The following is a 72,089-nucleotide window of genomic DNA, read 5'->3' as shown; positions in this document are numbered from 1 at the left end:
GTGTTCCTCGTCGCAAGAGGATTAAGAGGTATGTAAAATTTTGTGAGAATTCACTACTTGAAATTCTCATGAATCTAGCAAATCTGAAATTTTGTTGATGCATGATAGTAATTAGTTAGATTAAAGATGATATAGTGTCTAGGATTAAAACCTAGACAACTATATGTGAAATCATGCCCTAATTCAGGAAAATTCCATGAATCCATAGATGTTAAGTTATGGGTTTTGTATGTTGATGATGAATATTAGGATTTTGAGTGTAATCCTAGTATAAATTTCATTATAAGAAGTAATTCCAGTGATATTGATACTAAATGTATGCAAAAATTTGCTACTATAGTGATATTTGATGTCAAATCATAAAGTCATGAACTTGGTAACGATTGTAGGAAAATCTGACCCGCTAGGTGTTTGTTGAAATGCCTAAGTGAGAACTTAAATGTTAAATTTGGATAAAAACGCAGATTTGATAATGGTCCATAATGATTTGATTATGGTCATGAAAAGAGTTCTAAACATGTTGTAAAAAAACTGAATTTTCTAGGCAAAGAGTCCGGTTCATCTAGCGGACAAGCCGAGGGGAATTCATGAGGAAAAGGCGCGCTTTAAAGGTATGAAATTTTATTGTTTCATCACATTATAATTATTATTAGCCTTATGCGTTGTTTGAAAGAAAGGAAAGCATGAGTACCAAGAATTTCCATTATATCATGAAATCGGCTATTGCCTTAAACAAGTTCTAAACATGAAAATTGAGCATCCGTAAGGTGTCTAATTTCAGCACCTAAACGGGTCAAACAAGTTCTGGAAATAAACACGAAGCATGACTTATTGTATTGTGTGAATACCATTTGAAGCGTAGGCCGTGTAGCGAGCACCATAGATAAACTCATAAACCTTGTCTTATTATAGATGTTACGATTTGGTTTGAATGCATGATCGTAGTATGAAAGATTAAATAGAAGTCTTGCAATTTAGAGTGAATGCTAACTCCCGTTACATGCCCAATTAAGTTATAATTGAGTAATGTGATGACCGAAATACAAACATGAAGAACTAGCCCAACCGTCTAATGTTTTATGTGAAAGTATGCTGTCTCGTATCATAAAGAACCAGCAAAATCCTGCATTTTTAACAAGGGAGTTATGTGCAGAGTCCACCGTAAATTACGGTGGTACCGTAATTTACGGTGACCTGCAACTCTGTTACGGTGGATACCTACTGTGTTACGGTAGAACCCCAAACGTTCAGAAGTCACCGTAATTTACGGTGATACCGTAAATTACGGTGGAGCCTTGAACAAGAAGATTTATTTCTTGTTTTGAATAAGTTTTCGAATCTAATCCAATTATGTGTTCTATCATAGTTAAAAATTCTAATGCTTGTTGAACACATTAGCTTTCAGGTACCCAAGTGAAGGATGAAGATCAAGCTTGTCAAGTCAATATTTTGACATTTAATGCAAGGTTTTATGTATATAAATCTGGTTTTATAAGCTGGGTCTTACAAGTTGGTAATCAGAGCTTAAGGTTGCCAATAAGTGTTCGGTTCAAGCTTGATCAACATCCGGTAAGAGTTATTGCTTAAGTAAAATTTAGAAGTATAGAAATAATTCACGAAAGAATATACATGGAAAAGAGTGTATAAACACACTCAAACACAAGAAAAGCATGAAACAAGAATAATAGAATCAAGAGTGTGTAAGCACACTCAAACACGAGAAAAGCATGAGACAAGAATGATTGAGTCAAGTTGCGAACTTGATCAAATCAAAACAAGTAAAACATGTATTACAAATGAAATGTTTAACAATATATGTAAACATTTCAGTATCAAAGATGACAAGCGGAGGTGACGGAGATGCGGTGCCAAGAGTCACCGAACAGATGAGAATAGTGATTGCCGAAGAAGTTGGAAAGGCGATCGAAAACAGCTTGTCAAACTTCATTGATAAAATCCAAAATACGGTTTTATCAATGGTAGAAGAAAGAATCAAGAAGCTAGAAGATAATTCAAATCTAGCAAAGGAAAAATCCGGGGAACAAAAACCTTGTTCATACAAGGAATTCATAGCTTGTAAACCGCCTATCTATAATGGGGAAGTTGATCCAATCGTATGTCAGCGATGGATAGGCGATATCGAGGGAGTGTTCGAGAGAACACATTGTGATGAAAATGACTACGTAGCTTATGGTACGGGTCAGTTAAGAGGTCAAGCGAAGGATTGGTGGGATAATAAGAAGAAAGAGATTGGAAACGAAGCGGCTAAGGCCATGACGTGGGAGGATTTTAAGACGCCGTTTCTTAAACACCATAGCCCCAAAGCGGTTATAAACAAGATCAAGGAAGAGTTCATGCAACTCAGACACAAGGGTGAATCCATAGACAAGATCACGGGGGTGTTTATGGACAAAATGAAGTTCTGTGACGATCTGATCACGAACGAAGAACAAAAAGTCTATTACTACCATAACATGCTGAGCGCTGAATATAGGGAGTTCATAACCCCTTCAAAGTATGAGACCCTTACCGAGATTGTCAATGCTGCTCGGGAAAGGGAGATTGAGTTGAAGAAGAGTATAGAGCGGGGGGTGAACGAAGGGCACAGGATATAAATCCAAGCCCTACCAAGAAAGCAAGAACGAGTGAAACGTCAAAGAAATCAGATGCAAAGGGCGGTACACCAAGTTGCAAAATCTGCGGCAAGAATCATAAGGGTGAATGTCGCTTCAAAGATAAGCCTTGTCCTATATGTCGAAAAACGGGACATATGGCTATATCATTCCCGGAAAAAGTGACCGTTTGTTACAACTGTTACCGAACGGGTCATAAAAGATGGAGTGCCCAGAATTGGCGGGAAAGAAAGAAGGGCAAGACTCAAAAGGTGAAGCCGCAAAAGCCAAAGCAAGATCCTTTCAATTGACCGCTGCTGAAGCAAAGGTCGAACCTGACGTGGTCTCAGGTATATTCACTATAAATTCAATTCCCGCACGTGTGTTATTTGATACCGGTGCGAATAAATCCTTTGTTTCATATGGGTTTATTCGACACCCCTCATTTGTTCTAACAAAATTACCTATGCCTTTAGAGGTAGAGATAGGTAATAATAAAAGCTTTATTGTCTGTGATGTATGTAAAAACTGCACGATGAATATTGATGACGAGGAATATGCAATAGACTTGATCCCGATGTCGATGGGAGAATTCCAAGTGGTAGTGGGAATGGATTGGCTATCCCGTTACCACGCAAAAGTGGTTTGTTTCCGAAAGGAAATAAAACTAACTTCTCCTAGCGGAAAGCAAGTTACAATATATGGAGAAAAGGGAGGTAACCCGGTGATATGCTCAATGCTAGAAGCTCGCAAACTCATGAAACATGGATGCAAGGCCTTTATGGTATATGCGAGCGAAACGGAAAAGGAACTCCTCAAAATTGGGGATGTACCAGTCGTGCGAGATTATGAAGACGTGTTTCCGGAAGAACTACCGGGGATACCGCCAGAACGGGAGGTAGAGTTCGGAATCGAGTTGATTCCGGGCGCGAAACCCGTGGCCAAGGCGCCATACCGACTTGCACCGTCGGAGTTACAAGAATTGATGTCTCAAATTCAGGAATTTCTTGACAAGGGATTTATCCGACCGAGTGTGTCTCCGTGGGGCGCACCAGTCTTATTCGTGAAAAAGAAAGATGGCAGTATGCGCATGTGTATCGATTACCGGGAGTTAAACAAACTCACGGTGAAGAATCGATACCCACTTCCAAGAATTGACGATTTATTCGACCAACTGCAAGGAGCAAGTTGGTTTTCCAAAATTGATCTCCGATCCGGTTATCACCAATTGAAAGTCAAGGAGGAGGACGTACCCAAAACGGCTTTCCGTACGAGGTACGGGCATTATGAATTCCTTGTAATGCCTTTCGGATTGACCAATGCGCCCGCGGCTTTCATGGACCTCATGAACCGGGTTTGCAAACCCATGCTAGATAAGTCGGTAATTGTATTTATCGACGACATCCTGGTATATTCAAAGAGTGAAGCTGAGCACGTGTGTCATTTGCGGGAAATATTAGACACACTTAGACGAGAGAAGCTATAGGCAAAATTCACGAAGTGTGCTTTCTGGTTACGGGAAGTACAGTTTCTTGGGCATCTTATTAGTGCTGATGGAGTACTAGTAGATCCGTCCAAGATAGAAGCTGTGACGAAATGGAACCCTCCAAGAAATCCCTCGGAAATCCGAAGCTTTTTAGGGCTTGCGGGATATTATCGGAGATTCATACAGGATTTCTCCAAAATTGCCTTACCCTTGACCAAATTAACTCGTAAGGAGGAAAAGTTCGTGTGGGGCATTAAGCAAGAGGAAGCTTTCCAAACGCTTAAGGAAAAGTTGACCCACGCTCCGGTACTGACCTTACCGGAAGGGACTGAAGACATGGTGGTTTACTCGGACGCTTCTCAATTGGGGCTCGGATGCGTGTTAATGCAACGAGGCAAGGTCATCGCCTACGCCTCGAGGCAATTGAAGATTCATGAAAATAAATATCCGGTTCACGACTTAGAATTGGCAGCGGTGGTGTTTGCCTTAAAGATATGGAGACATTACTTGTACGGAGTAAAGTTTACAATCTTTACCGACCATAAAAGCTTGAAATATTTCTTCGACCAGAAGGAATTAAACATGCGGCAAAGGCGGTGGTTAGAAACCGTCAAGGACTTTGATTGCGAAATACATTACCACCCCGGTAGGGCCAATGTAGTTGCCGATGCGCTGAGTCGCAAAACAGATTATGCCCCGATTCGGGTACGATCAATGCAACTGGTTGTGACTTCAAGTTTACTAGAACGAATTCGAGAAGCACAAGATGAAGCTGTAAAGGCGGAAAACTGGAAAAGGGAAAGAATTATTGGTCAAGTTAAAGACCTTGAAGTGGGCAGTCACGGCCTAAGAACTCGTTTTAATAGAATCTGGGTTCCTAACACATGTGGTGTTAAGAAGCTTCTACTTGATGAAGCTCATAAATCCCGTTATTCCATTCACCCGGGGGCGACCAAAATGTATCATGACTTGAAGCAAAACTATTGGTGGCCCGGAATGAAGCGAGACACTGTGAAGTACGTGGAAAAATGCTTGACATGCCTACAAGTCAAGACGGAACACCAAAAGCCGTACGGTAAACTCCAACCGTTAGAAATTCCGGTTTGGAAATGGGAACAAATCACGATGGACCTATTGACTAAACTACCTAAAACAAGTCATGGTTTTGATGCTATTTGGGTGGTCGTGGATAGATTAACTAAAAGCGCCCACTTTATTCCGATTCGTGAAACATATACATCTGAGAAAATGTCGGAGGTATACACCAATGAAATCATAGCAAGACATGGGGTACCGATATCCATTGTATCAGACAGAGATACTCGGTTTACCTCGAAATTCTGGCGTGAATTCCAAGAACAGATGGGAACTAAATTGTTCCTTAGCACTGCTTATCATCCACAAACGGATGGGCAGAGCGAAAGAACAATACAAACATTGGGTGATATGCTACGGGCTTGCATTATTGACTTTGGGGGTAGTTGGGATGTCCATTTACCCTTGGTCGAATTCGCATATAATAATAGCTATCACGCGAGCATTAAAATGGCCCCGTATGAGCTATTATATGGCAGAAAGTGTCGGACTCCGGTATGTTGGGGAGAGGTGGGCCCGCGAGGGCTAGCACCAACTGATGTAATCCGAGCTACAAATGCGAAAATTGACATAGTTCGGACACATTTGAAAGCGGCTCAAGACCGACAAAAGGCATACGCAGACAAAAGAAATAGGCCAATCGAGTTTCAGGTTGGCGATATGGTCATGCTAAAGGTTTCCCCATGGAAGGGTATTATCAAATTCAGAAAAAGGGGGAAGTTGAGCCCGAGATTCATTGGGCCATTTAGAATCATTGAACGAGTTGGTAAGGTAGCTTATCGACTTGCATTACCCGAAGAGTTGAGAGGGATTCATAACACATTTCACGTATCACATCTCCGGAAATGTTTGGCCGACGAGACCGCTCATGTCCACTACGATGACATCGAAGTGGATAACAGTCTCAACTATGCAGTAAAACCGATTGCGATTTTGGATCGTAAAGAGAAAAATTTGAGGAACAAAGTGATACATCAAGTCAAGGTCAAATGGGACCACAGAAAAGGGTCAGACACTACTTGGGAACCCGAAGAGGAGATGCGGCGTCTCTACCCTACATTATTTGGTACGTAATTCGGTTTCGGGGACGAAACCCCTTTTAAGGGGGGTGGAACTTGTAACACCCCAAAAACATAAACCCGTATATTATCAAGTTCAAAGAATAAATAAACAAGAGTTTACCAACTAGGAATTTAACCTAGTTAAATTCCAAGTCTTGAATTAATGCATGTTATGGTTAAAATAATTAAAACTAAAGAAAAATCATAGTAAAGGGGCTAGACTTGTCAAAAACCCAAAGAAATGTCACTAGTAGTAACAAAACTAAGCCAAACACACCAAAATGGTGGTCTGGTCGACAGAAGCAGAGAAAGGGGCGACCCCCATTGTTCCAAAACCCTAACATCACAACTTCTTGCAAATTGAAGGCTCAAATCCTAACCAAAACGAAATCCGAGCTTAGAATTGTGTTCCTCATCGCAAGAGGATTAAGAGGTATGTAAAATTTTGTGAGAATTCACTACTTGAAATTCTCATGAATCTAGCAAATCTGAAATTTTGTTGATGCATGATAGTAATTAGTTAGATTAAAGATGATATAGTGTCTAGGATTAAAACCTAGACAACTATATGTGAAATCATGCCCTAATTCAGGAAAATTCCATGAATCCATAGATGTTAAGTTATGGGTTTTGTATGTTGATGATGAATATTAGGATTTTGAGTGTAATCCTAGTAGAAATTTCATTATAAGAAGTAATTCCAGTGATATTGATACTAAATGTATGCAAAAATTTGCTACTATAGTGATATTTGATGTCAAATCATAAAGTCATGAACTTGGTAACGATTGTAGGAAAATCTGACCCGCTAGGTGTTTGTTGAAATGCCTAAGTGAGAACTTAAATGTTAAATTTGGATAAAAACGCAGATTTGATAATGGTCCATAATGATTTGATTATGGTCATGAAAAGAGTTCTAAACATGTTGTAAAAAAACTGAATTTTCTAGGCAAAGAGTCCGGTTCATCTAGCGGACAAGCCGAGGGGAATTCACGAGGAAAAGGCGCGCTTTAAAGGTATGAAATTTTATTGTTTCATCACATTATAATTATTATTAGCCTTATGCGTTGTTTGAAAGAAAGGAAAGCATGAGTACCAAGAATTTCCATTATATCATGAAATCGGCTATTGCCTTAAACAAGTTCTAAACATGAAAATTGAGCATCCGTAAGGTGTCTAATTTCAACACCTAAACGGGTCAAACAAGTTCTGGAAATAAACACGAAGCATGACTTATTGTATTGTGTGAATACCATTTGAAGCGTAGGCCGTGTAGCGAGCACCATAGATAAACTCATAAACCTTGTCTTATTATAGATGTTACGATTTGGTTTGAATGCATGATCGTAGTATGAAAGATTAAATAGAAGTCTTGCAATTTAGAGTGAATGCTAACTCCCGTTACATGCCCAATTAAGTTATAATTGAGTAATGTGATGACCGAAATACAAACATGAAGAACTAGCCCAACCGTCTAATGTTTTATGTGAAAGTATGTTGTCTCGTATCATAAAGAACCAGCAAAATCCTGCATTTTTAACAAGGGAGTTATGTGCAGAGTCCACCGTAAATTACGGTGGTACCGTAATTTACGGTGACCTGCAACTCTGTTACGGTGGATACCTACTGTGTTACGGTAGAACCCCAAACGTTCAGAAGTCACCGTAATTTACGGTGATACCGTAAATTACGGTGGAGCCTTGAACAAGAAGATTTATTTCTTGTTTTGAATAAGTTTTCGAATCTAATCCAATTATGTGTTCTATCATAGTTAAAAACTCTAATGCTTGTTGAACACATTAGCTTTCAGGTACCCAAGTGAAGGATGAAGATCAAGCTTGTCAACTCGAACCGAACACTCTAGCAAACGCTTCCGCATATAACTTTTTGTTTTAAAAACCATGTAAACAATTGTAGTTAATGTCTTGGTTATGATTTTGTAAAAATTGTACATGTTTGTGGTGCCTTGATGGATTAAATGATGAAAGTTTTTGTTAAGTCAATATTTTGACATTTAATGCAAGGTTTTATGTATATAAATCTGGTTTTATAAGCTGGGTCTTACAAATATGGAGTGGAGTTAGGGATAAAGCTGGTATGGGAATGATTCAGAATAAATGGGAGGATATCTTTGGTTATCTGGTGGGTATTGCGCAATCTAAGACGGCTAAGCATGTGATTGCTAAGCTTGTGGTAAATGCAACAGCTTACTTTGTTTGGGAAGAAAGAAATAGACGTCTCTTTACAAACAAAAGAAGTAGTAAGGACCAGCTGATTCAGGTTATCTTGGCGACTGTTCGAATGAAGTTAGCGACTATGAAGTTCAAGAGTACAATTCAGGTGGATCATGTTTTGCAAGATTGGAGTTTACCTCGTGGTCTCCTTGTAGCGGATGATGATAGCGGCTGATTGTTAGGACAATCTAGTCTTGTTTTGTCGCTTGTTGGCGAGTTGTTTTGTTTTAGTTAGCGTGTTGCTGGTTTTGTTTGTTTTACTCTTGTATGGCATGTCATACTTGAGAACTGGAGGATTTCCTGTCCTTTACTTGTGTTTTGTGTTTTTTTTGATGGTTGGTATAAAATTCACCGGGGTAACCCTTTACCCAAAAAAAAAGTGTTCTACTATTCTCAATAGCCATGAGGTGAGAGTTTGTTGGCTAGTCTCTAGTGATTATGTTTCTAGGTTTGATTCTTCGTGAGAAGATCCCCTGCTTTGTGTTTTTTTTTATGGTTGGTATAAAATTCACCGGGGTAACCCTTTACCCAAAAAAAAAGTGTTCTACTATTCTCAATAGCCATGAGGTGAGAGTTTGTTGGCTAGTCTCTAGTGATTATGTTTCTAGGTTTGATTCTTCGTGAGAAGATCCCCTAGTTCACCGTCTCTGTCTGCTAGCTGAGTTAGATCATAAACCTTAGTTTCCCTATACTTTCGTGCTATGAGGTAAAGTGTTTAAGGGTGCTTTATTACCACACTAGGATAGCCTGTGAGTGAGTCCTATAAACCGAGTTGAACAGCTTGTTAGGTTGCCATAGGTGTCTTCTCGAGAAGGGTGTCCTGTTCGGTTAATCTATAAGTTAAAATCTTAAGATCCCGATTTCCACATTAGTTCCAAAACGATAGAACATGTCTTGCAAGTGTAGGATTTAGACCTATGGAGTGTGTTTTCCATCATCTAATCACATTTCCCATTTAGTTCACGTGTCTAGTCAGTTCTAGTTAATTTAGTTAATTCTAGTAGTTTATTAGAAAATCCCCCAAACAACAAAACAAATTAGTCGAATCAGTTTAGTAATAGTAATCGAGTCTAGTAAACGTAATTAGTATAGTCTCGTGGGTTCGACACTCGGACTTACTTAAGCTTTACTACACCGATCGGTACACTTGCCGGTTGTGTGGTCTAGGTTTTAGCGAGTCTTAGTTTATAAATTTAAAACTTAGAGTGTTTGGTTTAGGGTTTAAATTAATTAATTTTAATTGACCACTTTGAGCACATCAGATACCGTCATTCGTTTTTGTGGTTTTCAATCGATATGAAACATGTGTCGATATGCTTTTGAGCATATCGCCACTTTATTTTTCTAGGTTTCCTCTTTGAATACGGTAACAAGCGAAAATGTTGTCGAGTGAATTCTCGCCAGTGCACTAGATTACCTAGAAAACACCTTTATTTTCCAAATCGAGTTAACTCTTGTATCAGTGTATGGATTTCAATAACTAAATAAATAAATAAATAAAGTTGTGTCATCGAAAAAAGGTAACACAACAACATGATTAACCTAACTGTACCAAAAGCATGACGATTAGTGCATGAAAGTAATACGTACATGGGTAGGTCGTAGGGCTACGGATCTCTACAGATAACCTACTTGAATTTTCATCTTCTATCTCTTGACAAATGGCTTCGGAGCAACAAGAAGATCTAAGGTCGAAGGAAGAAGTTAATGTTAAGGATTCGGAGTCACAAGAGCACCATGTTACCAAGGTGGCTACTGTTGCTACAGGGCCGTCTCCGAAAATCCTTAATAATTTTTGGGCCCCGTGCGATTAAAAAAAATGGGCCCCTGAATATAAACACATAATAATAATAATAATAATAATAATAATAATAATAATAATAATAATAATAATAATAATAATAATAATAATAATAATAATAATAAGCTAATGTAGCAAAATGATCTATGTTAATAGTTAAACGAATCCATTTGTATTCGACCAATGAATTAGTTGTCAGGAACCAACCACATTTTCTATATCTCAAATTCCATGATCAACAACCAAAATTTTAATATGCACATCACATGCCTTAATCAAAATATAGGTTTCGAGTATTATCCAAAAAATTGGTATGAAGTTAAGCACAATTAGTTTCAAAATTGTTAAGAAAACTTACAAGTTAAAACAATTATCCATGTTCAAAGAGTGAATACATAACTCAAATTAGCATGAATTAAAAAACAATAAATCCAAGTTTTTGTGTAACAATTTCAACACCCTCTACACAAACAAAAATAACTAATATTTAAATCCTTTTAGCAAAAATAACTTTAATGTGTAAACATATCCAAGTTAGTTTGACGACACAAATCTTTTCATATGCAAATAAAAAATAAAACTAGAAATTGATTCTAATACTTTAAACTATAAACGGTTATATGAGAAATAATAATTGAAAAAAAAAACACTTACAAATTTAAACAAGAAAATGTGTAAAGCATTTATGTGAATGGTTAAACGAAGAAAAAAAACCATATAGATTTGTAACGATCAAATTTAAATATGAAGAAATATTATATTCAAATACTAAAAAGATATAGCTTGCAAGAAACATATGGGGCCTTTCCACCTTTTCCATGCTAAATGAGTAAGCTGAACCAAGCCTTTAGGCCCAAACAATACATGAAGGAAGAAGAAAAAAAAAACAAATATCAAAGTCCAATTGAGAATCGAACAGGAGACCTCTAGTAACAAATACAAGCGGGGAATCCGGTGGGCCAAAGAGTTATTTTGTGTAACATTTTCTACCATAAATTTATATGTAAAATATAAACATATTTTTAAACAATTTTGGGCCCTCAATATTATTGGGCCCTGTGCGGTAGCACCTCCCGCACAGGCCCATGGCCGGCCCTGTGTTGCTACTGCAACTAGTACCGAAGGGCGAAGGGTGATACATTAATCATTTAACATCATATATTGTTAGGTGATAGCACTGCTACTGCAATTACTATCGGAGGGGCGTACATTAATCATTTAATATCATATATTATTACTTGTTTTTATTTAGTTTTTTTTTTTTTTCATTAAATAAAACCAAATAACACTATTTGATTTTAGGAGGTTGGCTTCTAGTCTTGCATAGCCATTGATCTTCGTTGATCTTCCAAGATCAATGGCTCAAAATAATCCAATGGTATTTTTGTAAATTTATATTCAAAGAATTAAAGAAACAAATAGAGAAAGGGTAATCTGGTTCTTTCCAACTTGAACTCCTTCTCCCCTTTATTTTCAAACAGTTATAACTTTTTCATACGTAAATATTTTTTTTAAATTACACTGTGTTAACGAGGATTTCAACCTCTTTAATTCAAGCAGTCTATTATTATAGTTTTTTTTTAATTACATGATTTTAAATACCCATTACGTGATTACGTGATTTTGAAAGCCCAGCATGACTACGTGATTTTGAATACCTATTACGTGATTATGTGATTTCATTATAGTATGTGAAACTCCACTAAGTTATTACGTAATTACGTAACAATAGTTGACTATGTATTATAACATGACTAGGTGATTTTGAATACCCATTTCGTGATTACGTAAAAACAAAAACATGTAATACATAATATTCCATATGGAATACCTAATATTTAAGGTCTAATCATTGAAGAAACACCAAACTAATCTTGGTGATTAGCTTGTGGTATGTGCGTTGACAAATAACGTTAATCTTCTTTGTCTTCTCCAAGCTGTGGTGATGATTATCCTGCAAAACATTAAACACCTCGTTAAGCTCGTTAAGAGGAGGGGAATAGGGGGGTTCTCCTCTTAACCACTCTCCGGCGTGAGAATAAGTATATGCTTTGAGTAACTAATTGTGTGATTAGTAGTAAGAGGGCAAGGAAAACGGATCCTTAAACCTGGAAAGGAAGGTTTCTATTTATAGCAGGAGTGGAGTGGAAGGAGATGGGCTGATGGGCCTTGGGCCTGGAGTCGACAACAAGGAATATCTGTCATGTCCCCTCTGCAACAACCATTCGTGCTTCTGGGTGATGATAGAGTTGGCGCACGTTGAATAGATCACATGTCCTGACCATTGTCCTTGTCTCTCTGTCATCAGCGGCTAAGTGGAGATTGTGGAGCAGATGTCGGCGCAAGCTAGTTGGTGCCACGTATGCGTCCTTGTGTACCTTCTTGTCTCCTGTACGATTGTTAATCCTAGAGCACGATCGGATACAGCCTGTTGGACGCCCATTGGTCCACTGCTCTGCCATTTGTACCTTTGTACTTATCCTAGGATGACCTGCGCTTCTGTCCTCCGCGCGACCACTTGGGACAACCCATTAGCCGGCGCAAGGTTCAGGAAGTGAGGGCTTTCATCCAAGTAGCTAAGTGTGAAATCTGGTTCTTGTATTTACCTAGACCTCGCGCGCGGCCTAGGTTGTACCTAATTGGTCGGCGCGAGGTTGGGAAAGTTGCCAGATTAATATAGCAGGAGTATGGTCCCTCGCGCGACCTGATTGGTCGGCGCATGTTTTTGGGAGCATACCCCTTCACCATGTATTAAAGATAAATTATATACAAAACATTAGCCAACTTTAATCACGTAATAAGCATAAACAATCAAGTTCTTATTATCGAATGTGTAATCACGTAATATCATAACTGTAATAACATCAGTTATAACAAATCATATTTAATGTGTAATCAAGTAATGGATTTATATTGAATGTGTAATCACGTAATGGTTTATGTTGAATGTGTAATCACGTAATGGGTATTCAAAATCACATAGTTATATGCTGGGTATTCAAAATCACATAATCATATAATGGACTAATGAGTATTCAAAATCATGTAAAAAAAATTAAGCAAACTATAGCAATATGCTACTCGAATTAAAGAAAATGAAATGCTTGTTAATATGGTGTAATTTTTTTTAAAATATTAACGTATGAAAAAGTTATAGCCGTTTGAAAATCAAGTGGGGAAGTTGTTCAAGTGAGAAAGGACTAAATTACCTTTCAAGCCAGTGCCACTTGCCCCCCTCTCTTGGTCGCGTATGCTTCAAACGAATATGTTGTGTTGTACATGATCATTTTCGTATTTGATACTAGATGATTTAGTTTTTTTTTTTTTTTTTAGAACAGAAAATTTAAATACCCACTAAACTTACTCATGTCTCAAAGAAGACATTCTAGTGGTTAAGTGGTGTATGACTGTATTCAGTCACGAAAAGATTGAGAGTTTAAATTTTACAGGGTGTGGTGTACCCGCTCAGGTTCGAATCAGCCGGTTCGTAATGCGGTACCTTCCAGTCGGTCTGGCCTAAGCCCCATGCAGGAACTCCACTGGCCCGGAATCGCACCCGTTAGTTTCATCACTTAGGTGGAACACCTTATTATGCTCGTTAGTTTCACTAGGCTAGCACTTTGATATTTGTTTTTATGAAGCATATGTCGCTAAATCAATAATGATTTTAAAGCAAAAAGTGAAGATAAGGAGTTGAAGCAACCAACCAGGCGTTCATATCTCGGAGTCGGAGTACTGTGATTTTAATGTGTGCATGTAATTTGGTTTTCCTAAAAAGAATAAGCTTTTAGTAATAAGTTATCGTGTTCTTCTATTTAAGTTTTAATGAATAAATTTTCATAATAAAAGTTAGAGAAATACATGATTGTTTATAAGTGGGATCCTTTCTCGTTTTGTAGTAGGAATTCGATCAGTGTCGATTTGGTTCTTTATGATATAATCACTCGCTATAGCAATAAAAGAATTGTCAAATTTTTTAAATATTAAGGACACGTGTTTTGGCAAGGCTATGCTGAGGTCAAAATAGGAAAACAAAAATCAATAAGGAAATTCATTTATTTATTTAGTAAAATTCAAAAGACAACCTAGCAAACTTTTAGAAACAGTTTGGAAATTAAAAGAGAGAATAAAAAACTAAAAGAAATACACTAAGACCATAGGTAATGGTTAATGCCCACTAAGGGGCATTCTTCACCACATCATCATCATAATGCCCTTTTAAAAAATGTGTAATGGTTAATGCCCATTGCATTTATTACTTTCCATTTTCTTCTCTTTGGGCATTATTATAGAAATGTCCCTCACTCTTCATGCCCCTATAATGCCCATGAGTAATGGTGTAAGGGCATTATCAAAATCTTTCATGCCCTTATAAAGCCCCATTACATATGGTCTAAGGGTTTAGGGTTTGGAAAGCAAATTGAATAGGAAAAACAATTATTACATCCTAGTTTTTTTAAGTCACACATTACGGCGAATTACAGCGAAACCGATTAAATAATAATATAAAATAAATGTGATTTGAAAATAAAGCATATTGTTTCGAAAGTCAAACCATTAAAACGATTTAGTTTATCGTTGTACAGTTTTATGATACCAAATAAATAATTTATTTTGAGTACAACTTCGTTCTTAACAAAACTTATAACGGAATGCCGAGGGAAAAATTAAGCAAAACTACGTACTTAAGTTTTTAGAAAAAAATTGTAAACGTAAATAATTAAAGAAGTATCAAGTTATTTGATAAATTAATATATATTCTAAAGAAAGAAAAAAGGATTATTAAAAAAATGGTAAAGGAAATAAATGGTATACCAAATAAATACTTTATTTTGAGTAAAACTCTGTTCTTAACAAAACTTATAATGGAATGTCGAGGGAAAAAATTAAGTAAAACTACGTACTTAAGTTTTTAGAAAAAAGTTATAAACGTAAATTATTAAAGAAGTATCGAATTGTTTGATGAATTAATATATATTCTAAAAAGAGAAAAAAGAATTATTAAAAAATGGTACAGGAAATATATGGTTTTAAAAAAGAAAAAAAAGAAAAATATATTGTTAAAAGTAAATATAATAATAAACTATTATAATATATTAAATAAAAAATAATAAAAAGCTATATATTATTTTAAAAATAAAGTTATTATTCATCTTCTTTCATAAACTATATTATGGTTTTGAACTTCAGATCTGTAATATATAAAGCCATCATGTTTCCATGTATGGGTTTTGAACTTGCTATAATCTGTAGAGGCTAGAGCCATCATGTTTCAATTGCAATCGAGTTTGTGGAGGAAAACTATTGACGGGTTGGTATTCATGGTCGGCAAAATGTATATGTGTGTGTACATAATTTGTCTTAGATGCTAACCCGAATATTTAATACGCTACATATTTTTATATAAACGGTTTGAACATGTTATATCATGTAGAGGAATGAAGCATACAAAACGTAGAGTATAATCTGGGCTGTCGATTTACAAGATTAATGGTTGAGATTATATGGTCTCAAAATAGAATTCACTTACCTTAAAAAGAGAAACAAGTGAGGAAAAAGGCAAATAGGAAAATCAAATATTGTTGACTCATAAACGCACTTTACCATAATTTTCAAACGGATATAACTTTTTCATACGCTAATATTTAAAAATAATACACTGTATTAACGAGCATTTATAACTTTTTTCATACGCTAATGTTACGTGATTGTGTAACATTACTTGATTATGTTCCGGTACGTAATTACGTACTAGAACATAAACGGTGAATACCCATTACGTGATTTTCTTATAGTATAGTAGTATACTATGTTAAACCCCACTGAGTGATTACGTAACAATAGTTGACTATGTATTATTACGTGATTACGTGATTTTTGATAACCCATTACGTAATTACGTAATTTCATTATAATATTTATGCGAAACCCCACTAAGTGATTATGTGATTACGTACTAACCATAACTACAATAAAAAAACCATGTAATACATAATATTTCATGAAATGCCTAAATATTTAATCACGTATTAATAATGTATCAAAAAACCAAAAAATACTGAAGTTCATATCAAATTTGCCATTCTAAAAAAGCTTGTTTTGAAGATCATTTTTGTATCAACACATTACACTTGTGACGGAAAAAGTCTTCTACAAGGACATAAATGAGGTGATTCTCCCCGTACACTCCGATCGAGTAAAGCATTGGTATTAAAAACACTTTCGATAAACCACCTGCAGTTTCACGCGAACATATTTGGTAGCGGTCTGACTGCCATGAATGCATCAACCATCTGCAAAAAAAAAAAAACATATTGTAATATGTAAATTCTTACATATTATTCCCATTCGTGTAACTAAGAGTGTAAACGAATCGAGCTCTAGGCTTGGCTCATTTCATTTTGCGGGAGCAAGAGCTTGGTTTGCTAATTATTTTTCATGCTTGAGATCGGCTTAACCTCAACCTTTGATTATTTAATATAGTTATATATATAATTATTTTTATTTATATGTACTTACGACTGTAACTTTTCTATATATATATCTCTTTAGTTATTACCATAACTTCATTTATACTCTTGGTTTAAAAAAGCGTGAGGCGCTCCGAAGCGTTTTGGTTCCAAAAGCTTTAAGCAAAGCTTCAAGTACGAAGCGAGAGCTTCACGTATACGAAGCGCTCAAAATTAAAAAAAAATAAAAAATTTATTTGTACACATCAATATGACATATTCTACTTGTTAATCAATAATAAACACAAAAACATGATTAAAAAACATACTTAACACATAAAAAACATAGTTAAAACGTAAATTAAAGTCGATTATTGGAGAAAGTATGAAGAATCGATGGAGAAGAGGGAGGGAGCGGCTGAAGATGTTTACTAACGTTCTTTTTTTAGGGTAAAGAAGTAGCGGGCCTCAGTTAAACCCTATTAGAGACTATTGGGCCTAAATAAAAAACCCAAATCTGACCTGATTAGGCTGAAGCGTCGCTTCAAACCAATGGCGCTTCGGGCTTAAAGAGCGCTTCAAAACGCTTCACGTGATTTGTCGCCTCGGAGCAAGAAAAGCGACACCCCTAGCGCTTCATTGCCTCACGCTTTAAGCTCGCTTTATTAAACCAAGTTTATACTAATATTTATTATACATATATTATAGAAAATAATTACTATATTAATATAAATAAGAGCCTCGCTTAGGTCCACGAGCCTAGGCAAGCTTGTTTGTTAAACGAACTCGAATTTAGACTCGAGATTGTTTAAGTGCGGCTGGTTTCAAGCTTCAAGCGAGCAATCTCAAGTAGCTCATTTACATCTATATTTTATTTCTTTTTCCGGAGTTCAAGTACTCATACCTCATCGGTCACAGCTGCCCTTGCTGCGCGGTGTCTTTCCACAATTTCGGTTAAAACCTCAATTAATCTCTTTTTCACTTCACCTGTAAGCATACGCCCCGAACCATATTCCTGAAATTTAAAAAAACAAAAAGAGCATTTTACTTTGGTTGGTAATGAACAAACGCCGCATTATCATATCACGATTTAAAGGCATTGATAGACTGTCATCTTACCTTCCTAATATGTTCAAGTTCTTCATCGTCTTCCAAGAAGAAGCTAAGATATTTGAAAGGAATATCCACCTACACAACGTCGTACTTGACAAATAAAACATGTTCGAATGCATATAATCTTATAGCATCGTTTTATTCAGAAAATATGATGTTATTGTAATGATATAGTTCAAATTCTAGGCCGAGCTACCAACCATGGTTTCGATAAACAGAAAAATAAACCAACAGGGATAAGTAGGTCAGTCGTACAGGCCGGTTTGGCGGTTTGGTTTTGGCTGCTTGTCATTTGGACCGATTTTTAATATTCTTTTTCCGGAATAGTTAGTTCGTACTAAGAAACTTTAAAATGATTAAGATGGTTCATGAATATAATACATACACATAATTGCATATATCATAGTGGGAAAAAATATATATAAAAATATAGGTTGCATGTCCGGTTTCTAGTTCCAAATCATTAAACCGCCAAAACCAAACCGTATTAGCCTCAAACCGACAACTTGCTTCAGTTCAGGCGGTCGGTCAGTTTGGGGCGTTTACGAACACACCTGATGCCAATGAAATTACAATCTTACTAAAACTTTTAGGAAAAAAAATGTTTGACTATCAGTCAAATGTTTTGTATATCCTTCAATAACGATAGGAAAAAAAGTGTTTGACTATCAGTCAAATGTTTTGTATAGCCTTCAATAAAGACAAGAAAAATATTACTATTTACAAAAAAAAACACATTAGCATGGTCATGGTCAATATTTATTCAAAGTGAATTTTTTTTCAATTCAAGGAATCGACACAAGTTTATGCTAGAAAAGTAGAAATCATTAACATACCTCGAGATTCGCTCCATACTTCCTATGATTTTCAATAGAATCTTGCCCTCCCGAGAAAGCATATCTGTTTACCTATATAAAATTATATAATCACCTTACCACCATCAACAAGTGAAAGAATCAATAAAAGAATTAACATATGCATGTTATTAGAGATATATAGATGCAAATGGTTAAAAAGCCATTTGCACATTAACATAGAAGGGAGGTTCAAATGAGAACCATCGAATAATTATGAATCAAATAAACCACTTTTTAGCCCTTGGATCATATTTCAATGGACGGTTGAGACCTCCCCCCGTTATGTCCATGAACGCAACCGTTCCCTCCTTTTGTATGTTCCATGAACAAAGGCTAAAAAATTATCTTTAGCTCCTCCTAATTATTCTGTGGTTCTTATTTGGACGCGTCCCAAAAGCATAGAAAATCAAATACCTTCTCCTTAATAGCCTTTTGAGAGTCGGTCACGTATATTGCAGAATTCGCATCACTGGCTGACATTTTGCCTGTTTGCCCCTGAAACATTTAGCAAACTAGATAAATATATCATAAACAATACATACATACATACATATATGTGTGTGTGTGTAAATTGTAAACATAAAACTATAATATTAGGCAAATGTACCTGAAGGGCTGGAAAAAATAGTGACTCAATTAATGCAGGCTTATTGTAACCCAGCCGAGGAGCAACATCACGTGTCATCCTGAAATAAGGATCCTGAAGCAATACAATATCCAATAATGATTATTTAATCGACGGTAAAAATGTTTCCATCCCTAAAATCATTTTCACTCGGTTTATTCTCAATTTACTAATCAAATAAAGTATCACAAGAGTTTGATGATTAACAATAGCCAGCTTGTTTATAACTACACCGTGTATTTCTTCATAATCAATTAGATGTGACAATTTTTCTCCATTCAGTTATGAATCGGTCGGTTTGTGTTGTGTACAAGAAAAAACCAACCTGATCAATTGCACAAGGAATCAAGCAGCGAAGTTTATCCTTGCCAGAAAACAAGTGTGGAAATGAACTCGGGAACGATGGAACAGCCTGCAAAAAAGCATATTCATAAGTATTTCTAAAAGTGTAATATAATACTATGATTTTGTAACAAAATTATTAGAAGTCTCAAGCATAGTTGTTGATGGCAAATAGCGATAAGGTACCTAACTACCTATATGCTACATAGCAAATAGCGATAAATAGTGGGAGCTATTTTTATAAATAGCGATACACTAGAAAAAGAAATTATATGTATATTATATCAAGCTATTTTTAGCTATATTTAATCGCTATTTATATTTAAAAAATAAACTAAATTTCGGCTACTTATGGCTACATACCCTATAGCCTTCGACCTATACGCTACGCTATTCGCTATAGCTACCATAGCGACCGCTATTGACAACTATGGTCTCAAGTCCAACATTGCATAAAATGATTGGTTGTGATCTAATATTTTAAAAAGTCATGTTCCAATTTCCTCCGGAGTCAAAAAGCCTTGTTCTAAACACATAACTTGCAACTGTAACCATCTTTTTCTTCTCTTTTGTGAACGTAGAATACGTTTAGCAATGTTCGGTTACTAACTTCTCTTAGTCATAGAAGTTTCCAAATACGAATTTAATAAAGTAAAAAACTATGTGCAAATATTTGGAAAATGCTGACCTGGACTGGCGGAAAACTGATCTTTCCAATATGATCTTCACCAGTGAAACCAAATATACCAACGACCTGCATAATTTCAGTAAAGAAAACTTTTAGAATAAAAAAACAAATGAAAATTTTGTAACTTTTGTCACTACTAATTCTGACCTTATTGTATGTGACGCATTTTGCAACCTTAACCATGTTCTCATAAAAGGCACTGCAAGTGAGATTCTATCATTAGAAAACTCAGTATATACAACAAGCCAGTGGATAATATAGAAAAACTCAGAAACAAAACTAATTTTTTTCTTTGTTTGTTGAGTTATACATGACCTGTAAACAGTGAGTTTTGATCCTACAACGGTTGTACCAGTTGGATTATAGACCACTGGTAAAACGCTCTACAAGTTTAATAATATAACTTTTCCCTGGTATTTTAGACCAAATATTATTTTTGAAACAAACAAAAACACGTCAACTTCAGCCAGACCTGTTTTCTATACCAAAGAGTTACCAGTCACCAAATCCACCCAACCCAACCATTATACAACCTCTAATTATTTCCTATACACATTCTACTAAATTGATTTTTGAGGCATATATAATTTAAAAATTATTATATCTTGGTACTTATAAGTTTTCATTACGAAGAAAGTTACCTATAAGTAGAGCCTGATCTTTTAAGTTGAATTTTCTCTAATATAGTCAAGATCACAAACTAGATTCAATTTTATCCGAGTATGTCATTGTTCACATTACTCCATCTAATTAATTAATAATAATAGTATAATACTACACAATATTTAAATAAGAGTTAATTACTGTTTTCGTCCCTGTGGTTTGTCAAAAATTACTATTTCAGTCCATTAGTTTAAAAATTGCGATTTCAGTCTCCGTGGTTTCACTTTCGTAACCATTTCAGTCCCTGTGGTTTCACTTTCGTAACCATTTCAATCCATTATTCTGTTAAGTACAGGGACTGAAATGGTTACGAAAGTGAAACCACAAGGACTGAAATCGCAATTTTTAAACTAATGGACTGAAATAGTGATTTTTGACAAACCACAGGGACAAAAACAACAACTAACTCTTTAAATAACATCACCCTATTTTACATGACGACTCCATAACATCATATACATGCTATCATAGAGGACTCTTATGGATATAAGAAGTAAAGTTTTACGTAAAGTATATATATGAGGAAGTAATATTTAGTTTTAACTCAGCCAGCATCATGATGCGATGACACTTACCCACCAACATAATCAAAGTCAGAGAAGATAAAGGTCCTTGAGACGTCAAATCCACAAGCAATTATATCTTTGGCATTCTCACGAGCAAGTCTCTTGCTCTCTTCTACTGTAAGGTTCTTCCACATGCATTTTTCATCATCCGTTAGTTGAATGACTAGAGGAACCTTGAAAGCCTCCTGCAAATATCTGCAACTCGGTCAGTGTTAGAGTATGTATGTTGTTGAAAAGTTATATCTACTGGAATGGAATATAAATATATATCTTATTACTTGGTGAACATAAAAGGAACAAGATGCCCCAAATGCAAAGCTTCAGAAGAAGGCCCTCTGCCTGTGTAGAGATAGAACTTCTCACCGCGTTCATAAGCATCCAAAATCTCATTCAAGTCCCTATTTCATTAACCTAAATAGCTTCAGAATTCACATTTTTTTAGTTTAAATCAGAAAATGAAGTAACCTGTGAGCGAAAAAGACGTTGCGGCGGAGAAAAATATGAGGAATGCGATTGGTGAGACGATGAACTCGATCAACGAAGGATTGGTCGAGCCTTTGACAACCAAATTGGTCGATGAGTTTGTCGTAATCGATTTTGCCTTTAGCGGACACTTCCCATGGATTGATGACTTGCGTTTGTTCTTCGTCTGCTTTCGTCTCCTTCTCCATCCCCTCCCTTTGACGGCTAGCTAGACTGTTGTTGTAACAAATAAAAACCCTTGTTTCAAGGCCTCTAATTGCTTGATTTTGAATTTCTAGGATTTAGGGGATTCAGGGCTTGTTTGGCTAAGCTTATTTAACTCAAAAAGGACTTATTGACTTACGACTTTTTGAAAAAGAGTTTTTAAAAAAGTGCTTGGATTAGCTTATGGGGCTATTCATGTAAAATGACTAACAAGGACATTCTTTTATAAGTCAATAAGTCGTTTTTTAAAAAGTGTTCGGCTTAGCTTTTTTTGTTTCTCTTCCCTTCCTAATAAAATGTTTAATTTAAGAAAAAAACCTACAAATGCAAGATCAAGATTCCTAATCTAAAACATACAATCTGACCATAGTTATTTTACTTTACAGTTGAATTACATACAACTTGATTAAAGTGACTACATTTCTAAGTAGTTAATGCGGTAAAATATCGGATATCGGTCAAGGACCGATATTTGAGATATCGTTTATCGCGGTGGGATATTGGTGGGATATCGGTAATTTTAATATCATGCTAAATTTATATATATAGCAATTTAACACAAACAATTGTAACAAGTAAGAACTGGCTAAGACTTAAAACACTAACATTTAACAGTAACAACTAACAAATAACAATTAAGACTTAAAACACTAATAGCAGCAATAAGAAGAAAAATGAACGGTAGAAATAAGAAGAATGGTACTGATATCGGGAAAATCAGCGATTTATCGATCAAATATCGGTCCCATATCGGTCAAATATCGGGCAATATCGCTGATATTATCGGTACCGATATTCTGACCAATATTTTTGTACCGCTAACTCGGTAGGGGACCGATAATCGATATATCACTGATATATTGGTTGATATATCGGGATAGAATGGCAAAGTAAAACCAAAACAAAACTATATGTAAAACGTATAGATCAATGCTTGCTTATTACTCCTTGGTATGTCTCAACCAACCACATAACCGCCTTAATTCACTTCTCGTGTATCTTTAGTTATCACTAACAAAACTTTGTAATCGTTCGACTCAAAAACCTGATACAATTTCTAATTATGTTGGCATCACCATTCTCACACAGATTTTCAACCAATCATGTAACTTCCATTTCAATTAATATAATTAGCACTTAATTCAACCAAAAAAAAATCCCCAATCTTTCAAAACTGTACTGCATAAAACACACTACCAATAATTTAACTGCAAGTCTGAAAGTGTTTTTCTTAACCCTATAAATTAAAATATTAAAATAAATCAACAATGTAAAAACCCTACAGATCAAAGTATCATATCAATCAAACAAACAATCTGACCTTAGCGGAACAAGGAGCAGGGGACGTGAAAGCGATGTCTAGGAGCCGGAACTAGCGTCGCCGCAGCTGAAGCTGGAGTCGCCGGAGATGGATACGGTTGTTGTGGAGAACTGGCGGCTGGGGAGAAACGAAACAGCAGGCCAGCGATTCATATGTGTAGGGCACATGGGTAATTTTGTAATTTTATTTTTGAAAAGTTATTTTAAAATTAAAATTGATTTTTTTAATTGATTTTTTAAAATTAAAATTGATTGTTTAAAATTAAAATTGATTTTATATTTAATTGATTTTTTAAAATTAAAATTGATTTTTTTTCCTAGGGATTTTTACATATTTCCTCCTCCTAAGCCTCCTTATTACGTATTTCCCCAAACCAAAAAATCAATTACATATTTCCCTTTTTTTTTTGAGAAATTACCCAATTACCCTCAAATAAACTATCTGCATATATCCCCAGTTGTATAATCAAGAGAAACCCTACACATCTCCCCTTTTCGAAAGAAAATTCGTGATTTGATTCTTGAACACCCTGTTGTAAATAAAGAAATACCAGTAAATTGTGATATAGCATCATCAACAAATCAAATCTACCCACCATCTGAATAAAACTGAATATTACAAGTTTAAATTAAAGCAGTAGCACCAAATGGGCATATTTCAAAATCTCAAAATAACATAACGACAAAAGAATCAGAAGTGTCACTGTTTGGGATCTGAGAAACAAGCTGCATTAGACCACCCGTAGTGGGACATGATTTTTAAAAAAAATATTGAAAAAAAACGCCCCAAAACGCCCCTCCCCCACTACACCCGGCGTTAGCCGGCGTTATTTTTCAAAAAGAAGCATGTGAGCGTTTTAATTAAAACGCTGAAGTTGTTGGGCTATGCCTGAGACCATGTGCATGTGGCCAATGAGATTTCTTCAATGTTTGACTAGTATCTGACAAGTTTTGAAAATGGTACCCACATGGTCATTTTGGCCAATCACTTTTAAAACTTTTTTTTTGCATTAAAAATAATATGGGCGTTATTGGAATAATGCTCCACTACACCACTTTATGCTATAATGCTCCATGCTGACTGGGATGACACGTGTCGAATAATGCCCCATGGTGTGGACATTATAACAATTTACCACTACACATGGTCTTAGAAATGAGATAGTGGAAATGAATAATGGAAAGAACCTGCCTAGCCAAATTGGTTGGTGATCAGGGGCGGATCTAGGTTTAATCACCGGATTCCCAGGAACCCAGTCGGTTTGAAATTTTTAGTTAAAATATATATAAAAAATTGGAAAGGAACCCATAAATAAATTTTGGGTGGACCCATAAACATAAATCTCTACTGATCTGCTGGTTAAATGTGGTTTCCCTAACCTTTACATCCCGAGTTCGAATCCTCCAATAGCGCATTTTTTTGTTTCTTTTTTTAAATTCTAAAACCCATTTAGGGTTAAACTGAAAAACATGCATTTTTTTGTTTCTTTTTTTAAATTCTAAAACCCATTTAGGGTTAAACTGAAAAACATGACACTGCACAACTTAGTTATTAGCCTTCACCCTCTCCACTTCTCCAGCGACCAGCCCCTGCCCCACTCCACCGGCACCTGCAGCCTAGGACTGTCCATTACCCCAAAATCATCGGCCTTTTCGTCATCGTTACCCCCAAGGCTCCACCATCATCCAACTCCGGCAGCCACCGTCGACCCGCCCTTGAATATATCTCACTCTCAGGTGTTGTTCTATAACGATTTCTCTCAATTTGCTAGAATTGTTGCTTGATTTGTTGATTATTGTTTGTAAATTTTTGAAAGTTGCTATATGACTATGAGATATGGTATTTAGTATTATTTAGGTATTATAAGCATGAAACTTAGTCTTACTTTGTAATTGATTTTTGTTTTTACTTGCAAAACTATTTTGATTGTTGGAGGTCTTTATTTCAGTGGATCATAACTGAGATTTTTTGTTAAGTGCTTGGCATATCCTATTGGTTTTTTATTTTTTATTTTTTATCTGGTTTGTGATCAGAAGCTTTGTCAAGATATATACCACCAAAACCTCTACATGAAAACAACGCCAAACTGGATCTTCCACTGGTGATAAAGCCTGACCCGACCCGACCGGAATTTCTAACATCAATTTGACGAAAACTCGAGCACCTAAAAAGTGAACCCAGTGGAAAAAAAATCCTGGATCCGCCACTGTTGGTGATGGAGTGAAAGCCTTGACCGGTGTGCAAGTTAAGTTGAAAGGGGATGATAGCATCGGGAATGGATTGAATGGGAGAAGAGGAATGGTGTGTGAAGGCCTTTGATAGATGGGGGGATGAATCTGAAAAGGATTGTAAAAGATGCTTACCCAGGTAACCACTGCCTCCGATTATTAGTAATCTCTTCATTTCATTGGTCTTCACCGATCTCAATTCACGCCGCCGAGAAAGGGTTTTTTTGGGTGTTGCAACACCATTTGCAGTGGAGGAGGGGCTAGGTGCTAAACGGGTTGTGTTTGCAGGTAGGCGGGTTCAACTCGACCCGAACCTAAAACTTTTATACGAACTCGAATCCGACCCGAACCCGAAAATTGTGTCATACAAATGAACCCGAACCCGAAAATTGTGTCATACAAATGAACCCGAACCCGACCCAAATATTCGTGTGTTGACCCGAACACGACCCGTTCAACCCGAAATTGTTTTACACAAATTAATATATTAAATTTAAGGGATTTTTACATATTAAATTCATGGTTTTGTGTGTATTGTTTGACAAGAGTAACAAGTAGAAGAATTGGGGTGATACTACATAATCTGGGTAAATATGTAATTGATTTTACATATTAGAATGAAGAAATATGTAAATATTCATTTAATAAGTCATTAATGGTAAAATAATCATAAATAAGAGTCATTTAAATGAAAAGGGGAAATATGTAACATATATGAGATAGGAAGGTGAAATATGTAATTGATTTTTTGGTTTGGGGAAATATGTAATAAGGAGGCTTAGGAGGGGAAATAGGTAAAAATCCCTTTTTCCTATACAAAAAGTCATTTAAAAAGTTCTTTTGTGTTTGCCAAACACATTTTCTCTTTATTAGTTTTTTTATAAAAGTCAATAAGTTATAAGGAGGTGTGGATAAGAATTCATTTTTTTTAGTTTAAATCAGAAAATGAAGTAACATGTGAGCGAAAAAGACGTTGCGGCGGAGAAAAATATGAGGATTGCGATTGGTGAGATGATGAACTCGATCAACGAAGGATTGGTCGAGCCTTTGACAACCAAATTGGTCGATGAGTTTGTCGTAATCGATCTTGCCTTTAGCGAACACTTCCCATGGATTGATCACTTGCGTTTGTTTTTCGTCTCCTTTCGTCTCCTTCTCCATCCCCTCCCTTTGATGGCTAGGCTAGGCTAGGCTAGGCTAGGCTAGGCTATTGTAACAAATAAAAACCCTTGTTTCAAGGCCTCTAATTGCTTGATTTTGAATTTCTAGGATTTAGGGATTCACTTTAATCCAAACATCCCTTAGAACTATGATTATTAAAAATAAAATAGAATAAAATAAATTGCAATATTACCCTTGTGTTTAGGGGCCATTGACACGCTTGCCCCCTATTTTCAAAAAAAAGTGTTATCTTATCCTCGCGTCTGATCAATTGCATCAATGTACCCCCTGATGGGTAAAAAACTAAAAATGTAACCTTATCAAAAGGGCATTTTCGGAATCTTAGGGGACATCTGAATGGTGAAGTGCTGAACCAGTAAGAGTTCTGAATCATTAAGTGCTAAACCAGTAAGAGTTCTGAATCATTAAGTGCTGAACTAGTAAGAGGTCTGAATCATTAAGAGCCTATATAATGTTTATCCGTTCAAAGGCAAATGTCTAACCAATTCAAATTAAAGGTCTTAATCATTCAAACTCTGTATACTGCTTAACCATTCAGAGGCAAATGTCTGAACCATTCAGACATCTGCTCGTAAAACAAACAGTCTGAACTATTAAGTGTCAATAAGAGGTCTGAACCATTAAGAGCCTCATTAAGAGGTAAACAAACAGCCCCTTATTGGTTAATTGTTAGAACATCGCTTATTGGTTAATTGTTAGAACATCACTTATTGGATAGTCACAAGGCTGTCATGTTGATCCCATTTAGATTCGTGTCGTAATTCAAGTCAACCCGTTTAACGTTCATTTGTGAATATGAGTAATGTCTGGTGACTTGATAACAATTCCAACTCAAACGAAAATTTGTTTTGTAATTGGTGTTCTTTTAATTGTTTTTTTATAAGTCTCAGTTAACAAACCTAGATTATATACGTAGCTCGAGTGCCGTGTTCTGGTCGTGTTTCGGGTTGTATGAGGAATCACCACCTCTAATAAAATTTTTAGGCATAACAGCTAACTACGGTTTTTAGCCAGACTAGTGGTTTAACAATTTGGTTTAGGTTGTTTGAATTTTTTTTTTTCCAATTTAATTAATTTGTACTATAAAGTTTAAAACGTTATAAAACATACACCTTAACTACATTTGTTAAATATGAAAAAAAAAAAGATATAAAAATAACAAAAGTTAAATGACATGTTTGGTTTTTACATGGCTAGTTCCAAGTTCCAAACCAGACCGAACTGTTAAACCACCAAACCATGAAAACTGAATCGTTTGTATCTCAAACCAGCATACTTGCTGTGATTGATTGTTAAAACTGTTTTTTCAACCCTAGCCACGCGGTAAAAACATTGTCAATGATCATGCAAACAACACACCAAGTGTTAAATAAATCCGCAGATGAATGATTATAGATATCATGTTACATATATAAACTATAAAACCAAATCCACATTCACCCGTAAACGATTCTACTGCGACATGTACTCGACGCGCTTCATTCTCGTGGCGCTATGAAACTAGAACTGTTCTGTTTTTTTTTTTTTTTTTGTTGTTCTTCCTATTTTGTATCATATAGTGTAGATGGAAAGAATGAGATTGAAGGTACATCATCTTTCTAAGTAACTACTGGATCAGCTTCCGGAATGTTCGCAGAAGATCCCAGATTTTGTGTTTCTAAGGTAGGAACGATTGGCGGCTTCATTCTTCGTGTTACTGTCATGTTCAAACCTTCGGTTGTGTGAATTGTTGCCCCAGTCGTCATTTTCACCTGAAAAAAAAAACGGTTTCATACTTTTGTAAGGTCTTAAATTTATGTTAAGAATTTAATGCTGTTCAGAAACCAATCCAAAGCAACCTGGCCAGTATGAGATTCATACGGTTCGGTTTTGGCGGTTTAAAGGTCCAAGTAACAGTTTTAAACTTGGAACAGTCCGTTTAAACTTTATTATTATTATTATTTTCTTTTTGGAAAATGTAGCTGTGGATATGTATAACATTCATGATTTCTAGGGCTCTAAACGAGCCGAGTCGAGCCGAGCTAGACCCAACTCAAGCTCGGCTCGAACTCGATTCGAGCTGGCTCGGCTCAAGCTCGAATTTCAAATCGAGCTGAGATTTGAAGCTCGAGCTCGACTCGATTAGAATTCGAGCTAGCTCGGCTCGATCTAGCTCAAACTCACAAAGAACCACAAAATTTAGTACTTAGAAAGCCCTTAAAAATTAATTTCTTCATAGACTAAGGGTCATAATTGCCATTTAATTTAACCATATGGCTAAATATGCAAGTATAAATAGTTAATTCACTTTGTACATTGTCTTTACCTTCTTTTACAGGGGAGATACTCTCTTAGTTTTTGTTTTCTAAGCGATGTGGGACAAAAAAAATAAAAGATGTAAACCTTATCGAGCCAGCACACGAGCCGAGCCAGGCCAAGCTCGAGCTCGGCTCATTTACAAACCGAGCTGAGCCGAGCTGGCTCGTTTACAACCGAGCCAATTTCGAGCCGAGCTTTCTTCGAGCTTTTTTCGAGCGAGCTGCGAGCCACGAGTTTTTTGAACACCCCTAATGATTTCAAAAGTTCTATAAACTAACAACTTAAGAAAAACGGTTTACACTGTAAAAAAAAGGGTCTAGCCAACCCAACCTAACCAACCAGTAGTTAGTGGTTCGGCCTAAAATTTTCATGAGAATCACAACTGGTAAATTTTAGCCACATAAGTTTATAAACGGGTAAACCTAACGAACCCGTAAATCTGATGAGTAATGAGCAACAGATACATGACCGGTAGGGGACTAGACTAGATTACCAGAACCCGCCCGATATCATCCCTATTAACTATGATGCAATAAAACTTAATTAGGTAAGTATAAGAAAAATGACTTACTGGTGGTGCACCTAGTGCCATTTGAAAGTTGAACCTACGAACAAGCATCGCGACTGCAACTATTGCCTGTAGGTACAAGTTTATATAGAAAAACATAGATTTTGTTTACCCTCTCGGAACGTTTAGAATATAACTATTAGTTATGCGACATGGCTAGTTTGTTAAACTTATTATTGTATGTAAAATGAGTACCTCAAATGAAGCAAACATGTCACCGACGCATTTTCTTGGTCCACCACCAAAAGGTAAGTAACTGCAACCGTAAATGACATGCAATGAGCCAATGACTACATTGTGTCAACATTTTAAGCATGCAATAAAGTGCGTGTGATGTATTTAGTTGACAATGTTTGGTTCGTAATTTGTTAAAGAAACAATGTCAGTGATCATTTTATTCGTCGTCTTCCAAAAAGTAAACATCAACTCAAAAATTAATTATAGATATATATCCGAAGACGAGGTTATAGTACCTGAAGTTTTGGTTGCTTTCATTGGGATTTGGTCCATCTAAAGGCCATCTTTCGGGGTTAAACTTGTCTGCATCTACCCAATGAGTAGGAGAGCGATGAAGATTCCAAATAGAGATGAACAAGTCTTCACCCCTATCAACAAATTAATAACAACTTCAATAATCAGTTTCATACTAGCTGCATATGAACCGAATATCCAAGGGTGAAATAAAAGTACCTAATTACCCCTTCTTATAACCAGATTTGCAAGAATGTCATATTTGGTCATTTTATGTATAAATTTCTTAAATAATCAGAATTCGCGGATATTCAGAGTCCAGAGTGTTCATCGAATCGAATATCGAATTTTCGAATTATTCGAATCGAATTATTCGAATAATTTTTATTTTCCCTTGAATTCGTATTCGATTCGAATTCGATTAAAACTTATGAATTCGATTCGTATTCGATTAAAAATTCGAATTCGAATAAATTCGATTTAATTCGGATTCTTTAAAAACATGTAAAAAACTATCAAAATGAAACATAAATTTTTAAGCAGCCATAAAGCACGATATCACATTAAAAAGTTCCAAATAAAGTACCATAAGTCTAAAATTCAAAACGAGAAGTCGGGAATAACCACTCCACATTACAAGTTAATATTTTTAGGGTTATAAATCTATTGATAGATTTGTTACTTAGGTTTTAGTTATAGGCCATGTAGTGGGTTTGGTAATTGGTCATTTTAATACTTGGAAAAAAAATTGAAAGTAATTTATAGTATAGCTTAATAAAAGTTATATATACATTTTATATAAAAATAATAAATAATAACGTATAATATTTATTCGAGTTTCGAATCGAATTTGAAATTATAAATTCGTATTCGATTTACTTGACTCGAATTGAATCGAATTCGAATTCTTTTAATCGAAACGAATTCTTGATAATCGAATCAAATTTAAACGAATTTCGAATTTTTCGAATTCGAAACGAATTTTGAACACCCCTAGTCCAGACAACTAATATATGAGTACTACAACTTAAAACATAAGAAGAACATCGGGCCATTATCTATTGCAGTTTGTCTATTTACATTTTATTATCCGGTTTTGATTATTCAAATAACATCATCATCATACTCGGTAAATCCCACCAATAGCAAAGCTAAGGTAGGGTCTGAGGAGGGTAAGATGTAGACAACCTTACCTCTACCCCGTAGGAATAGAGAGGCTGCTTCCAGTGAGCCCACCCGGCTCGAATTGGACTTAGTGAAATTATTTAAAATCCCAAATTTTAAATGTTTTGTAATTATAACCTCTTAATTGGATACTTGTCAAGGACATCGTCTTCAATGGAACGGCGTATCAAAACAGGTGGTTGTGGGTAGAGCCTCAAGGACTGCAATACATATAATGAAATGTAAAGGAATAATCACATTGATTTATTATACATATTAAGGCCTGAAGAAATAAAAACGTTTTTATTACCTCGTTAATGACTCGAGTTGTATATTTAAGTTTCTTCATGTCTTCCATGGTTGGAAACCTATCACCTAGAACCGCATCAACCTAACAAGCATGTCATTTTAGAATATATAATATTGCATATATTGTGTTCAACAATTAGTTAGATGTCCATAATTGTATAGGCCATTAATTAATGAATGGGTGGATTCGGGTTAGAGGTGGGCATAAAAATCGGTTTGGGATAAAAACGGAAAAAAAAAACCTGATACGATTAGAAAGGTTTTTTATAAACCGGTTTCCACTTGGCACGAACCACCGGTTTGTTTACCGATTACCCCATCACACATCGGTTCGGAAAACGATTAGAAAACGATTTTTTTACAGTTATAAAGAACGGTTTTTTTCAGTTTTTAAGTAAAATTTTTAGTTAATCGTTTGTTTTAAGTTAAAAAAAATATATATAAATATCATGGTTTTAAAAAACGTTTGAGGCGTGCGCCTCAAGGCAAAACGGCCAAAAAACGAGTCTGAGGCGCGCCTCATGGTGTTTTTAATGTATATGCGCCTCAGAGGGGCTGAGGCGCTAAGAAAGCTGCGCCTCAGGTGCGCCTCATGGGATTTTGATAGTTGTTTTTTGATGTTTTTGACTTTTTGTGTCAATTACAAGCATTTCATGTCTTATTTAAGTGTGTTTTTGATGATTTTGATGAATCTGATGATGAAATTAGTTAGTATTATTATTATTTTCAGAGTTAATTGCCATTTTAGTCCCTGAGGTTTGCCCAAATTTGCCATTTTAGTCCAAATAGTTTTTTTTTTACACCTCTGGTCCTGACTTTTCCCTTTTGTTGCCATTTTGATCACATAACCTAACTCCATCCAAAAACCCCATTTTTAACCAGGGGTATTCTGGGGATTTTCATTTTAAATCTTTTCAATTGCCATTTTGATCCAATTCTAAAAAATCAAAAAAATTCTAAAAAATCCAAAAAAAATCTAAAAAAAATCCAAAAATTTCTAAAAAATCCAAAAAATTCTAAAAAATAAAAAAATTCATAAAAATTTCTAAAAATCAAAAAATTTCTAAAAATAAAAAAAAATTCTAAAAAATAAAAAAAAATCTAAAAAATCAAAATATTCTAAAAAATCAAAACATTTCTAAAAAAATCCAAAAAATCCTAAAAAATCAAAAGAATTCTAAAAAATCAAAAAAATTCTAAAAAAAATCAGAAAATTTCTAAAATAGTGAAGTGGTAAGATGATGAAACATGGTAGTTATAAAGTTTGGAGAAGTGGTAAGATGGTGAAACATGTAACATAATGTAATTATTAGACTCACTCACTTTGGAGAAGTGGTAAGATGGTGAAACATGGTAGTTATAAATTTTTATTTTCAATCAGCATCTTGCTGGACTTTGATTTGTATTGTCTTTGGTTTTAATGGAAGTTAGTTTTATTGTTAAAAAATTGATTATAAAGTTTTATTCTTTTATAATGAAAGGGTTCAACAGAGGGGTCATGGACTCCTTACCTCTTTTGGTTCCGTCTCTAAGCAGATTAACGACAGAAATCCATTTATCCATTTAAAAACAGAGAATCTAACATGGTAAAAAAAAAATAAAAACTCTAAAAAAGCGGCAGAAATCCATTTATCCATGTTTGTTTGATTTTTTAGATTTTTTTTTTATTTTTTAGAATTTTTTTGATTTTTTAGAATTCTTTTGATTTCTTTTGATTTTTTTAGAATTTTTTGATTTTTTAGAATTTTTGATTTTTTAGAATTTTTGATCTTTTAGAAATTGTTTTTTGGTTTTTAGATTTTTTTTTTATTTTTATGATTTTTTTTTATTTTTTAGAATTTTTTGGATTTTTTAGAATTTTTTTGATTTTTTAGAATTGGATCAAATTCATAGTTGTCAAAAGCGAGCGCCTTGTGCGCCTAGGCGCAAATTTCAGGCGAGGCGCACCAATTCCGCTTTTCTCCGAGCAATGGTTCAGGCGCATTTCCGGCGAGATTCTCAGATTCCGGCGAGATTTTGGCAAAGTTCTTCACATTCCGGCTAACTTCCGGTGGTGAAAGAAGTAGATGTATTCTGGTGGATAAATTCTGTGATGTTGCAGATTGCCGGAGGCTAGAGTTGCAGGTTAGTGAAGGAGATGGTGAGAGGAAGAAGAGATGGAACGGGGTACACAGGAAAATAAAAGGGCAGGCTTTTTAAATAGTATTTATTGATATGTGTGTGTCTGGGTAAAAAGTAAAAAAGTGGCTAGTGTGCTTTGACTAACATGTGAACAGTGACTTATCACAAACTAGGACTGAGTTGTCAACAGTGACTGTTGCAGGCAAATTGCAGAGCTAAAGTTTTTTCTATTTTTGTTCTATCATCTTTTAAATGAATTGTGTCTAATTCTAATGAATTATGTCATAGGTTTTTTTCAGGTATACTAGATTGCAAAATGAAGGCGTATATTATATTATATATTTATATTTATATAAGTTAGTACACAACTACATCTGTTAAGAGTTTCTTATACACTAATTATCTTAAAGGTTTTAAATTGTTTGATGCTAGTTAGATGATTTTAATATCTAATTAGTATTAAAAATATATTTGGAGATTAATAGTATCTATAAAACTAATACAATTAACATAATATATATATATATATATTCAATTATTGCGCTTTTTTTTCTCAGGCCCGCGCTTTTTTTGCGCTTTGCGCCTAGGCCCTAGGCGAGGCATATGCGCCTTGAGTGCGCCTAGCGACTTTGATAACTATGATCAAAATGGCAATTGAAAAGATTTAAAATGAAAATCTCCAAAATACCCCTGGTTAAAAATGGGGTTTTTGGATGGAGTTAGGGTATGTGATCAAAATGGCAACAAAAGAGAAAAGTCAGGGACCCACAGGCGAAAAAAAATTATTTGGACTAAAATGGCAAATTTAAACAAACCTTAGGGACTAAAATGGCAATTAACTCTTATTTTTATAATCTATATAATTTTTATATTTATTTATTAATGCCGCCTCGGCCTTACGCCTCGAAACTCGTTTCCGTTCTTTTAAACCTTGATAAATATACACAAAACCGGTTTTTAAGCCAGGTTGAAGCCCAATCCAAACCGATCCATATCAATTCGGATCTTAAGGCATTCAAACCGGTTTAAAAACCGACCTTTTATCAACAACAAAAAACGATTGGTATATGTCTAATTCGGTTTGTGTTATAACACATACAACCTCTAAAATTCATATTATCACCGAAGGTGTACTTTTAAGTTTTAACACATACAACCTCTTAATTCATTTTATCAGATAAAATATATGATAGATACCAATTAATTATTCATTTTACAATACATAACTAGTTTGGGGAAAAGGTTTTTCAAGCAATCGCGACCCATGCAAAAAAAAAAAACACAATTTGACCCATCCCCCCCCCCCCCACTCAACTTTTTTTTAACTAACCTCGTTTTGAAGCTTGGACATGATCTCGGGTTCCTGCAACATAAAATAGTCTTATTTCAAGATTTTAACATTAACACATATCTGATGTTCCTAGATTAACCTTTAATGTTTTAAAGATTACTAAAAGAGTAGCCTTCGTAATTTGAACTAAGCAAATGACAAACTAGATCAAAAGATTACTATTTCGACAAATTTCTTCTAAATCGTAGTAGTGAAGTACCTTGGAAAGAAGATAAAAGGTCCATGTCAAAACTGCAGCAGTTGTCTCGTGTCCTGCAATAAGCATCGTCATCAGATCATCCCTTAGTTGCTTGCTCGACACCTACACGTCACAAATACACGAACTAGTTGATTCAGGTTATGTATTATTTGATTTATTTCTAATGCGTCAATACATAATTTTATGTAAAAAATAATGCTGTAGAGAAGAGAACAAAAATAACGCTCATACATTGTCTCCTGATGCCAGCAAGAAATGGAGAATACTTGGATCACTTTCGTTTAAGTATTCCTCATTGAACTGTACGTCTTCTTCGTCAACCATCCTCTGCGTATAAACAGCATGGTTTTCAAATTACAAAATCAACCTCAACACGAGTCAAAGGCGGTCAATTACTTAATTTTCAACTACAGATTGAATTTTTTAAACTAGCATATCTTTTTTATGGTCCTATCCGGTCAAAAGTGGGTCAACTTGGGTTATTTATTACGTATTACGGGTCGATAAACTAGCATATCAATTTGAAAACACTTATGTAAAACTGGCTCAACTTAGGTTATATATTTAACTTATCAAGTGTCAAATTAAAATTAAAAAATTAGCTAAAAGGAAAACATGTGAGAACGTTTAATAGTGTCCCGAGTGTAGTCAAGTGGTTTATGACCCACCAAAAAAAGTACCTAAAAATTAGGGCTGACAAATCGTGTCTTATCGGGTTTAACAGGTCTCTGACGACGCGAATAACATAAGTATTAAACATGAATACAACTTGTTTTAACTACTTTATATCTCATGTCTATAGCACAGTTGTATGTTTTATGTACCAAGCAGAAGAAATGATAGATCGTAGCATCCTAATTATATTTATTTTAATAAAAGTAAAAAACCAAGTAGTGTACTATTTCAGTAAACAGGTTTAATCGTGTCTTATACAGATATCTATTGCCAGCCCTACTAAAATGTAATAATTGTTCTAATCATGTTTTTGTAAATATATAAATTAAAAAAGAATTAACAAAAGAAGTTTTCGTGAGTCAGCCCAATCCAATCCGAACCATATAAAAGGGGCAAATATGTAATTTTGCAAGTTTAGAAGGGAAAATTTGAAATTCCTTCTATATATTATTATTAGCAGTTTTGACCCATTACCCAACGTCCCAACCCACCCGACCCACCAAATTTCCCACCTATATAATAAAGCGTATTACAAGCTTTACCTTGCATATTGCAATTAAATCATCCAACGTTGTGTTGATTAGCTTAAGAGCTTCATTAACCTTCTTCTGTCTCGGGGAGATATCTTTCCATATCGGAATCTCCCAAGTTGGAATAGGTGAGACGCTTCGGTCCTCTGCTTCTCGCAAAACCGTGTATACCGCCTGGTCTAAGATGATCGATCATAAAACATGAGCAAAAATATAAAAATGTAAGAATATATTAGGCGTATTTACCAAAGTGAAACTTTAACATACCTCCACAATCCCATTATCCGTCGTCAAGGAATCAAAATCATAATTAAATACTGATTTCCCGATGATGTCTAATGTCAAACGTGAAAAAAGTGATTCCATTTCTACGTCTTCGCCGTTATACGCAGCATCGTCAAGTTTCTTGCATAGGCGATCGGTTGCTTCTCCAAACAACCCAATCATTGCTGCTACATACTACACTTGAAATTCACTCAAAGATTAAATGAATACCATCGATTACCTCAAAAACACATTAAACTTTTTATTAATGATTTTAAGAAAAAAAATATTATTGCTAATATAATAACATGTTTTTTTTATAAAATATTTTTAGGAGGTTTTAAGCATTTGAGAACACTTTTGAGTGTTTTTTGACCCGTTTGCACTCAGTCGACCTGTTTAACCAGATCACTTCTTAGTTAAGTTTTAAAATATAGGCGTTCCCTTTTGAAGTTGCCACTTGCCACATCACCATTTATATAAAAATGAGTGAATTTCGGTTAAATTCATTTCCAAAGGGTCAAATAGGTAAAAGTTAAAACAAAAAAAAAAGTTTAAGAGGAAAGGGGTCAAACAGGTTAAAAAAAGTAAAAGACACGTACGACATAATCAAGGGTTAGCAACCTCCAAAATTAATATATTAAAAAAAAGAACAGTTGTTTAATATTATTATTTGTAATCGTATTTAACGTAGTACTTTATTGTAAAAATTAAAAAAGAAGAGACAAAGATGTTGGGAAATCAACCCACCTATGTCTCACCAGTTTTGCCAAGAATAAATAAATATAAAAAATAATGGTTATAAGATATGAGATGGAAATACCTTAAGATGTAATGCGGGGACTATAACCCGTCGTCTAACTCGCCAGACCTCCCCATCAGCTGGAATTAGTCCCGTTCCCATTACAAATTCTAGAATTTCAGCTAATATACCCTAAACATCAAATGTCAACTTTGAAAATGTTAATATTTAAAAACTTATATTTTTCGTTTTATTAACAAGATATAGTCACATATGCCAAAAACAAATCAAGAAACAAAAAGAGAAACACAAATGCTTACTTTTGAATACGCCTTTGCATTGTCTTTTAATATGTGCTTTGCAATGTTGGGATCAGAAACAATCAGGAACGACTGCGAGAATACAATTCAGTCAACATTTGTAAATGATAATCTAAATTTTTTGGTAAAACCAAGTTAGAAGATTGTATTATAATTTATACCTTGGCTGACTTTCAACCCGTTTGACTTTTAGCTAAATTTTTTTATTTGTCATGTTTGATACGAAACATAATCCAAGTAAAACACATTTTGAAAAAAAAGGGTAATGCACGGTACCCCTAACCGCGGAGGGGATAACCCCTCCCAGGCCGCCACCCGACAAGCCTGAGCCTGGCAGTAAATACCCTTGCCGAGCCGACCCTTTGAGGGTACTTTGTTCGCCCCAAGGTTCGAACCCGGTACCTCTTGGTAAGAGGTGGGTGTCGGTGGCCAACTGGGCTACCCCAGCTGGTTAGTAAAACACATTTTTGTTAGCTTTATAAATATAATTGGCGCATTAAATAATAATAATAATAATAAACAAATTTAGAAGGTTGTATTATACCTATACCTTGGGTGACTTTCAACCCGTTCCCCCAAATTGACTCGTTTGACTTTTAGCTAATTTTTTTAATTTTGTCGTCTTTGATAAAAAAAAAAAAAAAAAAAAAAAAAAAAAAAAAAACATAATCCATGTAAAAAAACATTTTTGTTAACTTATCCATATAATTGGCCCGTTAAAATAACAATAATATGAGTCTATTAACAAACAATGTTAGAAGGTTGTATTATAATTTATACCTAGGGTGACTTTCAGCCCGTTCCCCCAATTTGACCCGTTTAACTTTTAGCTGACTTCTTTAATACAACATGTTTGATATAAAGCATAATCGAAATCAACCGATAAGTAAATGGATCGAAATTGCGAACTCAATCTATTACCACATGATGAAAGGAACAAGAAAATGAAAAGAGTCAAACCTTGGGACCAAAAGTCAGCCTGAAAATTCCACCATATGTAAGAAAAAGCTCATACAAGGGGATAAAAAACGCCTCACTTCGAATGGCACTAATTGCGCCTTTTGCTTCTGGAATTTTGGGATAAGTTTCACCAGAATTTATCAAATTTGATAAAGGTTCAAGAATATTCGATGGCACGCCTAATTTTGCCAAACCGCTAACCAACAACGATCCTAAACTGTTTTCCCATGAAAAAACAAGAACTAACAATAAGAACCGTAAACCAATTCTTCATCAAACCTATCATATGACAAGCCTAAAAATAATAGTCCAGCCATATACGTTTATAAAAAAATACCCCATCCATACAACAAATAATGCAAGACTTTCCGAAGTCAACATTAATCCATTTTTTTTTTTTTGGGGGGGGGGGGGGGGGGGATCCAGGCAACATATTTGTCCGTACACCAAATTATTATATTTATAATTTATAAATTTATAAATATGCATTAAAGATATATACAAAAATGGCCCAAGGTTATTGAATTACATCAAAAAAAAAAAAAAAAAAAACACAATTTCAAAATCTTAGAATATTTATTTAAAAAGTTTTATAAATTACCCCCCCCCCCCCCCTTAACTTTTTAAATAAAATATGAACTGATTTAAGTTAACTGGCACACATACATAAACCAATCACAATCCTTTACTATTAAAAGCTCTTTATATTAATAGATATATGAAAACAAATATAGTAGATGATGATGGTCGCTCTGAGCAGCCATCTTGGAAATTAACAGACATTGCGGGGATACTAGGCTTGTTAAACATATAAGGGTTAAACATACAGGCTTGTTAAAAAGTAAAGGATTTAGCGTTGTAAACGCATGCGACCTTTTCAATCAGGTAATTACCAGTTACCACAACACCACCCCTTGAAGATTACATATTCTTGTTTGCCAATTAATAATCCTTAAATCCAAGCACAATTAATATATTTGACTAACAGTCAAACATCTTCATGAAACATGGTTATCGTGTCTTAGCAGGTTTAACAGGTATCTGATAACGCGAACAACAAAAATTTTAAACATGAATACGACTCGTTTAACTACTTTATATCCAATGTCTATAAGACAGATGTATATTTTATGCACCTAGAAGGAGAAATAATGGATCCTAACTTTCAAATTTTGATTATTTTTAAAAACGTAAAAAATCACATGGTGTACTTTTCTGTTATCGTGTCTTAGCAGGTTACCTATAGGTTACCGATTGCCAGCCATATAAAAAACAAAGGGAGAACACTTTGGGACATTCTAAGAAGATAAATACAATTAATTTCCATAATTCCCAATTTATATTTTTGATAAAAGAATTTCAAAGTTGTTTCTAATTTCCATAATTCCCAATTTATTAACTTGACACAGATCTAACCATCCATTAAGGGGGATACTGATCATACAATTGCCACTTAAAATCATAATAATAACTTAAATAGCAAATCCAAACACCCCTAAAAACAAGCTGCCATACCTTGGCTGTTCAACCGTAAACGCACCCGAAGCGATTCGAGCCGACAACTCCGCCCGTCGCTTCTCCTCCGGTGTCATCTCTACCTTCTTCCCACTCTTCTCCTCACCGGAATCCGGCTTCCTCCCATTCGAATACGAGCATTTAATCCCACAGCTCCGCGAAACCCCTACCCGAAAAACAAACAAAGAAATTCCAATTCCAATTCAACATCAATTAAACAAAACAAAACAATCAAATTTCCCTTTGCAATGAATGATAATAATACTGAACCCCAACAAGAGTAACAAAGAAGAGTGCAAAGCAAACCCACCATATGATTTGGGGGATTTGAGTTTGAATTTGGTGGTGGGAGTGTTGAGATATGGGGAAGGAAATTGAAGGGTTGTTAAACTGGCAGCCATGTTTAGAGAGAGAGAGAGAAAGATGATATGAAACAAAACATGTGAAGTGCTGTTTTATACGTGTTATTATTGAACAAACAGACAACTACTCTTTGTTTTTGGAATGTACAACGATGGAATCTTTAAATTTCGGGGAGGGCCGGATCCCCTTCGCACAAAGGTGGACAAAACCGGTTTTTGAGGAAACCGAGTTGGATCCAGTCAAAGAAAGTCAAAACCGAATTTGCTCGGATTAGAAAATGGTTTACAGAGGGAAAACTGGTTCGGTTTGAAATCGAGTTTTTTTCGATTCGGTATTAGCTGATTGCAATATGTACATGTACATTCTTAAATTGACTTCAAACATGTGATCAGGTTGAGGCCGGTTTAACTACACTTATTTCAGTTCGGGTTGGGACCAGTTTCTTTGATGAAGTTAGAGTCGGTTGCCAAAAAGTTTGAATCGCTGACAAGGTTATATAGGGTACAAACTTGGTGTAATTTTGATTGATTATGTATAATAATGGTTAGAAGGGGTGGTATATAAGATTTAATGTTATATAGGGGCGGGATTTAGAAAAAAACTGTCATAAAGTGTGAAAACGGTCTCCATTTGTTGGATCAAAACAATATATGGACTAAAATAAAGGGTGACATTTATGTAAATATCAATCACTTACATTATGGTGTGGGGTTCATTAAGGGTAAAAAGGTAATTGTGTCTCTAAATAAATAATTCACACAACAAGGAAACCTATAACGTCCCACAAAACCTCCTTATATTCTACTAAAAATGCGAAAACCCTAGATATTTTATCGTGTCTGAAGATCAGTGTCTGAAGATCAATAACGATCCAAGAGAAGAAAAATCAAAGTAAGTTAAATGTCATGTGGTCTTCAAAGTTATTTGATGTTATTGGCATTTTGATTTCAATAATTTATGTACAGATTCGACTAGAATGAAGTCCACAAAGTCTACTAAACTTAAATGCCATAAGACAAGACTGACAAACAAATGAAGAAGAGAACATCATAACAAGGTTATAAGCGTTACATTTTGTGTGATTTAAATTTTGAAAACGCGAGTGTATGATTACTAAGAACGTTGTACATGTATACTTTGAGTTTGGGTTGTAAATGCCATATAAAGTATAACTTTGAAATATCTTCAAACTATGAAGGACAGCTAATGTTATGATGTATTATACAAATTTTAAACGCCAAAATGTGTTATAAAAACGCCAACTATGGACCTTTTACATTCATCATAACTATAGAAATTACTGAATGCCATAATGTATATTAACTATTGAACTTCATGTAAAATGCCGTGTAAAACTGTGGTTATTGATGTATGATTTCTATGAATGTTGTACATGTATACTTTGAGTTTGGGTTTGTAAACGCCATATAAGTATAACTTTGAAATATCTTTATACGAATCAACTAATAGATCATCAAGGTAACTTTGATACGAATCAGGATTTATAAGCGCAGATCTAGTATTGGAAGTTATCACGGATCCAGGTTTATTCATACGAACCTAGGCTGTCAAAGATTGCTTGAATATCAGCATTATTATCATGAATCTACTCTGAGTGTTTGAATCTGGTTTCATACGAATCAAAAGGAATCAGCATACATCAGCACTTATCTGTAGAATCAATTGCAGCGAATCAGCAGAACCAGTGTAGTGAATTGACATTTACAAATCTAACAGTTACGGATCTGCAGGATTGGAACGAATCAGCACAGGACGAATCAATTGCAGCGAATACAGAATTCTATCCATCCGCTAGAAACTACTTCATTCGCAGAATCGAGCCCATCCGTTGTTATTAGTGCATTCGCACAAATCAGCATTTAAGAACTCCATCCGCATATTTTAACTACATCTGCAGAATTAACTTGAGTCCATTCGCTGAAGTTGATTTATTCGTTGAAAGTTGGTTCATTCGCTGAAATGGGTTTATTCGTTCAAGTTGATTCATTCGCTGAAGCTGGTTCATTCGCTGAATCAAAATTCATCCGCAAAAATTCTACAATATCTCGCATCCGCACTTATCAGTTTCCAAAGCTTGAAAATTGTTTGTTGTTGGTTATTCAAGGATCCAGAATCATACACATTCACGCGAACCGGGATTTCAACTTTTGATTGAATTTTCTAAGTGACATCGGATCTAGTCACCTTTGATTCACACAAGTCTAGTATCAAAATCAGTTTGCACATTCACGGATCAAGAAATTCTTCATCCGCATGAATCAATTGGACCTTCATATTCATGGATCTGATCATTTTTTTGCGCAATTACAGACCAAGATCTGCAATTAGAAAGTGTTGCACAGTTTTTTTATGAATCAAAAAGTGAGGGTTGGTTATAATCACATTGATTCGCACGAACCCAGATTGAGTTCATCCGTGTGACAACTCGAGTTTCCAAGATTCCATTTTTCACATTTATTGCACGTTCATTGTTTGTTTAGCTATTTATTTGCACAATTAGTTGCTATGAAACTGTATACGTTTTGATACAATAAAGTGTATTGTGATTGTGTGTGGTTATGTGTTACTTGTGAAAGTTTTGACGAATAATGGAATGTGGTGATGAAACGGTGATAAATAACTCTTAGGGGTGCTTAGTGCTAATAGTGAAACTTAAATCATTCTTAACCTTAATCCCTTTTCACTAATCATCACTCAAGAAACCAATACACGTACTTTCACATTCTCTGATCATCTCCTACAATCATTTGCTTTATCTTTGGCACAAGTCTTTTGCATCAATCTTGGTCTTTCAATCCATCTAGAATCAATTCAAGGTAATTGTTTAATCATTGCTTGTTGTTAATCGTTGATTGATTGATTCATGCTAAACCCTAGTTCTTCATATGATATTCTCTGCTTATCGATTCATTATGATTATTGTGATAATGATGATTGACTAGTTGTATAAACGATTGCCTGATGATTAGATACATGATATGTTAAAATCGTTGATTTTGATTAGATTACTGCACTGTGAATATGTGAAAATAGGGTTTCACGATCGTATAAACGATACGTAACTGTTACATTGAGTTTGAGTTTATGATAGCTTGAATTGATACTCTGAGTTTTACCCTAGTCCGACTTTTAGTTGATTATGTATGTCCGACTTTTATGATGATTGCTAGGGTCCGAACTTTTATTAAATCAAGTATGTCCGACCTTTATGCTAAGGAGGTGGTAGTCCGACTTTTGAAGAGGAAAGGGGGAGTCCGACCTTTGAGGGATCATTGTCCGAGCTTTGTACAAGCATAGGGGTCCGAGTTTTGGGGGTAGCCACCCCTTGTCCGAGTTTTTAACCAGGGAAGCCCCCCTCCCTCTTGTCCGAGTTTTAGGCCACAAGCACAAAGCTTTGGTCCGAGTTTTTGATATGTAGCACATTAAGGTTCTGACTTTGGTATGTTAATGAGGTCCGAGTTTTAAATGGGGGATTGATGTCCGAATTTGTGAAAGGGGAAGCCCCCTTATCCGAGTTTTGCATGCATGATTTTGTTGAATGCTCGGACACATTAATTACGTTAATTTATTCACTCTGTTAGGTATATAACTCTACTGGATTGTTAACCCGGTTAATTAATTAACACTGTTAGTTATTATTCATGTTATGCTTGTTAAATCTGGAAGCTTGTTATCTTTGCTTAATACGTTAACCTGGTTAAGTCTGTTAAAACCATGGAGCATGTTAATTGATTAACCATGTTAGATATTACCAAGAACTCAGTTATATGGAGTATGACTGTGTGAACATGAACCCACTATTATGTGATGCATGATGATTAACTGCCAAACACACTATGTGACGTTAGATTTGTGTGCAAGATTGTTACGAACGAAAACTGATTATACATACGTGCGTACGATAGGTCGTGATTGATTAACTGTGAGCGTGCGTATTCTTTAGCATACCGAGCAAACCAAAGTGAGTTCACACAGCCAAGGCATGGGGTTCCCAGGGTGGGAATGGGATTGGATTATTTACTTGTACTTCTCTAGATAATGGAACTTAGTGATATGATCCTCGGGTGAGGAAGGTGATTGATTAAGATACTGCTAGACTAGTAATACTAATAGAACTGATCTTCGCACACACGCCAGGGTTGGCCGCGATAATATGACTAATCTTCGCACACATGCCTAGGAAGGCTGCGAACTATACATTAAACTTCGCACAGATGCCGGCTGGCCGCGATACAAATATACCTAGTCTAGAATACTTGGAAACTTTCCCTAATCTTCGCATACATGCCTAGAGGGCCGCGATACGAACTAATACGATACATGACTTAATGAACGAACACAAGGCTTACTATACTATTATAATTACTGAACTATAAACTGTGAACTCGCTCAACTAGTTGTTGACTCTCTGCTGCATGCCTTGCAGGACCTTAGGTACATATGGAGCTTGCACAAGGAGGAGCAGGTCGTTGTGGAGCATGGATCGTGGATGTTACGTTAAACTTTATAACACTTGAACTTATTACATACAATGGGTTTTCATATTATGCTTCCGCTACTTAAACTATGTTTGTTTTGAACATCAATTGTATTGAATTAGGTTTTTACGAACTACTTTGATTATTATATTCTATGTTCAATATGATTGATGGCTTGATCCTGGTCAGTCATGCTCCCAAGCGGTGATACTCCGCGTGTGGATTTTGGGGGTGTGACAGATTGGTATCAGAGCCATTGGTTATAGAGAACTTGGTTTTAATATGGGGGAAAAACGTTTTTATTAAAACCAGACTATAACCAGAACAGTGCTCTCAACGATCCACAACGACGCTTCGCTCCACGTGCAAGACTCAACATCCTAGGTAATTGTAACGCCCGGCTCTTTTGTACTTTCCATTTATAGAAAGTTTTGTTCGTATTTCTATTTTTGGAAACCTTGTATTCTTGTAATCGTTCCTTTCATTGTAATCATTATCAAACCGAGACTTGGATCATTAATGAAACTTGTATTTTGTTACATTATTGTTGTACGCACTCTAATTATGCTCGTATGATCAATTAGTGAATCAAATTGTGCTTGAACGTTATTCTTGGAAACTATGTGCTAAACTTGTAATTAAACTAAGCTTATGCATTGAACGTGTTTTGAACGAGAATGATACTTGGTTATGACATTTATACGCCTAATTATACTTTGATTTTGATCGTCTTACTTGATTTCACCTTATACTATGCTTTTATATCAAAACAAGTCCCTAAACTCTCAAGTTAGCACCAAAAGGGATTAAATATAAACTTCAGGGGCCTAAGTGTAACAAAACGAAAGATCTGGAAACCATACCCGCCGCGTGACGCGAGGGGGCTTGGCGTCACGCGAGCCCCTTGTTTCGGCAGAATGTGTGTTTCTTCCAGCTTTGTGCACGAAATCCCATTAATCTAACCCACCCAATCACCTTTAATCCACCTCTAATCACCTCCAATCATCTTATAACTCCTCCATTATAAATACCCACCTTCTCCAACCCATTTGACACTTTCACAACTCCTAAATCTTCACTAAACTACTCTCTAATCAGCTGAGAATCTGAGTTTTGGACAGATTCGTGAAGACTTACAAAAGTGAGTGTAACTTGCTCATTTCTCAACCAAATCACTTGGTTCTTCTTCCTATTGCTTTGTTATGTCCTTGGGTTTGAATCCTTGGTTTTTCCTTGGAAGAATCATGCCTAGATTTGCCCTAAAATGGACTAAAACTTTCTGTTTTGTTTATTATTATTCAACAACTTGTTATTTCTTATCCAACTTGTGTCTAACACATCTCACACCAATGTCCTAATGCTTACAACCTCTCCTATGGTTGGATAAGCTTAAAAACATGGTTGAGACACTTTAAATCAGAGGTTAAAACCTCACAAACTTTCTGTTTTAATTAGGGTTTTACCCACAAGTAGTGTTCAAGTATGAAACTTGTTGAATGTGTGATGGTTGGACTAGCTTGGGCTATCCTTCATAAGAATCCACTCACTACTTGATGTTTTTCTATAAATTAGTTGTTGTTATTACCTTAATACTTGTATGTTCATGACCCTCCTTGTTGTTTATAACAACAAGTGTAGTGGTGAACAATAGAGGTGCCTAAATGGAAGCTTGTTCTTCCTACCTCATGTATGAACTCTATGTCACAAAGAGGTACCTAAATGGAGACATTAATCTCCTACCTCATGCTTGAATCATAAGACTTGTAATCTATATTATTATCTAAGTTATTCTATATATATACCTAAGTAACTAAACTTGATGATAACTTAATAGTTACTTGTTAAGAATATGTTACATCATCTATGACCATGCCCTTGTTACGACTCTAATGGATCTTTGAATCCATGAAATCATGCCAACTCTTTTGAGTTTTAATGGTGTCAAGAACAACAGTTATGTGTACAAGATGATTATTTTCACTTATGTTATTTTCTATACATTTTAGACTCCGAATCTATAATCTTCCGATTTCCCCAAACTCACACACCTTTGCTTTCCTGTGTAGAAGGACAAGGTGCTCCAAACTAATTCATCCACCAAACTTGCTCTCGGAACTTCAAGTCAAGACTTGTAAACCGTGAGTATACTCGATCCCTTTTTCCCCTTTACACTTTGGGATGCAACATGTATGCCTATTCAAAACAACTTTTATGCTTAAACAATACATACTCTATCTATGAACGTGACATGAAACTATTACGAATATTTGCTATGCTTGTATGCTCTATGAACGATTTGGAACGTTATATGCTCATTAACTTTGCTAGCCCACCTTAACAATTATAGCGCTATAGGATTAACGCCCCGCCCGCTATTCTAATTGGGTATTGTTAAGTTAAACATTACCACCCCGCTGGACGATTGGGATTAGGCTATTTGTATGCGTTGTATTCATGGGTTTGATCAAATTGTACGCCAAAAATTGCATTGCTAGTAAATTTATTCATTTAGTAACATGTTGGATATGAGTTTTATTCTATTATGCTATGTAGTCAAACTTGTATACTCGCCTTTGCTTTTGCATTGAACTCTATTTTAATACATGTTGTAGGTTAATTATTGAGATGATATGCAAGACGAAACAAGATTTAGGGTGGACTAGATACACACCTAGATTAATCTATCTTTTGTTGTTATGTTACAATTTTGAAACTATGTTGTTATTTCTATTTGAATCTTGTATGACAATTTAGCTTTGAAATGAAATTTGAATTTAATTAAATATTGTTACATAGTGTTATGACGTCTCTAGCAATCTATACACACTTCGTCTCATCCCGATGTTTCCGCCATCGGTTGGGGTGTGACAAATTGGTATCAGAGCCATAACTATAGGGAATTAGGAAAAATTGCCATGCTTTTGCCCTAATCTATAGTTCTAGGAATTTTGCCTCTTATTTGTTGTTTAAAACTTTTGTACTCTACCATGCATGCTTCCTAGCTATACTTTCGATTAAATTTATGTGCCTTTCCTAAGGCTAACACTAATACACTTATGCTATTTTTATACTCTTGTAACACCAACGAGAAGAATTTACCAAAATAGGCGTGAAACCCATAATTTGGTAAACGACTCTCATTCTACCTTTAATCTATTTTTGCACGAAATTTCACCATTAAGCTAGGAGTGACATCCACAACTTAATGGTAATTTCCATTTCAACTCTAGTGGACCCTCGTCAAAGTGTCAAAATTTTATTTTGATCGATGAGTACCAACCACATTTAGGGTACGAAATCGTCAAGTTAGGGGTGAAACCCGCATCTCGTCGATTAAGTCCCATTCCTCGATTTTTATTCTCGCCAAAGTCCCGAATGTTTCAATCATTTAGAGATGTGTAGTAACCGGAAGGGTAAGATACCGTTAATCGCTTCTCGACGAGAGTATCTTACTTATAGGCCAAAGCACAATATCTCTAAATCGAAAGAACTTTCGACACACTTTGGAATAGTCGACGTTTCTCTACCCGAAACAATCCAATGTTTTATTGAGCCTCTCTTTTATGTATCTCAATTTATATGTGATTTTTATACTTGAACGTTCGTTCATTTCAAAATGTCGTTTTAAACATTTCGCACGTTATCGCGATCACAAACAATAATAATCCCTCGTGAACAAACTAAATTTACGATGCTTTCGTTTATTCATGTTATGCTATGTGGAATTCATGATTATGCTATATGAGACGTTTAAACTTTTATGCAATGTTAATCAACTTGAAACTTTATGCTATGTGAACCTTTATGCTATGTGATCAATTTCTTTTTCTAAAGCAAGCATTATGACCAAGTCTCACTCATTTCGTTATTTTGAATCTTAGATGTCTTCTCGTCACTCCAACGCGTCTAGGAAGTCAAAGTCTCGCTCCACCAAGAAGATGATGGCTTTCATAGCCGATCAATTTGCTCGCGTCGTTCCAAAGGCCATTTCCGAGATCCGAGCCTCTGAAACTCTCACTCTTCCGTCGACTCTAAGGTTGAAACACGCAAGCCCGTCTCGTTCCGCACCAGTATCAAAGGCGGACAAAAGCTTTGTGTCCTTAGAATTCGAATCATTGTTAAATTGCACACGCTCTAAGCTACCTAAGTCGTTTTCCGTTGAAGTCGCCAATGGCAAGTCCATCTTAGTCGATTCCATTCTCCTCGGTTGTCGTCTTACTCTTAACGAGCATGCTTTCTCTATCGATCTCATACCCATGCAATTGGGTAGTTTCGACGTCATCATAGGCATGGATTGGCTTCAAAAGAATCATGCTGAAATCGCTTGTCACGAGAAATTCGTTCGCTTACCTCTTCCATCCGGTGATGTTTTACACGTTTATGGAGACCGACCTTCAAGGGGACTAAAGTTGATGTCCTGCACACAAGCGAACAAGTACTTACGCAAACAGTACTTTGCCTTTTTAGCCCACGTTGTGGAAGAAAAGGGCAAGGGAAAAAGTTTAAGTGATGTTCCAGTGGTGCGTGATTTCCCTGACGTCTTTCCTGAAGATCTACCCGGTCCTCCTCCTCCTCGATCTGTTGATTTTCGTATTGACCTCGTACCTGGTGCGACTCCTGTTGCCAAGGCTCCTTATCGTCTTGCACCTTCCGAGATGCAAGAATTGTCTTCTCAGCTTCAAGAACTCCTCGATAAGGGTTTCATTCGTCCAAGTACCTCTCCTTGGGGTGCTCCTGTGCTCTTCGTTAAAAAGAAAGATGGTTCTTTCCGCATGTGTATCGACTATCGTGAGCTCAACAAACTCACCGTTAAGAATCGCTACCCTCTCCCGCGTATCGACGACCTCTTTGATCAACTTCAAGGCGCTACCTGTTTCTCCAAAATCGATCTTCGTTCTGGTTATCACCAACTTCGAGTCCTCGAAGAGGACGTTCCCAAAACCGCTTTTCGCACTCGCTATGGACATTACGAGTTCATGGTTATGCCCTTTGGCTTAACCAACACACCCGCTGTGTTCATGGATCTCATGAATCGTATTTGTAAACCATACTTGGATTGCTTTGTGATCGTCTTCATTGATGATATTCTCATTTATTCTAAATCTCGAGCCGATCACGAGCGCCATCTTCGCCTTATCCTTGAACTCTTGCGTACTGAACGTTTATATGCTAAGTTTTCTAAATGCGAGTTTTGGATCAAAGAAGTGCAATTCCTTGGGCACGTTGTTAGTGAAAAAGGAATCCATGTCGACCCTTCAAAAATCAAAGCCGTGAAGAATTGGACCGCGCCTAAATCTCCTTCTGAAATCCGTTCTTTCTTAGGATTGGCGGGTTATTACCGTCGATTCATCTCGAACTTTTCAAAGATCGCCGTTCCTCTCACTTCGTTGACTCAAAAAGAGAAACCTTTTGCTTGGGGTCCTGAGCAAGAAGAATCTTTTCAAACTCTCAAGGACTTGCTTTGCAACGCTCCTATCCTCGCTCTCCCTGATGGGAATGATGATTTCGTGGTGTATTGTGATGCGTCGAATCGTGGTCTTGGTTGTGTGCTCATGCAACGAGACAAAGTCATCGCTTACGCCTCTCGCCAACTCAAAATACATGAGAAAAATTATACTACCCACGACCTCGAGCTTGGCGCAGTTGTTTTTGCGTTAAAAATTTGGCGACACTACCTATATGGTACTAAGTGTGTGGTTTTCACTGACCATAAGAGCCTACAACACATCTTTGACCAAAAAGAACTCAATATGCGACAGCGACGTTGGGTAGAATTGCTCAACGACTACGACTGCGAGATTCGCTACCACCCTGGTAAGGCGAATGTCGTGGCCGATGCACTTAGTCGTAAGGCTCATGTAGATGTCATTCGTTGTTTTCATATCTCGAGCGATCTTCACAATCGCATTCGTGAAGCACAATACTCCTCTATCAATGAAGGTTCCATGGCTGTAGAAATACGTGGAGCATCTGAAAGTCAACTCGTTTCAAAACCTGATGGTCTCCTCTATTGTTGCGATCGCGTTTGGATACCAGATCGTGACAATCTTCGTGACCTTATCATGAACGAAGCACACAAATCTAGGTACTCAATTCACCCGGGCGCTGACAAGATGTACCATAATCTACGTACATCCTATTGGTGGCCTGGTATGAAGAGAGACATTGCTGTGTACGTTTCCAAGTGTCTTACCTGTTCGAAAGTCAAGGCTGAGCACCAACGACCTTCTGGCCTACTCGAACAACCCGAAATTCCCGTTTGGAAATGGGATAGCATTGCGCTGGACTTCATAACTAAACTCCCACGTACACCTTCTGGTTACGATAGCATTTGGGTAGTCATTGATCGTTTGACCAAGTCCGCACAATTCATTCCCATTCGTGAGGATTTCAAGGTTGAACGACTTGCTCGTGTCTATACCAATGAAGTCATACGCCATCATGGTGTTCCTCTCGACATCATTTCTGATCGTGATGGTCGATTCACTTCGCGTCTCTGGCAAACTTTTCAGTCAGCTATGGGTACTCATTTGAATCTTAGTACGGCTTTTCATCCTCAAACGGATTGACAGACTGAACGTACTATCCAAACCCTAGAGGACATGCTCCGTTCTTGTGTCATCGACTTTGGTGGTAGTTGGGATGTGCATTTACCTTTGATCGAGTTCTCGTATAACAATAGCTACCACTCCAGTATTCAAATGGCTCCTTTCGAGGCATTGTATGGTCGCAAATGCCGATCTCCTTTAAGCTGGCACGAGATTGGTGACAAACATTTTACTGGCCCTGAGATCATACAAGAAGCAACGGATAAGATTCTCCAAATCCGTGACAATCTACTCAAGGCTCGAAATCGTCAAAAGAGCTACGCAGACAAGGGATGCAAACCTATGGAATTCGACGTTGGGGACCATGTCCTACTCAAGGTGTCTCCTTGGAAAGGAGTGGTTCGTTTTGGTAAAAAGGGAAAACTTGCCCCTCGCTATGTTGGTCCTTTCAAGATACTCGAAAGGATTGGTAAGGTGGCTTATCGACTCGATTTACCTCAAGAGCTCAGCAATGTTCATCCAACGTTCCACGTCTCGAACCTAAAGAAATGTCTCGCTGATGAAGGACTTCAAGTTCCTCTCGAAGATCTTCAAATCAACGATACTATGCATTTCGTGGAGAAACCTGTAGAAATCGTGGATCAGCAAGTCAAGTTACTAAGGCGCAGTAAGATTCCTATCGTCAAGGTTAGATGGGAAGGAAAACGTGGCGCCGAGTTTACTTGGGAACTCAAAAAGGATATGAAGTCAAAGTATCCTCACCTTTTCCCTACGTCTTCCTAAATTTCGGGACGAAATTTCCTAAAGGAGGGGAGACTGTAACGCCCGGCTCTTTTGTACTTTCCATTTATAGAAAGTTTTGTTCGTATTTCTATTTTTGGAAACCTTGTATTCTTGTAATCGTTCCTTTCATTGTAATCATTATCAAACCGAGACTTGGATCATTAATGAAACTTGTATTTTGTTACATTATTGTTGTACGCACTCTAATTATGCTCGTATGATCGATTAGTGAATCAAATTGTGCTTGAACGTTATTCTTGGAAACTATGTGCTAAACTTGTAATTAAACTAAGCTTATGCATTGAATGTGTTTTGAATGAGAACGATACTTGGTTATGACATTTATACGCCTAATTATACTTTGATTTTGATCGTCTTACTTGATTTCACCTTATACTATGCTTTTATATCAAAACAAGTCCCTAAACTCTCAAGTTAGCACCAAAAGGGATTAAATATAAACTTCAGGGGCCTAAGTGTAACAAAACGAAAGATCTGGAAACCATACCCGCCGCGTGATGCGAGGGGGCTTGGCGTCACGCGAGCCCCTTGTTTCGGCAGAATGTGTGTTTCTTCCAGCTTTGTGCACGAAATCCCATTAATCTAACCCACCCAATCACCTTTAATCCACCTCTAATCACCTCCAATCATCTTATAACTCCTCCATTATAAATACCCACCTTCTCCAACCCATTTGACACTTTCACAACTCCTAAATCTTCACTAAACTACTCTCTAATCAGCTGAGAATCTGAGTTTTGGACAGATTCGTGAAGACTTACAAAAGTGAGTGTAACTTGCTCATTTCTCAACCAAATCACTTGGTTCTTCTTCCTATTGCTTTGTTATGTCCTTGGGTTTGAATCCTTGGTTTTTCCTTGGAAGAATCATGCCTGGATTTGCCCTAAAATGGACTAAAACTTTCTGTTTTGTTTATTATTATTCAACAACTTGTTATTTCTTATCCAACTTGTGTCTAACACATCTCACACCAATGTCCTAATGCTTACAACCTCTCCTATGGTTGGATAAGCTTAAAAACATGGTTGAGACACTTTAAATCAGAGGTTAAAACCTCAAAAACTTTCTGTTTTAATTAGGGTTTTACCCACAAGTAGTGTTCAAGTATGAAACTTGTTGAATGTGTGATGGTTGGACTAGCTTGGGCTATCCTTCATAAGAATCCACTCACTACTTGATGTTTTTCTATAAATTAGTTGTTGTTATTACCTTAATACTTGTATGTTCATGACCCTCCTTGTTGTTTATAACAACAAGTGTAGTGGTGAACAATAGAGGTGCCTAAATGGAAGCTTGTTTTTCCTACCTCATGTATGAACTCTATGTCACAAAGAGGTACCTAAATGGAGACATTCATCTCCTACCTCATGCTTGAATCATAAGACTTGTAATCTATATTATTATCTAAGTTATTCTATCTATATACCTAAGTAACTAAACTTGATGATAACTTAATAGTTACTTGTTAAGAATATGTTACATCATCTATGACCATGCCCTTGTTACGACTCTAATGGATCTTTGAATCCATGAAATCATGCCAACTCTTTTGAGTTTTAATAGTGTCAAGAACAAGAGTTATGTGTACAAGATGATTATTTTCACTTATGTTATTTTCTATACATTTTAGACTCCGAATCTATAATCTTCCGATTTCCCCAAACTCACACACCTTTGCTTTCCTGTGTAGAAGGACAAGGTGCTCCAAACTAATTCATCCACCAAACTTGCTCTCGGAACTTCAAGTCAAGACTTGTAAATCGTGAGTATACTCGATCCCTTTTTCCCCTTTACACTTTGGGATGCAACATGTATGCCTATTCAAAACAACTTTTATGCTTAAACAAAACATACTCTATCTATGAACGTGACATGAAACTATTACGAATATTTGCTATGCTTGTATGCTCTATGAACGATTTGGAACGTTATATGCTCATTAACTTTGCTAGCACACCTTAACAATTATAGCGCTATAGGATTAACGCCCCGCTCGCTATTCTAATTGGGTATTGTTAAGTTAAACATTACCACCCCGCTGAACGATTGGGATTAGGCTATTTGTATGCGTTGTATTCATGGGTTTGATCATATTGTACGCCAAAAATTGCATTGCTAGTAAATTTATTCATTTAGTAACATGTTGGATATGAGTTTTATTCTATTATGCTATGTAGTCAAACTTGTATACTCGCCTTTGCTTTTGCATTGAACTCTATTTTAATACATGTTGCAGGTTAATTATTGAGATGATATGCAAGACGAAACAAGATTTAGGGTGGACTAGATACACACCTAGATTAATCTATCTTTTGTTGTTATGTTACAATTTTGAAACTATGTTGTTATTTCTATTTGAATCTTGTATGACAATTTAGCTTTAAAATGAAATTTGAATTTAATTAAATATTGTCACATAGTGTTATGACGTCTCTAGCAATCTATACACACTTTGTCTCATCCCGATGTTTCCGCCATCGGTTGGGGTGTGACAGTAATAAGGTTTATGTTTATTACCTGCTTGCTAGAATTACATAGAACTTTGCTCGCAGTATGTTAGATTACATTGCTTACTATGCGTCATTACATGAGAACACCTATGTGCTTACACTCTTCTGTCATCGCACTACTCGCGAACCATTCTCACTTACACTACTTTTACTATGAAGAACAATGGCTGGACGCATTAACATGACTCAAGCCCAGTTGACAGCTCTCATTGCTGAACAAGTAGTTGCGGCACTTGCAGCTGCACCAGCAGGTAGTATACCCTGCGGATGTGATTCACACTAGGACCTTTAGATCCTACATTAACTCTTGTGTTTAACTTTGTCCTATTCGTACACAATAGGTCAACACGCTCAGCAGCCCGTCTGCACTTTCAAGAACTTCATGGACTGTCGTCCAAGCACATTCAGTGGCACCGAGGGGGCAGTGGGACTCCTCCATTGGTTTGAGAAGCTAGAGTCAGTATTTGAAATGTGTGAATGCCCTGAGGCTCGCAGGGTGAAGTACGCCACTGGCCCTCTCGAAGGAATAGCGCTAACTTGGTGGAACGCGCAAGTACAGATCCTAGGGTTGGCAGCTGCTAACGCCACCCCTTGGAATGATTTCAAGGAACTGATCAAAAGGGAATACTGCACACGGGAAGACATCCACAAGCTGGAAGATGAGTTTTACCATTTGAAAATGACAGGGTCAGAAATTGAAGCTTATACTAAAAGGTCAAACGAGCTGGCCGTGCTGTGTCCAACTATGGTGGACCCTCCAATCAAGCGCATTGAGTTGTATCTCAAGGGGTTAGCGCTAGAAATCCAGAGCCATGTGACATCGGCTAATCTTGACAACATCCAGGCTATTCAACGCCTTGCTCATCGTCTCACGGATCAGGCAGTGGAACAGAAGAGGCTGCCTAAACGTATCAGCGCTACTGCTACCATTACTGCTTCTACTACACTTGCTACTCCCAGTGACAACAAGAGAAAATGGGATGGGGATTCCAGTAAAGGTTCAGTCTCAGTTCAGTCTCAAGCACAGCAGCGCAAGACAAATGACTACCAGAGTCTGGGTCAGCAATCTTCTGGTGGTCAGGGGCAGGGTGGATATCGGGGAATTCACCCATTGTGTAATAGGTGCAACAGACACCACAGTGGACGGTGTCGTAAGGAGCGTTGTCAGAGATGTCTCAAGGTAGGGCATGAAGCTAAAGACTGCAGGAGTTCGCGACCTGCAAATCAGAATCGGCAACTTCCAACCACCAGCTCCACAAAACCCGCAGCAGCAGCAACAGCGGGGCAACAGGGGATGTTTTCAGTGTGGGGCTGAAGGTCATTTCAAGCGTGATTGCCCCCAGTTAAACCAGAACCAGAATCGCAACAACAACAACAACCAAGGCAATGGTAACAATAATGGTGGGAACAACAATGGCAACGAAGCTAGGGGACGAGTATTTGTGCTGGGGCAGGGAGAAGCGAGAAACGATCCCAACGTAGTCATGGGTAAGTTTCTTCTTGATGACTTTTATGTTACTGTATTGTTTGATTCGAGTGCGGATACAAGTTATGTGTCTTTGAAAGTTAGCCAAATGTTAAAACGTGCACCAACTCCCCTAAACACCAAACATGTTGTAGAGTTAGCTAATGGTAAAAGTCTAGAGGCCACACATATAGTTCAGGGTTGTAATCTTATCCTCGCTGGTCAGACTTTCTCCATCGACCTTATCCCTATAGTTCTGGGTAGTTTCGACATCGTCATCGGCATGGATTGGTTATCCAAGCAGCAAGCAGAGATCTTATGTAAGGAGAAGATCATTCGTATTCCTCGTTCTGGTAAGGAACCTCTCGAAGTTCAAGGCGACAAGAGTGGTGCAGTAGTTGGCATCATCTCCTTTCTCAAGGCTCAGAAATGTTTACGAAAAGGTCACACTGCCATTTTGGCACTAGTTACTGATGCATTGACGAAAGAGAAAAGGATAGAGGATATTCCAGTTGTACGCGATTTTCTTCAAGTGTTTCCTGAAGATTTACCTGGTCTACCGCCTCATCGCCAGGTCGAGTTTCAAGTCGAGCTAGCTCCAGGAGCAGCACCTATAGCTCGTGCACCGTATCGATTAGCTCCAACCGAAATTGAAGAACTGTCTAAGCAACTACAAGAGCTCTTGGATAAGGGCTTCATTCGTCCAAGCACTTCGCCTTGGGGAGCTCCAGTACTATTCGTGAAAAAGAAGGATGGCACTTTCAGGATGTGCATTGATTACTGCGAACTGAACAAGGTCACAGTGAAGAACCGTTATCCTCTTCCTCGTATTGACGACTTATTCGACCAGTTGCAAGGGTCGAGTTACTAATCCAAGATCGACCTTAGGTCCGGTTATCATCAGCTGAGAGTCCGGGATGAGGACGTCTCCAAAACCGCATTCAGAACTTGCTACGGTCACTACAAATTTCTAGTTATGCCATTCGGGCTAACGAATGCGCCTGCCGTATTTATGGATCTAATGAACAGGGTATGCAAGCCCTACCTAGACAAATTTTTGATAGTCTTTATAGACGACATTCTGATCTACTCCAAGAGTCAGGAGGATCACAAGCAGCACTTACGACTTATCTTGGAACTTCTTCGAAAGGAACAACTGTACGCCAAGTTTTCAAAATGCGACTTCTGGCTTCGTGAAGTCCACTTCTTAGGCCATGTGGTGAACAGGGATGGGATTCATGTCGATCCATCCAAGGTGGATTCGATCAGGAACTGGCCTGCACCGCGTACACCAACGGAAATACGCCAATTCTTGGGTTTGTCGGGGTACTACAGACGATTCATCAAAGACTTTTCAAAGATCGCACAGCCGCTTACAATGTTGACACAGAAAGGTGTTACCTATCGTTGGGGTAATACACAAGAAACGGCTTTTTAGTATCTGAAGGATAGACTATGCGGCGCACCTATTCTTTCATTGCCAGAGGGCACGGATGATTTTGTGGTCTATTGTGACGCATCGATACAGGGGCTTGGTTGTGTATTGATGCAGCGGGATAAAGTTATTGCCTACGCTTCGCGGCAACTCAAAGTTCATGAACGAAATTACACGACGCACGATTTAGAGCTGGGAGCTGTTGTTTTTGCGATTAAGATATGGCGACACTACCTGTACGGTACCAATTGCACTATTTACACCGATCACAGGAGTCTCGAGCATATTTTCAAGCAGAAGGAATTGAACATGCGTCAACGACGATGGGTCGAGTTACTTAATGATTACGAATGCGCCATCAAGTACCATCCAGGCAAAGCCAATGTTGTGGCTGACGCTCTCAGTCGAAAAGACACCTTACCTAGGCGCGTACGAGCCTTGCAGCTTACTATTCAGTCTGATCTTCCTGCACAGATACGAAATGCTCAGGTAGAAGCATTGAAACCAGAAAACGTCAAGGCTGAAGCCTTACGCGGATCAAGGCAACGATTAGAGCAGAAGGAAGACGGCGCCTACTATGTAACAGGACGTATCTGGGTCCCACTATATGGCGGTTTACGAGAACTTGTGATTGAAGCAGCTTATAAGTCTCGCTACTCGGTACATCCAGGTTCGGATAAAATGTACCACGATCTTAGAACTACATACTGGTGGCCTAGCATGAAGGCCCACATAGCAACATATGTCGGCAAATGTTTGACTTGTGCGAGAGTCAAGACAGAGTACCAGAAACCCTCAGGCCTACTTCAACAACCCAGGATACCGCAGTGGAAATGGGAAGAAATTTCCATGGATTTTGTTACTGGCCTGCCTAGATCCCAGCGTGGGAATGATACTATTTGGGTGATCGTGGATCGACTCACAAAGTCTGCTCATTTCTTGGCTATCAAAGAAACGGATAAGTTCTCTACTTTAGCAGACATCTACTTGAAAGAAGTTGTTTCGAGGCACGGAGTGCCAACCTTTATTATTTCGGATCGGGATGCACGATTCACTTCAGAACTATGGCAAGCAATGCACAAAGCTTTTGGCTCTCGATTAGACATGAGAACAACCTATCACCCTCAGACGGATGGGCAGTCTGAACGCACTATCCAGACTTTAGAAGACATGCTTCGGGCGTGTGTTATCGATTTCGGCAACAGCTGGGAAAAACATCTTCCTTTGGTGGAATTTTCATACAACAACAGTTACCACACCAGCATACAAGCCGCTCCATTCGAGGCATTGTACGGGCGTAAATGCCGGTCACCTCTCTGTTGGGCAGAAGTGGGGGATAGTCAAATCACAGGTCCAGAAATGGTAGTTGACGCTACTGAACGAATTGCACAGATACGACAACGCATGGAGGCAGCTCGTGATCGCCAGAAAAGCTACGCTGATAAACGCAGAAAACCACTCGAGTTCCAAGTTGGGGATCGAGTACTACTCAAAGTCTCACCCTGGAAGGGTGTGGTTCGTTTTGGTAAACGGGGCAAACTCAATCCACGGTACGTTGGACCGTTCGAGATCACCGAAAGAATAGGCAAGGTAGCCTACAGACTAAACCTACCAGCTGAACTTGGTGCAGTTCACAACGTATTCCACGTGTCGAATCTGAAGAAGTGTCTGTCAGATGAGACCCTCATAGTTCCTTTTAAGGAACTCACTATCGACGAGCGGTTGCAGTTCGTCGAGGAACCAGTTGAAATCACGGACCGGGATGTCAAGGTCCTCAAGAACACTAGAATACCTCTTGTACGAGTTCGTTGGAACTCCCGTCGTGGCCCAGAGTATACCTGGGAACGAGAAGATCAAATGGAACTCAAGTATCCCCAGTTATTCGGAAACCGTGCAACCACTACTGAGGCTGAAGCTACTACTACAGAATTTCGGGACAAAATTCCAAATCAACGGGGGGATGATGTGACACCCCAGGAAAACCAGTAAACGATACAACTTACCTAGCTTCCTCAGTAACCGCATGCAAAATTTTGGGACGAAATTTCTTTTAAGTTGGGGATAATGTGACAACTCGAGTTTCTAAGATTCCATTTTTCACATTTATTGCACGTTCATTGTTTGTTTAGCTATTTATTTGCACAATAAGTTGCTATGAAACTGTATACGTTTTGATACAATAAAGTGTATTGTGATTGTGCGTGGTTATGTGTTACTTGTGAAAGTTTTGACGAATAACGGAATGTGGTGATGAAACGGTGATAAATAACTCTTAGGGGTGCTTAGTGCTAATAGTGAAACTTAAATCATTCTTAACCCTAATCCCTTTTCACTAATCATCACTCAAGAAACCAATACACGTACTTTCACATTCTCTGATCATCTCCTACAATCATTTGCTTTATCTTTGGCACAAGTCTTTTGCATCAATCTTGGTCTTTCAATCCATCTAGAATCAATTCAAGGTAATTGTTTAATCATTGCTTGTTGTTAATCATTGATTGAGTGATTCATGCTAAACCCTAGTTCTTCATATGATATTCTCTGCTTATCGATTCATTCTGATTATTGTGATAATGATGATTGACTAGTTGTATAAACGATTGCCTGATGATTAGATACATGATATGTTAAAATCGTTGATTTTGATTAGATTACTGCACTGTGAATATGTGAAAATAGGGTTTCACGATCGTATAAACGATACGTAACTGTTACATTGAGTTTGAGTTTATGATAGCTTGAATTGATACTCTGAGTTTTACCCTAGTCCGACTTTTAGTTGATTATGTATGTCCGACTTTTATGATGATTGCTAGGGTCCGAACTTTTATTAAATCAAGTATGTCCGACCTTTATGCTAAGGAGGTGGTAGTCCGACTTTTGAAGAGGAAAGGGGGAGTCCGACCTTTGAGGGATCATTGTCCGAGCTTTGTACAAGCATAGGGGTCCGAGTTTTGGGGGTAGCCACCCCTTGTCCGAGTTTTTAACCAGGGAAGCCCCCCCTCCCTCTTGTCCGAGTTTTAGGCCACAAGCACAAAGCTTTGGTCTGAGTTTTTGATATGTAGCACATTAAGGTTCTGGCTTTGGTATGTTAATGAGGTCCGAGTTTTAAATGGGGGATTGATGTCCGAATTTGTGAAAGGGGAAGCCCCCTTATCCGAGTTTTGCATGCATGATTTTGTTGAATGCTCGGACACATTAATTACGTTAATTTATTCACTCTGTTAGGTATATAATTCTACTGGATTGTTAACCCGGTTAATTAATTAACACTGTTAGTTATTATTCATGTTATGCTTGTTAAATCTGGAAGCTTGTTATCTTTGCTTAATACGTTAACCTGGTTAAGTCTGTTAAAACCATGGAGCATGTTAATTGATTAACCATGTTAGATATTACCAAGAACTCAGTTATATGGAGTATTACTGTGTGAACATGAACCCACTATTATGTGATGCATGATGATTAACTGCCAAACACACTATGTGACGTTAGATTTGTGTGCAAGATTGTTACGAACGAAAACTGATTATACATACGTGCGTACGATAGGTCGTGATTGATTAACTGTGAGCGTGCGTATTCTTTAGCATACCGAGCAAACCAAAGTGAGTTCACACAGCCAAGGCATGGGGTTCCCAGGGTGGGAATGGGATTGGATTATTTACTTGTACTTCTCTAGATAATGGAACTTAGTGATATGATCCTCGGGTGAGGAAGGTGATTGATTAAGATACTGCTAGACTAGTGATACTAATAGAACTGATCTTCGCACACACGCCAGGGTTGGCCGCGATAATATGACTAATCTTCGCACACATGCCTAGGAAGGCTGCGAACTATACATTAAACTTCGCACAGATGCCGGGTGGCCGCGATACAAATATACCTAGTCTAGAATACTTGGAAACTTTCCCTAATCTTCGCATACATGCCTAGAGGGCCGCGATACGAACTAATACGATACATGACTTAATGAACGAACACAAGGCTTACTATACTATTACAATTACTGAACTATAAACTGTGAACTCGCTCAACTAGTTGTTGACTCTCTGCTGCATGCCTTGCAGGACCTTAGGTACATATGGAGCTTGCACAAGGAGGAGCAGGTCGTTGTGGAGCATGGATCGTGGATGTTACGTTAAACTTTATAACACTTGAACTTATTACATACATTGGGTTTTCATATTATGCTTCCGCTACTTAAACTATGTTTGTTTTGAACATCAATTGTATTGAATTGGGTTTTTACGAACTACTTTGATTATTATATTCTATGTTCAATATGATTGATGGCTTGATCCTGGTCAGTCACGCTCCCAAGCGGTGATACTCCGCGTGTGGATTTTGGGGGTGTGACAATTTGCACTTCGACGTTCGCACGAATCAGCACCATCTAAAGAATTCAGAGTTTTTGTTCATTTGTTTCAGATTCGCACAGATCCAAACACTTATTCTTTGTTCATCCACTCAAGTTTAAGAAATTATTCATCCGCACAAACTGATCTTTCCATTCGCACATATCAATTCATTCCTCATCCGCAAACTTCAAATCATTGTTCATTCAAACATAACTAGGGTTTTCAAAGTCTTGACTTTCAAATCTGATTAAGTGTTTGATATTTGTTTATAGGTTATTCCCGAGCATTTCAAGATCATGGATGAGTTTGATAATCTAAGATGGCGGAGAAATTTTGTTCGATATGAAACTAAAAAGTTGTATGATCCTTATGATGAAATGAAGGAAGCAAAGAGATGGGATCCTAAAAGAGAATGCTTTTTAGATCCTTAAGGCATTCCAGTGGTTGATCCATGGAAGGTGGATTTTAACGCAGTGGTAGATGTCATTCCAACCTATGGAAATTTTTATACGAGGAGGAGTATAGAGAAAGATTTCGAAGAGAATCTGTATAAGTGTATAAATGAGATGTTTTACGCGAGTTTACCAAAGATGGAATTAAAGAAGAAGAAAGAAGAAGCAGTTGAGAAGCTGGTTGATGAATTGAAGAAGACAGCAGGAGAAGCTGATGAGAACCAGCCGAAGGTTGATGAAGATCAAAAGCAGGCGACAGAAGAATCTAAGGTGCCAGATGAAACTGAGGTAAAAATTCAAACTAAATCTTCTGAATCGTCAAATAATGATGAAAATGTTAAACAGTCTATTGATAAAACTGAAGAACAGTGCAGAAAATGCATGGAAATGTGTAGAGCCTGTACTGAGAAAGATTAAAACTTAAAATCAAGAGATATTGAGTTTACAAAAATTGAAACAACTTTCGAAACAAAATGTAAAGAAATGCTTGAAAATGAAGAAGTTTTGAAACAAAAAGTTGAAAAGCTGACACAGAAATGTCAAGATTTTGAAAAGGAAAATGAGATTTTAAAACAAAAGTGTTCAGCAAAATGTAATGATTGTGTACAAAAAGATAATATCATTCAAGAATTACAGAAATAATATGATAGAATAAAATTTGCAAATAATCACATAACAAAAGCTTATGATACTTTGAAGAGACAAGTTAAAAGTATGGATGGTAGATTGTCAGCATCTTTACAAACAACAAGAATTGATGACGCCAGATATGCAAGTAAGAAACAATAATTAAGTATTGATGAAGTTTCTCAACTTAAACAAGAATTGGCTGAAAAAGAAAAATATGTTAAAAAACTTTAAAGTTATCATAATTCTCCATATATTCTCGAACGTATTTTCAACATCACACCAGATGATAAAGATTCTGAAAAGAACAAAAAAATGTATTGGTTCAGAATATCATCAGGTGCCACAACCGTTGAAGGGTAATTACACATTTTATGATGACAAAATGTTTGAACATGGTTAACCAATTACCTAAAAACTTTAATGTGACTTACACCAAATCTGATGATGCTGGTGATTCAGAGGTGGTAAGTAAGGTAGTTGAAAATGTTTTGAGAGACGATTTTACCAAAAATGGTAAGTTCGAATCACAGGATGAAGATGAGGAAAGTATTCACAAAACCTATTTGAAAAAATTCGAAATCTGAGAAAATTTTGAATGATGATCCAATAGGATTGGCATATACTATGATTGGATTGGACAAATTATTCTCAGACATTGAATTTCCGATTCAAAATGTGATTGCGGATACAACTGAAAAAGTTTTAAACTGGTAGAAATCGAGAAAACTGAAATTGCAAAATTTGTTGGTAAGAGCAAGAAAACTTTTTATAACAAACCTGGTTACAAAAAAAAACATGAAGGCTGGGTTGGGTTGTAAAAAGAAACAAAATCAAAGAAAACGGGCTGAAAAGACAAATTTTTAGAAAAAGATGAACTTTGTTCACGGATATAACGCCATGCTTATTTGTACTTTCCATTCATAGCAAGTCTTGTTCGTGTTTCTATTTCTGGAAATCGTGGTTCCTTTTGTAATCGTATTTCGTTTCAAACCATTGTAAATCCGAGACTTTGATCGTAATGAAATGAATCTTTTATGTGGAATACTATTTTTTATGTGCTTATACGTGTTGCAATACTCGGGTTATACGTTATCAATCTCGCATGCATACGCGCAACCGATACTCGACATACTAGTACTCGTAACTTATACATGCTGGTTAACTATTAAATACGTGGTTAAATATTAATAATAATAATAATAATAATAATGTTCTAATAATAATAATAATAAAAATAATAGTAAAGTAAACATCAATCAACTTTTACGTTGATGATATTTGCTACTATGAAATCAAAAAAATGTGGACAGTAGCGTAGGACAATTTAGAGCTGTCTTTGAATTGTTTCTTTTATTATAACCTTCCACCACTAATGTCACATTTGATTAATAATTAATAATCTAACATATTATAATAAGTAAAATACTTAATGTATATGTTAAATGGATAACAAGAAAAAGGAACAAAACAAGGCTGTACAAGCCACTCTCGGCCGCAACTTTTAATTCAGCAGCAACCTTTTTTATTATTATTTAACAGCCAACTAATTGCATTTAAAGCTCACCAACCTAAACCCTAATTCTTCCCTATAAATACCAAGCTAATCCAAGCTCATTTCACTTTACAAACTCATCCAAATCACTCTCAAATCACTCAAAATTCGCAGCAACATCAGATTTTCGGCCAGATTCAGCAAGCTTCACTAAAGTGAGCATAACTTCTTCGTTTCTTATCCGTTTTGCCTCATTCTTTTTCCTATGTGCTTGGATTGACCTTAGCTTCGATTCCATGGGTTTTTCACAGTAAATAAGTCCCTGGAACTCCGGCAAAAAGGCTCCAAAGTTCACTGTTTGTTTTTGTTTTGATTCAAACTTTACTAAACTTGTTCAAACTTGAGTCTAACTCATCTCAAACCTATGTCCTTATGCTTATAACCACTTCTATGGTTAGTTAGGCTTAAAAACAAGGTTGAGATATTCAAAATCAGAGGACTAATCCTCACAAACTTTCTGTTTTGTTCAAGAGTTTAACCTACAAGTGATGTTCAAGCTCAAAGCTTGATGTATGTGTGATATAGGATTAACTTGGGTTGTCCTACATAAAAAAAATCCACACATTGCTTGATGATTTCTTATAGATTAGTTGTTTATATTCTTCTATTACTTGTAGTTCATGACCCTCCTTGAATGTTTTTACATCAAGTGTAGTGGTGAACATTTAGAGGTGCCTAAATGGAAGACTTCTCTTCCTACCTCCTACATGATTTCTATGACACTAGAGGTACCTAAATGAAGATCTAATCTTCTACCTCATGCTTGACTATTGGACTTAATAGTACATATATTAACTATACATACATATACTATTCGAACCCTTGATGGTGAACTTATGTTCATTCGTCAAAATATTAGAATAACATCATCTAAGGTATAAGACTTGTTATGATTCTAATGAGTACATTACTCATGAAAACATTAACCCTTGAGGTTCCATAGTGTCAAAAACAAGTACTTGTGTTAAAGGATGATTACTTTCATATACATATGTTCTTGTGTTTTAATTTCCTAAATCCTTAATCTACCGATAATCTCCGTTACTCATACACTTTGTTTCTTCACGTAGAAGGACTTGGTGTTCCAACCTCCTAATCAACAAACCAACACTCTCGCGGATTTACCAAGTAGAAGACTTTCAAAACCGTGAGTACACTCGACCCATTTACATTTTAAACCACTTTTGGGTTGTAACATGTTACCATACAAAATTACACTTACACACACATAAACATGCTTTATGAACTCAATCCGTTATACATGCTACTTGTTATGCTAGATAATACATGCTTTATGCCATTACTATGTTATACCCTCGCTTAACAATTATAGCGCTATAGGAGTAGCACACCACCCGACGGGGGTTTGTTAAGTCAATATACTATACGGTCTCGTCACTTTTGTGGCGAGGGATGCTAAATACTAGTGGACACTTTGGGTTTAGACGTAATGTTATGCATGTTAGTTACCTTGTATACAAATTGCCATGTGGATTCGAGTAAAATGCTTTATACCAGTGGCGGAACTAGAAGAAAATTTCAGGGGTATCCTTGTTTTTTTACCTAGACTCATATTTACCGACACAGACGGCTAAAATGGGTATAGGTAAAAAACTGTGTGGTTAAAACTGAGCATAAGGTCATCAATGAAAATTCGAGAGTCCTTAGAAGCCCTGTGCCACTAGTGTGTGTGTATATATATAATTACTAGGTTGATCCGTATATTACATGGGTTAAATAAAAGGTATTAAACAATTAGTAATAGGATTTATAAATTATAATATGATATTTTGAAATAAGATATAATTAAAATTATGTATTAATTAGGTATAAATATGAACTATTTATTAAATTACATATAAACTATTTTAATGTTTTTTTTGTATTATGTTAACTTTTAAGCTTTTTATTGTTTAAAAAAGAACCATCAAGTAGAGTTTATGAAAACTATAGGTGAATATCATTTTTTAAAAAACCTTTTGTGCAGATAAAAGGATAAATAAAGTAAAAAAAAATAGAGCAAATAAGTAACGTTTAAATGGTGGTTTAATATTATTAATTAATTAAAGTTTGACTTGACTTCTTACTGTTGCTTTTTCATTCCCAATGCCATATTAATATATAACTTCTTTTTCTTTCTTGTTTAATAAAGCACTTCTATCTTTTTCATTTTCTTTGTTGCAGGTTTCCGATGACCGGAGATTTTCATTATCGTTAACCATAAAATTTCATTTCATCTTATCTTCATCTACACTTAGGGGTATCCTAACATTTACTTAGAGGTATTCCCTGATAAATAAAACAGAGATTTAAAAGAAAATTACCCTTTATCAAGAAAGTTGAGGGGTATCCCTGGCAACCCCTGGGCCTCACATAGATCCGCCCCTGCTTTATATTTATGCTATACTATTTAAACCTTGTGTACTCGCCTTTGCTTTTGCATTGAATTTTATTGTTAACATGTTACAGGTTGATGATGATGATGATGCTATGAAATGAAGCAGCGTTGATGCCTAGATACACATATAGACGTTTAGGTTTAAATGTTGTATCAATTTTGATTATGTTGTTATGTATTTCTTTTGAACTTGTTGTTATTTGAATTCCTTGTATTGTTGACAATTTAGTTTATGAAATGAAATCGGTTTATTAAATATTGACGCAAATAGTGTTATGAAGTCTCTAGCAATCTTCACACTTCGTCTCATCCCGATGTTTCCGCCATTGGTTGGGGTGTGACAACGGAACAAGTTCAGAAGAAGAGAAAGAACTCAAATTTAGATGACAGTCTAATGAAGAGTTCTATGCTCAGAAAAAGCAACAACAACAGGCTAAAGATGTTTCGAAGAAAACATGCTTTAAATGTGATCAAATTGGACATGTTGGTCGCAAATGTCCGAATTTGAAGCCTGGTGATGTTAAGTAAAAGAAAGTTGAAGATGTGAACCAGAAGTCAACCAAGTTTGAGTCAAAACAAACTTGGAAGCCAAAAACATCCAAGGTTGAATCACAACAAACTTGGAAATCAAAGACACCCAGATTTGAGACGAAACAAAGTTGGAAATCAATGGCGGATTTGACAAAGGCAAACCAATTTTGGAAACCTAAAGCTGACTTGTCAAAACAAAACATTCAAAATGAGTCAAGGTTTTATCAAAGGAATGTTTTAAAAGGACAAATTTGGGTAGTCAAGAAACAGACTTCTGTGAGTGACGATAAACGGAAAATCAATTCGACCAAGAAGGTTGAAAATAAGAACGAAAAGGTTTTTGTTAAAAATGAGAAAGATTTTTCAAAGTTGAATAATTCGTATTGTGTTACAATACCCAAGGTCAAACAGGTCTTGGTTGCATTATTCAAGTGATTGAGTTAGTTGCATGTACAGGTGCTCCTAAAGACAGCTGAATGTCAACACGAGGAGAGGACCAGCCTAGCACAGCAGGAGGAGGATCCCCGAGATTGAAAAACAGGGAGTATTGGTTTGTTTTTGTATATAAATAAACCATAAATCAAAAACCCTAAAAGTAGAAAAATATAAAAATAAAAAAAATGTTTTTATTTTGTCAAAAATTGAAAAATGAAAAAATATGTTTGTTTTTAAATTTACTATAAATCAAAAATTTTCAAAAAGATGTTTTGATTGAATACGCCGAAACCCTCACGGCTGAACAAACATGATTAAATTCACAAATGGTTGAAAATGGTTTGAACTTGTCAAAAATCATTGTGTTGTAAATCCTGGGGGTACTTTATGCAAAACAGAGCATGTTATTGCAGATAATGGATGGCGAGATGAAGCTATCTACATCGGTTATCAAATTTTCTTAAATGTTTTGGATTTTAGGGGGAGTAAAAATTTTGAAAATACAAAAACATTTGAAAAAGCCAAAAATATGAAAAATTAAAAATGAGTTTTTGTGTAAAAAGAGAAAATGATAGTACATCAGTAAGACAGTCACAACATGATAAAGAAATGGAATGTCAAAATGTGATAAACGGTTTCACTGATGATATGCCAGTAGTTTTTTACACATTTAGTAGATTGATTTCGAGATATAAACCTATATCAATAGCTTACTTATCTCATGGGGAACATCTCTCGGATATATGGACTTAGTACTCCGAAGTTTCGTTTAGAGGTTGCCTGATTCTGAGATACTAGGTCTTTATACTTAATGATATTTGGGGTATTATCCTTGGTCTTCTGATTTTGCGTCAGCAATGGCCTAGACCTCGTATAATACTTTTGCGTGCTTAAAAAGCTTTCCCTCTGCACAAAAATTGAAAAATATCGAAAGATATATACTAAGTGCAGTTGTAAAGAAGATTCCTAAGTGGAACATGTCACACCCCCAAAATCCACACGCGGAGTATCACCGCTAGGAGGCGTGACATGACCAGGATCCAGCCACCAATCATATTGAACAATGTATTTAAAATAGATAAAACCCAATGATGCGTGTGTAGTGTAATATATTTTTAATGTATAATTAAGCCCTTTTTTTACACCTTTAGCCAAGTTTTAAATTTATAAAACACGATATTTACTAACACTAAACACACATATGGGCAAGTGCACCCATCGTGGACGTAGTATAGTGTTGGTAAGATACCGAGGTCGTCCAAGGACACAAGAGCTTTTAATACCGGTTTATCCTCAACGTCTAATCAAATCAAAAAGTTAAAAACATGATTTTAAACTAAGAAAATAAAAACTAACTAAATGCTGAAAAATAAAAATAAAATAAAAACAGATAGACAAGATGAATCACTTGGATCCGACTCGTGTATTAGTATAACCTTTGATTATTTTCGCACTTTTGCACTTGTTTAAGAGATTATCCTAGTTATTGTAGTAGGCCCCTCTTTTGAAGGCGACGTTACCCTCAACCCAGTAGTTTGAGTCAGCAAGGATACAATCCTAAATGGCTGGATTATTGGAAGATAATGAATTAAGTTATTAATGCAAATTATGGTAGGCCCCGCTTTTGGCGGTGACGTTACCCTCGACTAAGTAGTCTGAGTCAGCAGGGATACAGTCCTAAATAGCCGGGTTATAGTATTAATAGTAGTTAACTTATGAGAGGGTCAAAGAGTTTGGATCCCCGCCATCCAATACATATGGGCATTGAAGGAGATCCTACTAAATTTGACCCAGGTCCCTTGCAGGACCTCTAAACGCTGAACAAGGGCAAGACCCTTACCAAACCGTTCCCTTAACCCCCGACCAGGTAGCCAACATACCTCCATATAGACCGTGGAGATATGAATGGTGAAAATATTTTATTTTATATAGACAGTAAAATAACGCCAAGACACCACGGACAAACGATAAGGAAAGATCACCTTCAACATAAGTAACTAGTTATTAAAGTCATTAATACAAAACCAAATAAAAAGTGCAAAAGATTAAAAATAAAAAGTATTATACTAAACACTTGTCTTCACCAAGTGATGTAAGAGACTTTCGCTGGACACGGCCCCGTGCCCGTCTGACAATCTCTCTCCTCATTAATTGTAATTCGCAATTACAATTAATGCGCCTCCAGTACTTTCGCCACGCCCCCGTGTTCACTGGGCACGGCCCCGTGGTGGGCAACAGAAGCTTCTATCACTTTTGTCTTTTCTGCCAGGGCTGACCATCCTAGACACGGCCCCGTGCTCGCTGAGCACGGCCCCGTGTTGAGCTGGACACGCCCCGTGTCCGCTGGACACAGCCCCGTGTTCAGCTGGGCACAGCCCCATGCTCAGCTTTCTTCTTGTTTTGGCTTTGGGAGACGCTGTCGAGGAGTCGGGCATGCCACGTTTCTTCCTTTTCTTTGTATTTATGTTGGATTTGGCTGCATTCTTGCTTCTTTTGTTCATTTAAGCTCTTTTAACCCTGAAAATACAAAAGGAAGACAAAAGCACACTTTTTCCAACATTAGTACTTAAAAATGGTTAGTTTTATGCCTCATTTGATGTAATTTATATGTTGCATTTTACACACATCACCCAACCACACAATATAATTGGTGTTTCAAAACTAGTTCAAGTTCGAATTAAACAGCAGAAGCATAAGACGTGGAATCAAAACATAAGTTCAATAAGTTCATAAAGTTTAAATATTTAGAATGGGACATAACAGTCCATTTCCCACAACGACCTCCTCCTCGTGCAAGCTCCATAAGCATCTAACGACCTGCAAGGCATGTAACAACGAGTCAACAACAAAGTTGAGCGAGTTCACAGTAGGTGTTCGTTATAAAGTAGTTTTTCAAGAACTATGAGTTTGTTAGCAACTGCAGGTTAGATCAACTTTCCTTATTTTCCAAACCATAAACGGTGGGGGCTACCCCATGTTGTAAATCACTAGACTAGATGTATATATAAGTGTCCTTCCCAATCCGAGGACAGAGGTACATGTTAAATATGTAGGTTTAGCGCGGGTGCCCTTCCCAATCCGAGGACAGTGGTACGTAGTGAATAGGTAGGTTTAGCGCTGGTGCCCTTCCCAATCCGAGGACAGTGGTACGTAGTGAATACGTAGGTTTAGCGCTGGTGCCCTTCCCAATCCGAGGACAGTGGTACGTAGTGAATACGTAGGTTTAGCGCTGGCGTCCTTCCCAATACGAGGACGGAGGTAAGTAGTCTAGTAGTGGTGAAAGTACAAGTCCCGTCTTAACTATTTAATCCCATTCCCAATGCACCGGGAATCCCATGCCTTAAGAGTGTGAACTCACCTTTGGTTGCTCGGTTTGACTCTCAAAAATATCTAACAGTCAAGGTCGGTCAATCACGTCCTAGTATGATTACCACTTAGTTTGTTAGTGACTTCAAATAAGCACGAAGTTCCTACATGTATCTACCACATAACATGCACTCACTTTAACGGTTCATGCCCACATAAACTTCTCATCTATTCCCATTCATAAGCAAACATACGATATTGCACATAACACTTTCATTGGCAAATAACATGTTAGAT

At 36.6% G+C, this 72,089-nt stretch overlaps 2 protein-coding genes and 2 long non-coding RNA genes across 4 annotated transcripts in view; 2 read left to right on the top strand and 2 right to left on the bottom strand.

Moving 5' to 3' along the window:
- The window catches only part of LOC110926061, a 1,516-nt gene extending 50 nt beyond the window's left edge, over positions 1-1,466 (top strand). Inside the window, exons 1-3 of the long non-coding RNA XR_002584957.1 lie at positions 1-28; positions 545-611; positions 1,399-1,466. The exon at positions 1-28 is cut by the window's left edge and continues 50 nt beyond it. This is a non-coding gene — a long non-coding RNA (uncharacterized LOC110926061). The remainder of the gene's footprint in view (positions 29-544; positions 612-1,398) is intronic.
- Positions 1,467-16,286: 14,820 nt separating this feature from the next.
- Positions 16,287-23,759, bottom strand: LOC110926389 (tryptophan--tRNA ligase, cytoplasmic). Its single transcript, XM_022170141.2, has 13 exons — positions 23,601-23,759; positions 22,058-22,288; positions 21,871-21,990; positions 21,602-21,787; positions 20,511-20,562; positions 20,364-20,429; positions 19,659-19,745; positions 19,316-19,408; positions 19,123-19,203; positions 18,688-18,759; positions 17,858-17,926; positions 17,643-17,753; positions 16,287-16,582 (listed from the first exon to the last, which is right to left on the bottom strand). The coding sequence occupies exons 2-13, from the start codon at positions 22,261-22,263 to the stop codon at positions 16,532-16,534; spliced, it is 1,194 nt and encodes a 397-aa protein (XP_022025833.1). The 5' UTR covers positions 22,264-22,288; positions 23,601-23,759; the 3' UTR covers positions 16,287-16,531.
- A 1,362-nt stretch (positions 23,760-25,121) lies between these two features.
- Positions 25,122-26,243, top strand: LOC110923233. The gene is made up of 2 exons (XR_002583884.2): positions 25,122-25,336; positions 25,634-26,243. It is a non-coding gene; the product is annotated as an uncharacterized LOC110923233 (long non-coding RNA).
- A 2,112-nt stretch (positions 26,244-28,355) lies between these two features.
- On the bottom strand, positions 28,356-40,966 carry LOC110923232 (protein LUTEIN DEFICIENT 5, chloroplastic). Its single transcript, XM_022167387.2, has 16 exons — positions 40,808-40,966; positions 40,498-40,663; positions 38,983-39,199; positions 38,023-38,094; positions 37,784-37,894; positions 36,964-37,155; positions 36,709-36,870; positions 35,723-35,818; positions 35,492-35,593; positions 35,272-35,304; positions 31,822-31,902; positions 31,650-31,732; positions 30,350-30,481; positions 30,072-30,132; positions 29,880-29,945; positions 28,356-28,761 (listed from the first exon to the last, which is right to left on the bottom strand). The coding sequence occupies exons 1-16, from the start codon at positions 40,896-40,898 to the stop codon at positions 28,609-28,611; spliced, it is 1,818 nt and encodes a 605-aa protein (XP_022023079.1). The 5' UTR covers positions 40,899-40,966; the 3' UTR covers positions 28,356-28,608.
- Between the last annotated feature and the right edge of the window lie 31,123 nt (positions 40,967-72,089).

The sequence above is a fragment of the Helianthus annuus genome, chromosome 14 (assembly GCF_002127325.2).
Source record: "Helianthus annuus cultivar XRQ/B chromosome 14, HanXRQr2.0-SUNRISE, whole genome shotgun sequence".
Classification (NCBI taxonomy): domain Eukaryota; kingdom Viridiplantae; phylum Streptophyta; class Magnoliopsida; order Asterales; family Asteraceae; genus Helianthus; species Helianthus annuus.
The sequence above is the reverse complement of the archived record's forward strand: the minus strand, read 5'-3'. Positions and strand labels throughout refer to the sequence as shown.

Excerpts from the sequence above, each read along its gene's own strand:
- LOC110923232 (XM_022167387.2), bottom strand. The coding sequence starts at position 40,898 with ATGGCTGCCAGTTTAACAACCCTTCAATTTCCTTCCCCATATCTCAAC. Across the intron at positions 35,594-35,722 it reads TGCTGGCATCAGGAGACAAT|GTGTCGAGCAAGCAACTAAG; the intron begins GTATGAGCGTTA and ends TGTGACGTGTAG. Across the intron at positions 28,762-29,879 it reads TGGCACTAGGTGCACCACCA|GTGAAAATGACGACTGGGGC; the intron begins GTAAGTCATTTT and ends TTTTTTTTTCAG.
- LOC110926389 (XM_022170141.2), bottom strand. The coding sequence starts at position 22,263 with ATGGAGAAGGAGACGAAAGCAGACGAAGAACAAACGCAAGTCATCAAT. Across the intron at positions 21,991-22,057 it reads AACGTCTTTTTCGCTCACAG|GGACTTGAATGAGATTTTGG; the intron begins GTTACTTCATTT and ends TTAATGAAATAG. Across the intron at positions 20,563-21,601 it reads GACTTTGATTATGTTGGTGG|TGCCTTTTATGAGAACATGG; the intron begins GTAAGTGTCATC and ends TCTCACTTGCAG.